This window comes from Gymnoscopelus microlampas, assembly GCF_963454915.1.
Source record: "Gymnoscopelus microlampas genome assembly, chromosome: 20".
Lineage (NCBI taxonomy): Eukaryota > Metazoa > Chordata > Actinopteri > Myctophiformes > Myctophidae > Gymnoscopelus > Gymnoscopelus microlampas.
In genome coordinates this window covers 34106246-34178334 of record NC_139957.1, presented here as the reverse complement: position 1 = coordinate 34178334, position 72089 = coordinate 34106246, and the positions used below count along the sequence as shown (strand labels likewise).

The window sequence follows — 72089 nt, the reverse complement described above, 5'->3', positions numbered from 1 at the left end:
AGGAAGAGACACTGTTGTCTACATATTGACTAGAAAGAGACACTGGTGTCTACATATTAACAAGAAAGAGACAGAGGAGAAAATGGTAGTCAGCGGGGGCATTAAGGCCACTGTGGCCTCAGGGCAGGGCAAACTGAGGGGCAACGACAGGCATGGTTGTCATAGATATAGAAACCTAGATACCTCATTGGCTTCTGCAGTTCGTTGGTCTGTTTGGTATGGTGGCCGCCATATTTCCGGGGGGAACGGGCACTGGCCAATCACAGCGTGTTGACTACTGGCCAACCACAGCGCGTCTTTTCCAGGACTTGTCAGAATCTAGTTGTCCCGCCCCCACCTGCCTCTGATTGGCCTACTGAACGCCCCCTTCTGTGACGCATGCGGAAATTTCCAGCTGCCCCCCCAGAAGCGGAAGCGCGTCCGCCATAGAGACGCTTCAGAGCCAGAGGAGGCGTCTACCTTTATATGTCTATGATGGTTGTGGCCTCCCTGAAATTCCTTCCCCGCTTGCGACCCATTGAAAAACGAGTCCGCGACCCACAAAATGGGTCCCGACCCATTGTTTGGGAACCGCTGTTGAACAGCGTAAGGCTCTGGGTCTGCATAGGTGCAGTTAAAACCCTCCACACAGCAGGCTGCTCTGAGCCGAGGTCATTAAGTCTTATTACAAGGTCAACGCAGTAAGGCATCCGCGCAGTCTCTTGTAAAAACGTTTAGTTATCGGCCCTCAGGGACTCCCGCCCACAAGGGGGAACGTGGTATTGTTACAAGACTCTGTGCTAATTTGGAACTAATGGTTGACTCACTGTTTCCATGTGACGAATATATTTACCTCTTGTACATCATTTTCCTCTAGTAAATGTATGACATTTTAATCATGTCAAAAAATTTGAACTCGGCAGTAAAATTTGCAGACCCTATTAACGATACATGCAGGTACATTTTGTACAATGAGACTAACATGGATATCTAGACAGAATCTTTCATTTCAAGCAAGATGTTTATAATATAATATATTTATTATCATTTTAAACTTTAAACACTTTGAACCTGGCATGTCTACTTTGGACATGTCATTATAGGCAAGATGTGCAGATGTTTTGGGTCTGGTTTTCACTGAGTCAGCTCAGGGTCTTATCTCCTGTGGTGGAAAAGTAACTGAGTAAATTTATTCAAGTACTGTACTTGAGCACAATTTTGAGGTACTTTTACTTTACTTGAGTATGTCCGTTTATCAATACTTTATACTCGTACTCCACTACATGTCAGAGGCAAATATCGTAATTTTTAATCCACTACAATCAGTTGAAAACTTAGTTAGTTACTATAGTTACTTTGTAGATTTAGATTATCATTACAAAACATACATTAACCAATGTAGCCTTATTCAATACTCAGTCTATTCCGTTCTATTTTTGTACTTTTACTATGGTACATTAAGTACATTTTTCTGCCTATACTTTTGTACTTTAACTCAAGTACAATTCTGAATGCAGACCTTTTACTTGTAACGTTACTTGTATAATGTGACATTGCTACTTTTACTTAAAGGAATACTTGGAAAACATTACTTATTTTCTATCAATTACTCAGCTCATGAAGCCTTGAGTACGTGGAGATTTCTTTAGTTTTTGTCACATTCCTAATTTAAGTTAATAAGAGACCAACCTTAACAAGAGCAATACTACATTTACAAACATTCTCTTTGAACCTGGATCATCAGTAGCCTATTAGGCCTCTCAGTGATTATACTGTGAGAGTTGTTTTGGCGTTTATATTATACTTTTATATAGTTTTGTAATTGGTCTGCTACCACAGCAGAGTGAGCCTATTTTGGATTATTGGCTCAGGAAAGCTACAAAAATAAAAAGAGAATGAGGTGAGTAATTGATAGAAAAAGTACTTGTTCCACCGCTGCCTAGACGTGAGTCAGGCTCTTATCTCACCACATCTCAACAGGCAGCGTTGCTAGGTTCTGCCAGAGAAATGTGAAAACAAGCCCAAAAGAAGCGACTATGATAGGGCCACAGAGCACTGTGAGAAGGGGGGGGTATGTAAATTAATTTCATATTCATTTGGGGGGTCCTTGACATGAGAATGTTGGAGAACCACTGGTTTAAACAACATTTAGGAAACAAGGCCAAATAAGCAACTAGGCTACACTTAAAAAACGCAACCTGCAACTGCCAATATTTACAAGCGACTTTATAGAACAAGCACAAAGTTGCCTATAATAAGCAGACATGGCAACACTGCTGTGAGGCCATTTGGACAATAGTTCTGACATTTCTGTTAAAAAATAAGGCTGTACTACACATCGGAGGACGATAGATAGTAATAATTAAAGCTAGGAGAACAGCTCAAAATGGGTTAAAGGTAGGTTAAGTGATTTTCTTTGGTTAAAGTAAGTGTTAAATAGCTTCATTTTATGATATAACTCATTGTTCAGTAACAGGAGTCTCCATGTCTCTCCAGCTCTTTATTAAACAGAAAATGCATTTTCAGGCTAGGACTCCAATTGTATCCAATCAGGATAGAGAATTTAGTCAGGACACAGATTAAACGAGTGAAATTGGAAGTGATGACACAAAGAAATCAGCAGACAAAATTGGAACTGGAACACTAAAAATGAAGCCGATGAATGCATGGTACTCTCTCCTGATTGGCTGAAATCTTGTCACCTACCTGTAAATACATGTTCTGTTTATTAAACAGGAGGAGAGACAAGGAGACTCCTGTTACTGACCAAACGCTCTATAGTAATGATTACTAATAGAATATAGTGCCTTAACCTTTAAAAAAAAGTGTTTTGTTTTAACCAAAACATATCACTTGCCCTATACCTTTAATATAATTGGTCCTCCCAAAAACTCATTATCAGATGGCATCATTTCTTTGTACTCACTCTGTGTCTCAGAGGAGGGCTGATGTGGACAAGTTCAGAGCAGTCCAGGGTAGCCCAGGGCAGTAGAAGTTTTAAAGTTAACGAGACAATTTCATCAATGGAATAGTCTCACGTAGTTAGACAGTCGGAGAACTCCGATACATGGGGTGACATGGTGACATCTTAATTCATATTTGGGGTAAAACTTGGTAGAAAAACTAGTCTTTAGGGTGGTCTTTCATATTGGGACAGTTATATGGTTATGGTTTCCAAAGCAGAATGCATACGTTTGTTAGGGTCCGTTTTCACCAGTGTTTTAGCCCCTACGTTGAATTCAGATGTCACCAGACTTAATTGTCCTTGATCAAGATTCCTAACACCCAAATTATATTGTTTAAGTGCTCACTCACTGTACCGGCCAGCTCCCAGATGGGCCTCCATAGGGGTTTTAAAAAATGGCAATTTCTTTCTCACCCTGCCTTAATACTGTGTTTAAGTGTGGTGGCCTACATTAGAGATAGACTACACTACACTCTTAATAAATCACTTTCACAACCAGACGTCTATTCTGCCTCAGTGGCGGTAAATCCAAGGGTGGTCGTAAAAGTAAATATGCTTTTGTTTTGCGGTTGCCTTTCTTCTCAGCGGTAGCTTATCCACCAGTCAGGGATTCCTAATTGAAACCTTTTGGTTTAGCACGTGAGGGAACCTGCTTTGTGCGACTGTCCATACTCTGAGGCAGTGGAAAGTGTCAACGTACGTAAAACATAACGCAAAGCTTACGTCTGCGTCTCAGGCAGCAGCAACACTCCTGAGAACTGAACCCTGTTCTGAACCTTAATCCACGTGCAGCCAAGACTTTCCAGGACACTGTTGCAACCATCTCTCAATTCAGATCGATAGCCCCTTACTGTCTTACGTGGGCTCCGGGGACCCTCAGAGGTCCTTGAAGGGGTTCCAGGGGGTCCCCAGCCAAATGATTGATAGTTAGGAACCAAATGGACCCGTGTGTGTCTGTAACGCTGAGAGTGTCGGCAACCACACCAGGCATGTCTTGTCTGTTTGGAGGGCTAGGGTTTTTAACATGGCCAACTCCTACATGAAACATCATTGTGAAGAAAAGGAAAACATGTAACCACTTTCAACCTGTCATCCATATTTTGGGTAAAACAAATATAACTAAATTAGCTGATCTACAAGCTCACAACGTGTCACGATGTGAGTTTCAGATTCCTCAAATTATTTTGAGGATTTCATTTATTTTTTTGTATGAAACGTTTCAAGGGATATTTACTGGCGACCCATAAGAATGGGTCTGCAACCCACAAATGGGTCCCGACCCTGTGTTTGGGAACCATTTCTTTAGTTTAGAGATTGGCTTCATCCATTCCTAAGAAGCCATGATTGATGTTTTTCGAGCTGAAATAAGGAGTGCCCATTTCCCCTGTGTGTTGGGCTCAGCAGGAGGCTCTGTGACTGGGACTGGGCTTTGAGAAAAGCGAGGGTGGCCCTGCATGGCCTGAAATTGAATACTGGCACGGAGGAAACCCCCAATCACAACTTAAGTACAGGGATGGTGACGTGTGGACATATGCCAGCTCCAGAAAAAGCACAGGCATGTCCCTTTAATTTGGAGACATTAACACATACTGTATGTACAGTAAGACTTAATGTATGCAGAGGTTACTGTAGGCTGGGTAAGAGGATCAAGACTATGACTTAAATATCGTTGCAGTCGGGCAGTTTTGAGCTTGTCGTTCTGCAATTTCTTTTAACTTGTTAACGCTAGCTCTTGGGGCATTTGTGTGGCGCAGTTGAATCCACCATGGTGCATCTGGCTGGAAGCCGGCGGGAAGGGCAATGTTTGTTGCTACCCTAGAGACTCCTACAGGACGGAGGGGCTATGTCCTCCCGGTTGGGGCTAAGCACTGTCAGCTGAGCCAGTATGGTACAACAGCAGTGGCAACACAGAAATGTGTGATGAGTATTAATTGGCATAATGAGCAAACTGGGAGAAAATAATGGGCTACTCAAAAATGTAGGGAAAATTTAAAAAAATTAAGTCTTGGTTGCGGATAAAACCATTAGGCCAGGGGCGGTCTTGTGTGCATCCTGCCTTAACATCAGATACAATGCGTAGCGTGGCATCAAAACATACCAAGCCCCCCGGTACGAGCTATTTCACTTTGAAGTTCTCTGTAATGCAAACCAGCGCCAGGTGAACATTGTACTGATTAAAAGGAAGATGCATGGATTCTCGAAAAATGCCAGTCGTTAAATGGGTCATAAACCTCAACAAGATCAGTATCTGTGGCTCATGAGAATAACAGCTCAAACGGCCGCTTCACAGCGAGCCAGGTCTAGCATGGAGCCTACGTGAGAAGGGGCCTCGGATATTTTCTTTTTTAGATCAAATGTTCTGATCTTTGTCATTTTATCCCAATGTACTCATTATGCCATGCGTACAGTATAGTCCCTGTCACTGCCAACCCCTACTTGTTGGTCTTGGGGAGTGTGTAGAGTAACCACACGTAGACAACCACACCAGACCAATCTGCCAGAGATAAATACATGAGAAGTCGCCAGCCGCTTTTCACCTGACAGTGTTTGACCAGGAGGATGTAATGCATGCAGAGGAACATGATATCCCTCCCAGCTCCGCTCCTTGCTGTAGTAGTCGATATCCACCACAAGCCAGCATGGTGATGACCCCATGTGGCCACCTCATCTGTTCCCAAGAGTTGTTAGTTGTCAGAGGGACACCGTCTCACTATAAACTATACAATGAATCACTTAAGCCCTATTTTGAAAAAAATGCTAAAATAGCCAGATTTTGTTTTTCCCAGCGATAATGATATGCCCAAAATAGGGACGTCTGGGTGAAAGTGGTCAAGCTTTTACTCACACAGTGAAACAGCTGCCTCAACAGGGTGGCCTGGAAAAGCCAGGGCCGTCATTACAGAAAGAATATGGGGTGGCAAAAGTAAGCTACTGTACCACTTAAAGGTAGGGTAAGTGATTTACTTTGGTTAAAATAAGTGTTAAATAGCTCTATATTCTGATAGTACTCATTGCTATAGAGTGTTTGTTCAGTAAAAGGAGTCTCCCATGTCTCTCCAGCTCTTTATTAAACAGAAAATGCATTTTCAGTGCTCTCTCCTGATTGGCTTATATTTTTGTCACCTACCTGAAAATTTACTATATTATGTTTACTAAAGCGCTGGAGAGACCCCTGTGACCAAACAAACACATTTTGTTTGGTCATACCTTTATTTTCACAAAAAAAAATGTGAAAATAGTGCGACACGTTGCGACCTTGGTTGTAGTTATTTTCACGTTTTTTTGGGGGGGATCAAATTTGAACATGCCTATGTTTTGGTGAAGGAGTTCGGTGTAGAGGGAAAAAAGAGCAGACCAAGTACAGAGTGAAAGCTCAAGTATACTAAGTAGTAAGTACTGAGGGTTTAAATGCACATTAACATGAATCTAACATTCACACAAAAACGTTAATTTACACAACACTGATGTCTATGAACAAGTCTATGACGCTATCATGGAATCTATGAACAAGTTTAATCTGAACTATTTTGGAATTTGTAGTGGGGGGGGGTCCCTGCTTCATCTCTCTCAGCTAAGGGGTCCTTAATTGGCCTGAAAAAACGTTGAAGACCCCTGGATTAATCAGTTCAAACTAAGTTAGGGATAATATTCATAGAAGAACTGAATTTTGGTTAAATGTGAACACTAGGGGGTGGCAATTGCCATCCCCTGAGACCCAAACTGAAGCCCCTGACTGGAAACAAAATGCAACGTTCTTCCCTGACCTATAACAGTTTTTCTTGGACCCTGACAGCGCAGCGCTTGTGACGACATTTTGGTCTTTTGTTTTCTGGAGCTTTTGCACTTTCTCAGGGCTCAAGCAGCTCCAGTAGCTCATTCTTTTCATTGAAAACATGTGTTTGCGGTTGGCACTTAGCGTTAATGTACAACACACACACACACACACACACACACACACACACACACACACACACACACACACACACACACACACACACACACACACACACACACACACACACACACACACACACAGAGAGTGTGGTAATGGTAATGCCTGCACCACCCATGTGTTCAAACCTCTGGGGGGGATTCTGTCATAAACACGCGCATTGGCTGGTGGGTGTAGTGTTTGTACTGTATAGTATACTGTACTGGTTCTCAAAGTGGGGGGAAGAGGTTCCAGGGGGTCCCCAGCCAAATGAGTTAATATGGCCACAAAATCAGTGTAATCACTTTAACCCTATATACGTGGGCTATTTGAAAATAGCCGATTTGCATTTTGCAAAGAAAAATCCGGAAATACATGTATAATTAGAAACCGTTTATTTATAAACAGGTCTCCGGATGCCACATTGAGAACGACTGGTTTAAACCTTGATGTTTGCTTAGTAACGACACTGTGTGTGTGTGTGTGTGTGTACATTTTTTTTATGTGAGGCAGTGAGGTCATTATGTGGGTATATATGTAGCAGAGAGTCCTGTAATCAAAATGTTACTTGAGTAAAAGTACAAAAGTGTTGGCATAAAACATTTACCTTAAAGTACCAGACGGAAAAGTACTCATTATGCAGAATGTTTGGTTTCAAAAGTTGCTTCAAAAGTTGACAAAATGTGTCTCTTCTTTCAAAAGATAGCAGATCTATCAAGCTCACAACTCGTCACAATGCGACACATTGTGAGCTTGTGGATTATTATTATTTTCGAATAGATGATGTTCAAAATAGGGCTTGATTGGTTAATGTATGTTGTGTATTAGTAATCTAAATCTACAAAGTACGTTTTTACGGGATAGTTCACCCAAAAAAATACTTATTTTCTATCAATTACACACCCCATGAGGCCTTGAATTCATGGAGATTCTTTTGTTTTTGTCGCATTCCTAAGCCAATAGATTGATAACCTGCGGACTCTCCGGTAGGAGACTCAATGGAGACTCTTTGAGTCTCCTTCCGGAGAGTTTGTCGGTCATCAAATAAACTAAAGTTTTCAAATAAATAAATGTACTATATAAATGCACCATTTAACCCCTATATGGTTGACCGGGGTCCCTCAGGGCTCTATACTAGTGTATTTTTGGTTTTCTGTCATTGTGGGGGAAGCTTTCGCTGAAAATAGCCGATCAACACGCTCACAACGCTTTATTGTGAGCTTGTCGATCGGCTATTTTCATAAGGATGCTGGGGTTTAAGTGGTTAAGTACAGTAGGCTACTTGAGTAAAAGTACTTCCCACCACTGATGGTTGCACTGTAGTGAACGGTGAGTCAGACACCAGAGGGAGGGAGCCAGAACACGCCCTGTGGAACACCACACTGTGGCCGGCATGCAAAGCTTATGCCTTGTGTTTGTTGAAAATCTGCTTCTCTCAGTCTTTCACATGAATCCGCAGTGCTGCGGACTGTGACCGTGCCCAAAAGCTATGTGCAAGTGGCTTTTTTTTGGTCATTACGGTTCTTCTTCATTCGTCTAGCATCATCCTCAAAATGTCCAACTCTGTGTCGTGCAGACAAGCACTTCACGTCTCTGGTCCCCTTCTCCCCACTTGGATGAGGCCGGCCTCCGAAGGTGGTCTGTACAGGAGACAGGTGGGGATCATGTGTTTGGAAGTCTGCTCAGTCTGTGGGCACTCGCATGCTTGCGCTGTCTGCCAAGCCCCACTTATCTTCATACAGTAGGTGATTTGACGCGGCCGATCCAAATGACGATCTGGTATTGTCCTCAGCAGCATCAATATTGTCCTCAGCAGCATCGAGATGGAGTCGGCGGTGCCAGACTGTGTCACGTGCGGCTGTCAGGTTCCGTAGTACTACCCCGGCTTTCTCTCTAGCTGCCATGAAAGCAACGTTTTCGATGTCTTGTGTGAGTGATGTTACCCAGTCTGTGTACAACCTGCCCCGCCGGAATCTGGCCTGCATGTGCCCTCTGAAGTTGTGGCTCATTGCGGCTGTGGATCATCCTCTCTACAGAGCAGCGAGATGGTTCTATAGGCCTCAGGGTCTTCCGCAGGTTTGTTTGGCCTCAGCAGAGCTATGACAGCAGCATGGCGCCAGGTCTTGTGGAGCTTAGACCACCAGAAGCAGGATGAGAAGAACGCGCCGAGCCAAGCAGATGTTGTTGCGCTCTGGATCACTCATTCTGGGTGGATTTTATCGTGGCCTGGTGACTTGCCTTGCTTCAGTTTGCTGATGGCCGCACTGAGTTAATCTGTTGTGAAGTCTCCTACAGTGCAGTGTTAATTTTGACAGCAAATTTTGATACAGTTTTACTCAGTCTTTTGAATAAAATTCCATTTAGTTTTATATCTTCTGTCATCTGAAATGTCTTACTGTTAGTCTAGTTTTAGTTGACTAATTATCATAAGATTATAGTCGACTAAATCTACAGTTGATTTAGTCGACTAAAATGTATTTTGGCGGTGCCTTGATGACATCTTAATGGCTGATTTTACACTTGGTTGCATGCTGAAAATAGCCGATCTACAAGCTCACAGCTTGTGAGCTTGTAGACCTGATCAGAGTGCAACACCCGAGCGCAACCAAACAGAAAATGAATTGTCTTTTAGTTCTACTGGATCTCTTCTCCACCAGTCCCTCACTAACATTTTAGTCTAGTTTTTATTTGTTGACGAAATTGTCAATATGTTTAGTATTAGTTTTAGTCATCATAGCTGAGTTTTTATTTCGTTTTTAATTAGTTTTCGTCAATGAAAAAAGGTAGTCGACAAACATTTTTTGTCATAGTTTTAGTCGACGAAATCAACACTGCTTCAGTGTGGCTCTGTAAGAGATAGTTTTGCCTGCAACAGTAATTCTCAACCTTTTGAACTTTGAACACCTCCAAGTTTGACGGACCCACATACATTTGATACCATTTTTATTTACGGGACTCCAGTCTACATTGTAAAATGGAACGAAATGAACCCTTACCCATTCTCCGTCACAGACACATATAAGGGTCCATTTGATCACCTTGGTGGTCCCTGGGACCCGATGTTGATAACCATGCAGTGGCCTGCAACACAACACTTTAAGAGTTAAATTTATGTGCGTTCACACTCTTAAAAGTTCACACTCTAAAAACAGGCCGGGGTTATGCCAGCCGATCTCAACAAGGATAAGAGTAGTTATCAGGGTTCATGTACTGTAGGCTACAGTGTCACAGATGGTACAGATAGCGCCTTCACTTTAAAGTTTTACTTTGACTAATGATCTTTTCCTCAGAAGTAGTGTGTCTTGGCCCCAGAATGGCTAAAACTGGAACCAAAAAATTAAAAGAGCCTAGTGTAATTTTCAGCAGAACAATATGTTCTTGCTTTATTGCCAAGGCAACGTGAACGATAAGCGAAAATAAGCATTTTATTCTCAGTGTTAAGTGTTCATTTTAAAGTCATATTTTACGTTACAATATTACTGTTGGTGAAGATTTTACGTATTACTTTTTTAACTATATTCAAGATTGTTACTTGGCTAATGTCATATATCGTTGATATATCGGGCAGAAACCTCCTATCTATATATTAACGCCCCCCTCTACAGCGTCGCACAAAAGCATCAAAAGTAGCAGATCTGCAAGCTTGTTCTGAGCTTGCAGATCTGCTACTTTTTGCTATTTTTGAATTTGAATCCTGAAAAGTAACAGTTTTGGACATACTGTATGAGGTTTCCACCCGACAGAGACCATAATATATTGACCACCGAACGAGGCCTGTGGGTATACTGTAGTGTAGTTCTGCAGAGACACAGCGCTGCTCGACTGCTGAGGATTGAAATATCATGTTGTCATCATGTGGCTTGGTTTTTAGGTTTTTTTTCCCCCTCCAGGGTAACTTAGTTATTAAAATGGACAAACTCCACGCCCTCCTTAACCGCACGTTCCCACGAGACCCAGTTCATTGTCTCCTTATGAAAATGTTTTCCCATCGGTGGTGTTGTCCACAGGATAACATGAGAGAGGCCATTTTCCCCGTCATGGTTGAAATCTAACCTCCTTTGGATAACGGCACGCTCTCTACACTGTATTGTTGAGTCAACAAGTAATTTGCAGACAAATTACTCCATGCCAACAAACGAACGAATGTCAGATAATCCCGCAGTGAGCCTTTAGCTTACCAATTGGAGTTTCTGGCTTACTCCCACCGTGACCCAGTTTGTAATGATATCGTTCCCATAGCCCCGTGATTTTCAAACATTTTCATGTCAAGGACCCCGAAATTGATGTGTATTTGATTTATTTTTGAATAGCCTAAGTATAAAATAGGTGGTTTAACTTAGGTTTTGATGTTATATGAGCTAATTTGGTTGGGGACCCCCTGGAACCCCCTCAAGGACTAGAAACAGTTGCAGATCTGTCACATCAGGACAGGAAAACGATGTCCTCCCCTCCATAGTGTCTTCATCGCTCTGAATGCGTAGCGTGGCGTGCTGTACTGTACGTGAGTATTGTTTCCGTAGGAGACGAGACGCGGCTTGTGATTGGACCGTGCGCGAGGCGGCGTAGACATGTCGGATCGATGATGACGTCATAGTTAAGCAGGTTTCTGAGCTGTCCATAGCCCACCAATGAGACACAGAGTGAGTAGACAGAAATGGGGACATATCTTATAATGAGCTAATATTAGTGAGGACTTTGGTTGAGTATCCTAGCCTGGCATGGCCAGACTGATATCACTGCGTAGATATTAGTCTGGAACCTGCATTTCCGAGGGGCAAATTCAAAAAATTACACTGCTGATATAAACCCGCCCCATATTTGCATACTGGGCTCTGATTGGTCCCTCACAACTTCGGAGGGAGAGAAATAAAATCTCTATTGAGAGGGGCCTGACCTAATCTGCCATTTTTTTTTTTGCAATGGCAGATTCGTCTGGAACCAGGCTATGAGTATATCCTACTTTGTCCACCACTGTGTATTCTACTAGTCAGACATGTAGGTTTTTATTTTTAGGAGTAGCAGTTAGTGAGCAGTGACATATTACTACTGGCTGTTTTCAGTGCTTGCACTTTGGCATACACACAGACTCATTAATTTAATTGGCTGCAGCTGTCTTTGCGCTGCTTCGACATGTCAAGTCCGTCAGGAGCTGTTTTCCACTAGAACAGGGGTAACCGTGGACCATTTTGCTCAGGGATTCTCAACCGTTTTAATTCTCAAGGACCCCTGTTGACATGCATTACAGGGCCACGCCACGGAACCCTGTAGTGTGTTGTACGTCTCAATGGAAACGAGCTGCAGCTTTTGTTTGTGCGTCTAATCCTCACTGGCACTTTTGAATGGTGACACTGCTTCTTTTTTTAAATAATTGCTTGCCAATAAAGCGTTCTATCTATCCATCTACTTTCTCACAGGGCAATAAATGAACATACAGTATGAACGTCTCTGTCGGGTGGAAACCTCATATGTCCTCATATGTTTCTTTTCTGGATTAAAATTCAAAAATGGCAAAGGTAGCAGATCTACAAGCTCAAAACGCGCCGCTTCGTGCCGCGTTTCGAGCTTGCAGATCTGCTACTTTTGTGTGACGCTGTAGTGTGATCAAGTGGAGCGTTGATTTATGAAAATGTTTTTAAAAAGTTAGCATATGGAGATAAGAGGTTTTTCTGCCCGACAGCAGTGGTGGAAGAAGTACTCAAATGTTTTACTTAAGTAAAAGTTTCAAAACTGCAATGTAGAAATACTCTGCTACAAAAGTATTGGTATCAAAATGTAGTTAAAGTACAAAAAGTAGAAAGTACTCATTATGCAGAATGTCCCATATTTCACAAGTTCTCAAATGTATAAAATGTATACAAATCTTTTGAAAGGAGTAGATCTACAAGCTCACAATGCGACGCATTGTGAGCTTGTAGATCGGCTATTTTCAAATGGCCGCGATATATAGAGGGCTGAAGTGGCTAATGTAGGTTAGTAATAAAATTCTAAATGTACAAATTAACTAGTAACTAAAATTGTCAATCAAAGTTGTAATCTATTATAAATAATGGATAGAAGTTGCAGCCCTAGATGGGATGGGAGAAAGGGCTGTGTTGGCTTCTGAAACTCCAGAGTGCGCTCTCTCTCTCTCTTTCTCTCTCTGTCTCTCTGTCTGTCTCTCTCTCTCTCTCTCTCTCTCTCTCTCTCTCTCTCTCTCTCTCTCTCTCTCTCTCAGGCAGTGCTCATGTCGAGGCATGTGGATGGGCCTTGGCATCTCGCCTGGCTCCACGTGGCACAGCCAGAGCCCTTACTACTACGACTCCTTCACATTTGGAGCGAGCAGTGTATAATACTCAAGTATGTTGTGCGTGTACTCAAAGGATACACTCGCAGTATTTAAAAGCACATTTTCTTTTTTTAATATCAATGCATTGCTGTATCGACACCCCACCCCCAAACACACACAAAGAAACTAAACAGAAATGTAAAACAAATTGTGAAACTAGCAGATCTACAAGTTCATGGTGTCTTGGGCTATTTCATCATATTTGAAATAGGGCATTTCAAATATGGTGTGTATATATATATATATATTAGTTACTAGTTATATTTGTTTTTTTTTGTATGTTTGGGTCCCAAAAGTCCCTTCCTAGAAATGTAGTAAAGATACAAGTACAACATTACTATTTAAAATGTTGCGGAGTGGAAGTCATCAGCTTGCAAAAAACATGAACCAAAAATATACTTAAGGACAGTACTTAGAGGAGAGAGAGAGCAGAGAGAGAGGAGAGACAGACAGAGAGACAGACAGACAGACAGGGAGAGAGAGACAGACAGACAGACAGGGAGAGAGAGAGAGACAGACAGACAGACAGACAGAGGAGCATGCTGTTCCCAAAAACACCAGCAGTGACTCAGCGTTGGCTAGCTTCTCCTTCTCAGTGAACTCAGAGCCAGGCTCCACAGGCCACTGTGTACACACCCGCGCTTCAAACTACTTTTTCATGTCAAGGACCCCCAAATTCATTTGTATGTGGCCATGGACCCCCCCCATCTGAAAGTATTTTGTGGCAGGGACCCCCAGAAGAGAAGATTTATGTTTAATAAAAAAATATATATTCTATATTTTATTTTTCAAACATTTTCAAAAAGATGTACAGTGCCGTGCTGTGAGCTTGTAGAGCTGCTATTTTAGCTGACGATTGTGATGCTATGTTAACCCAAACCCCCCCCCCCCCCATTGGTTCTCAAAGTGGGGTCCTTGAGGGGGTTCCAGGGGTCCCCAGCAAAATGTGTGAATATAGCATCACAATCATTTTAACCTTTTATACTTTGGCTATTCAAAAATAGCAGATCTGCAAGCTCATAGCGCGGCACCGAGTGCAGCGCTATGAGCTTGTAGCTCTGCTATTTTTGAAAAATTCTTCAATATTCGTGCAAATCTTTGAATACATTTCTTTTAAAGTGAACATTTTAACACAAATCTTTGCTTCTGGGAGTCCCTGGCACAGCATTATTTTCAGATGGGGGTCCGCGGCCAAATGTATATCAATTTGGGGGTCCCTGGCATGAAAAAGTTTGAGAAGCACTCGTGTAGAGTTTACAGACCCATCCAAGACGTGCCGTAGAGTCCACATACATGACTTTGGTAATTCTTTTGGAATGGCCACAGGGCTGTGAACTACAGTTATACGTTCCTGTCTAATGTCACCTTTTTTTCCCGCCAAGGGGCTGTTTGTCATGGTGCACGGTGAGGATTTGTCTCGGCAATCCCCAGCGACATACACATACCGCCTTGCTTTAATTCTTTATTTCCTGTTTCTGTGGTTCCCAATCCTTTTTCCTTGAATCCCCAGCTTCTTATCTCTGACCAATGTCATTTAATGTGTGTAGCAGGCTATTGATAATGTTTTACCAGTATGTTGTAGCTCAGCTCATTATGTTCTATGCAGTGGTATGCTGGGAGGTGGCATCAAGGCCTGGGAGCTGAACAAGCTCAATCAGTGGCGTGGACATTTTGAGGGGCAGGTGCTCAAGTAAATTATACTTTTTTTTGTTTACTTGGTCTGCTCTTTTTTCCCTCTACACCTACACCTCTTTGCCAAAAATAGCCGATCTACAAGCCCACAACGCCTCGCAGCGCGAGGCGTTGTGGGCTTGTCAAGAGGGCAAAGGGCAGGTGCACGTCTGTGCACGTCTGTGCACGTCCCTGGACTCTCTTTCATGCCAATTGCCATCAGACTGTATAATGCATAAGAACTCTCTCCCTCAATGCATAATGGTCCTATGTCGGCCCTGGTCTTGTTTGATTATGTCCATCTGTGTCTGATGTGTTTCTGTTTGTCTGGTAGATTATTTATTTTGTAACATTACGCTGCTGTAACGCCTCCATTTCCCTTCGGTGGATTAATAAAGTATATCTCATCTCATCTCATCTACATACTAATATCTCAGTATCTGTCAGCACCACTGGCCTAAACCTGTAGTGTTCGTGTTAGTACACAGAAGCACCCGGGAGGAAGTGGACTAAGAAAGGGGAGGAGCCTAACCGAGTTCCTGTCTGTTTACACAAAAAAGCAGGTGATGCCCCCAGAGTCAAAAACAAAGGGGAAAACAACTATTTGTATCCTTTATTTTTTTTACCAAATGGGTTCCCAGATTATGCTTTAGCAAAAAAATGTAGGTGCTTTTTTAAATTGCTTGCCAATAAACCTCATAAATGTAAACCTCTATCCAAAACTGTTACTTTTCAGTATTCAAATTCTAAAACAGCAAAATTAGCAGATCTACAAGCTCAAAATGCACGCTTCGTGCCGTGTTTCGAGCTTGTGGATCTGCTACTTTTGATGCTTTTGTGTGAAGCTGTAGTATGATCAAGTAGGGCGTTCATTTCCGAAAAAACACAAAAACGTTAAAATATGGAGTATGAAGTTTCTGCCCCGACAGTGAGAACATCTCAGTTCCACAGGGAACACCGTGAACAGACATCTCTTTGTGCCGTGCATCCAAGGATCCATATAGGAATTTACTGAAATTGAAGTGTTTGTCTTGAAAAACATGCTACTATTTCTCCTCTGTTGTTGTTGTTGCTCTGGGTATGACACTGATCAGCCACTGCAGCTGTTCCACACGCGGCAGCCATGAGTGACGGCATTGTGATGGAATGTAGCCTATTGATACTCACACACAGTGGTGTAAAGTAACTGTACAGTAAAGTACTGTACTTGAGTACAATTTTGAGGTATTTTTTACTTTAATACTTTAATTTAATTTAACTTTTACTTTAATCTCCAATTTTCAGTACTTTTACTTTTACTCCAATGCTTTTGTATTTTTACTCAAGTAGTACATATAGTACATGCAGTATTGATACTTTTACTTAAGTAAAACATTTGAGTACTTTTTCCACCACTGCTCACACACACACACACACACACACACGCACACACACACACACACACACACACACACACACACACACACACACACACACACACACACACACACACACACACACACACACACACACACACACACACACACACACACACACACACACACACACACACAGGGGTATACTATTGCATACAATTGTTCTGTATTGACGGTGCTCCTGATTGTTTTTCTTGCCTTTGTATTGCTGTAGGCCTATACGACAGTACTTTCCTTACTCACCTGTAACTCTGTACCTCTATAACTGCTTTGCTGCCTCTTGGCGACTGAAACTCCCCCGCGGGAACAGTAAAAGGTATCTATCGATCTATCTGTCTTCGACGCTTTTGACAGGACATTTCAAAGGTATTTTGTTTTGGAAGGATAGCGATAAAAATCTAGGTCATATGTTTTGGAGCCAGCTTTCCCAAACCATGCATATGGATATGCTTCCCCCGCGTTCATCCCAAGCTCACTCTGACTGCATCCAACTTTAGACGCATATTGTTGAAACCTCTTATCTCCAACTTTTTGTGTTGTGTCGTGTTCTGTCGTAAATGAACACCCTACAAGTAGCAGATCTACAAGCTCGAAACGCGTCGCTTCGCGCCGCGTTTCGAGCTTGTAGATCTGCTACTCTTGATCATTTTTGCCTCCGCCAGGCCGAAGGCATGGCGAGAGAGTATGTTTTACCCTCCGTCCGTCCGTCCGTCCGTCCGTGTGTGTGTGTGTCCGTCTGTGTTCGTCTGTGAACAGCTAATCTCCGACACCGTTGGCCCGCTTGCTCCGAAACTGCGCACACACACTCCCTGGATGCCAATTCAGAACCTCTGCCCCAAATTTTTCACATAGCCCTGTTATAACGCCACCAGGAGGCCGATTTGTGCAAAACCCATTTACTATTACTTTATTTTATCCAAACGTCATGCAAATCGGTACACATTATCTCTATAGTCATGTGATCAACACGGATCTGTGCGATTTTCCATATTCCATCCTCATTGGCTAAGGTTGGCTTCCAAAGTTTTCAGGATTTGTCCGTTTTGAACAAAATGCCTCAAACCATGAACGCAGCGTGCGATTTCCGTGAAATTTCACAAACACATTCCCACTAGGCCGAGGAAGAAATGCCACCCTTTTTCACATTGGCCTGTTATAGCGCCACCAGCAGGTCTAATCTTAGCAAGACACATTCTTGGAACAAAAGCCTCAAATCATGAATGCAGTGTCTGATTGCCGTGAAAAGCCTAAGAAGAAATGACACCCCTTTCACATTGGCCTATTATAGCGCCACCAGGAGGCCACAATAACGTACCTGACCTGGCGGAGACCTGTGCTCCGAGGAGCACTTTTTCTAGTTTATTTTTGAATCCTGAAAAATAACTGTTTTTGGACATGTGAGGTTTCCACCCGACAGAAACTGTATGGAATTCAGTGCATTTTGACTTTTATTGCATGCAGTAAATCATTATTGCCATGCAGGCATAATGTCAACACCCCAACCAATGGTATTCTTCCAGTGAAACGTTGCGACAGCAACTTGATATTCCATCCAACCATAATCTTTGCTGTCGGGGCGGAATCCTCATATCTCCATATTTCAACTTTGTCGTACTATAGTGTCACACAAAAGAAGAGGAATAGCCGATCTACAAGCTCACAAGTGTTGTGAGCTTGCAGATCTGCTATTTTTGGGGGGAAACAATCAGTTAAAGTGAATGTGGTGAAGTCTTTCTGTGTAGTTTGTACATATTTAACCAATAAAAAGTAAGAGGAGCTTCGATCCATTGGAACACAGGTTCTGTTTTTCCCCCTTTTTTTCCTGAAAAGCAACAGTTTTGGACAGTGGTGGAAAGTAACTAAGTACATGTACTCAAGGACTGTACTTAAGTACAATTTTGAGGTATTTATACTTTACTTGAGTATGTCCAATTTCCTATTCTTTTACTTCTACTCCACTACATCTCAGAGGCAAATATTGTACTTTTACTCCACTACAATTATTTGAAATCTTTAGTTAGTTACTTTGCAGATTTTGATTATTATTACAAAACATACATTAACCACTTCAGCCCTATATACATTTTGGCCATTTGAAAATAGCATTGTGAGCTTGTAGATCGGCTATTTTCAAAAGATTTGTGTGAGATTTGAAAACTTGAAATGGGACATTCTGCAGTACTTTTGCTTTCGGTTCTTTAAGACCATTTTGATGCCAATGCTTTTATACTTTTACTCAGGTAGATTTTGAATTCTGGACTTGTACTTGTACCAGAGAATTTCTACATTGCTGTATTGATACTTTTACTGAAGTAAAACATTTGAGTACTTTTTCCGCCACCGGTTTTGGACATACAAGGTTTACGCCCGACAGCGAACGATACACATGCATGGGCTGTAAAGCTGTAATGGTGTTTGACATGTTTTTCATACCTAAAGCCAACAAAGAGCAGATGCTCCGTGGCCTCTTTAAGATCTGGTGACCTAGATAGGAGATGTGATCATTTTGGTAGATCTTCAGCAGCCTAGTCTTAGTGGCAGCTCAGTTAGAGAAGCCAATTATCAACTGATGTGGCAGATAACACAAGAGCCCATGTGGTGGAAAAAGTACTCAAATGTTTTTACTTCAGTAAAAGTATCAATAGTGCAATGTAGAAATACTCTGTTACCAGTGAAAGTCTGGAATTCAAAATTTACTTGAGTAAAAGTACAAAAGTATTGGTATCAAAATGTACTTAAAGTACCAAAAGTACTAAAATGTTTGAAAATGGCAGATCTACAAGCTCACAACGTGTCATGATGCGACGTGTTGTGAGCTTGTAGATCTGCTATTTTCAAATAGCCTAGGTATAAAATAGGGCTAAAGTGGTTAATGTATGTTTTATAATGTAATAATTTATATCTGCGAAGTAACTAGTACGTTTTCAAATAAGTGGAGTAAAATATTGGCCTCTGAGATGTAGTGGAGTAAAAGTACTGATAATTGGAAATACTCCAGTAAAGTAAAAGTACCTCAAAATTGTACTTAAGTACAGTACTTGAGTAAATGTACTTAGTTACTTTACCAATTACCAGAAGCCAATTATCAACGTTTAAACTGATGTAGCAGATAACACAAGAGCCCTATAATAGCTCCTCCCCAGTCACTCACTCACTCTGACCCTCAAGCAGACCTGCTTTTAGAAATACTCAAGTTTTCAAAATGTACAAATTACAAAGTACGTTTTCTTTTTTCCCCCCTATGCTGCATCCATCCATTGCACATCCCAAGAGAATTAAAGGTAGGGTAAGAGATTTTCTCTGGTTAAAATACGTGTTAAATAGCTTTATATTCTGATAGTAGGCCTACTCATTGCTATCGAGTTTGTTCAGTAACAGGAGTCTTCCTGTCTCTCCAGCTCTTTATCAAACAGAAAACGCATTTTCAGGGCGGGATACCAATTTTATCCAATCAGGACAGAGAACTCATACACGATACAGGATAAGCAAGTGAAATTGGAAGTGATGGCACAAAGAAATGAGCAGACAAAATGCGGTTCAGGAATGCGACAAACAAAAACATATCCGTGAATTCAAGTCTCCATGGGGTGACTAAGCGATAGAAATATTTTTTGGTGAACTATCCCTTTAACCACTTAAATCCCAGCGTCCTTATTACGAAAATAGCTGATTGACAAGCTCACAACGTGTCGCAGTCGATCTGCTGTTTTCATCGAAAGCTTTCCCCACAATAACAGAAAACAGAAAAGACACTGGTTTAGATCCCTGAGGGACTCCTCTCAACCATATGGGGTACCGCTGCCGGTCATCAAATTATTGGCTTAGGAATGCAACAAAAACCCAAAAAATATCCATGAATTCAAGTCCCCATGGGGTGACTAATCAATAGGAAAAAAAGTCATTTGGGGGGTGAACTATCCCTTTAAGGTCAAGGAACAAGGTTTCTACTGGCGCCAAGGACTGAATCACCACCATTGATTTGACTGGCAGGAGATGAGTCAAGTTGTGTTCAAACAATGCCAGTTCCTATGAGGAAATGGCTCATTTCACTGTCCTCCTTTCATATTTCTTTATCTAATGTATTGTAGACCCATTCACCTTTTGACCCACATCTCAAACCCAAGAAGTTATATCCTTGTTGTCGGGCAGAAACCTTGTATCTCTTTATTTCAACATTAATGAATTGTTTTGGGTTTTTCTTTTCGTAAATGAATGCCGTCTTTCATCATACAAGCCTGTTGCACAAAAGTAGTGAAAATAACCAAAATTCTCAACAGGCTAGTACTATTTTCAAAAGACTTTTATACTTAAAAAAGAAAAGAAAAACAAACATATATATAATATTCTGGATAATGAGAACTTTTTCTTTATAATTATTTTGATACCAATTCTTTGGCACTTTTACTCAAGTGAATCTTGAGTATTGGGCTTATAACAGAGTATTTCTACATTGAGGTATTGATACTTTTACTGAAGTAACAAATGCGAATACTTCCTCCATCACTGCACTCGTCATTGGGGTGAATATTAATGACATATTGATGGTTGTCCAGGTTCAACAGGTCCACAGCAGCGTCGAGCAGCGGTCCAAAACCAACAGTGAAACTGGGTCAGGAGGAAAGGGATGAGTCATGCCTGGAAGCCCATCCCATGGACTGTAAAATATATGGACGCAGGGAACGGCGACGTCACCCATTGGTTTCTACACACCCGTTTTGAAGCCACTTTTTTGGCGGATTTAAATCTGCCATCTTGGAACTTCCAAGAAAAGAAACCGGAAATGAATGCTATTGGCTGGAAGGGCAGCGAGGGCGGGTCTTCACTCGGTAGAACCAGTAGAAGCATACCCTATTTTATCATTCATTTTAAAATGAATGGGACCATAATGTATTAAACACATATCATGATAATTGAAAAAAGACGTCATTACAGCGATTGAAAACATAAAGTATTATGAAAATGTTTAATAAAACAAAGTGTAAAGTCCGGCCAAAACCTCATTCACTTGAATGGAGTGTTAATGCTTCTGCAGCCATCAGGAAGGGAAATAGTGACATCTGCTGGGCCATTAATGGGGAGCTGCACTCTTAATAGAATCACTTCCTGGGCTTCAAATGCAGCGGAGCTTCCTTGCCGCCTGGGTCCATCCATCCAGCCATCCACAGCTGATAGACCTCTGCAGCTTCTACAACTCTGAGCAGAGGATGGTCAGAGTTGTAGGCCGGCTGTTATCGCCACGACACAGATCGCGCAACGAAGCATGATTCAGGCTTTAGAGGAAGGGAATGGTCTGAGTAGACAACGTTGTTGAGTCACGATCCTTGAGGGGGGTTCCAGGGGGTTCCATGGGGTCCCCAGCATAATTAGTTAATATAGCATCACAATTATTTTAACTACTTTAAACGTATTTTATACTAGTATCCTTTTCTTTTCTTTATTACATAAATCTTCTCTTCTGGGGGTTCCTGGCACGAACCATTTTCAGATGGGGGGTCCGTGGCCAAATACATATCCATTTGGGGGTCCTTGACTTGTAACAGTTTGGAAACACTGATACAATTAAGATGACTGCAAATGTGGAGTCAGCAGGGCGTTAAAGTTAAAAACGAACAAAGTAACGAAAACTAGATTTGCGCAAACAATTTAGTTGAAGTATAAACACAAGGCTTTACAAAATAATGTGTGTTTACAAAACAAAATAAAACAAAATAATCATAGAGAAAATGTCCATCCTTTGAGTCTTCGTCCACCTGTCCAGAAATGGTCAAAAACCTTCATAAATAACAAAAATAGCCGAGCTACAGCACCTTATACCAAAGACAAAAAAATGGGACCCAATGCCTCCTTGCTTGGCATTCAGCATCAACGGTTGGCTGGGGTTAGCCAGGTAAAGCCCCTCAGGGAGGGGCTTTACCAGGCTAGGCTGGGGTTGTACTTGTACATCATATCCAGGGGTTGTACTTGTTCATCAGGCCGCCTCACGGTACAGAAACGGGAGATAGGCTCCTGCCCTATGGGCCACATGGCTCGGCAAGGCTTACATACTTACTAAACTAGACCTCGCTTTAAAAACAAATTAAAACTAAACTGGAAAGTAAAACTTGGAGTCAAAAACGAAATAAGAATAAAAACTATTAAAACTAAATGAAAAATCACACCCAGTGTGAAGAGAGTGGTGCCTTTGATGAGTGAATTAGTGTAACTGGTTGCATCCTTGTGTTGCAATCAGCTGCAGCTGTTGAGGCCGTGCTCAAACATACGGACACACACACACACACACACACACACACACACACACACACACAGTCAAATGTAGGAGTGGCACCACTCAAAAACTATAATAACCTTGCTTGCAAAGGCAATGGATGAGATAGGAGAGGTTAAGCACTTTCAACCTTGCGTCCTCATTTTGGGCATGTCATTAGCCAAAGATTTTACCCAATTTTGGGTACATTTCTTCTTTCAACAGAAGGGAAAATCGTCTATTTTCGCTCGACGAAGCATATGGCTTAAGTGGCTAGAGTTGAGCTGTAACATTACGTAATATGGACATCTACCTCATCCATCTGCATGTTACGATGAAAAGGGGGTGACGCAAAAGGACAAGTTCTGACCACTGACCAGTGAATGACCTGTGGTTAAGTCACATTGTGACCTGTAAAAAACACTGAGCAGCTCTATAAAACTGTAGCTAGGTCACAACAACACGGCTGGGACTGGGAGGATGCTGCCAACCGCAGGCTTGTTTTTGAGCGGCCATCCTGTGCCATGCGGTTGAAATCTCCATCTCTCTTGGTCGGCCTGCATGCCAGGCGGGCCTGCGTGCTGTGTGATCTAATAACGTTGTAATTGATGGATATTTCATGAAATGCAGACAAGTCAATAGAGACTTTCTTTGCTGGTAAATGGTGGGTTTATGTAGACGGTTGGATCCAGTGAAAATTATGAACTTAAACACCAAGTTACCAAATCCACTCTGACACATTTATGGCTGGGATGTAATCTTAGTTGAGCTTTGAGGCGGGAGGGGAGCTTGTTAAATTGGCCAGCATGGTCTATAAGATGGATATATTATCTCCCAGTCCCTTTGTCTTATTGTCTGTGTAACCATTACATAATAAATCATACTTTTTCAAAAGCCGACCTCCCGTTCCTATGGGATTTTTTTCCCTACTGCCTCCAAAGTGCGTGTGGCCTCACCTAGCAATGCCCCGGCTCTCTGGAAGGAAAAATAATGACAGCTTCTATCTGCAGCCTGTTTGAAGTGGTGGTTATTAGAGAGCCCCTTCTCCTCAGACACACGCATGCACCCAGACTACAAAAGCCTGGACCATTGTGGGATGAGACTGTACTGTGATGATCCAGGGTGAGAGACTGCAGCATACCAGGCAGGGAAAATAAAAATTAAAGTCTAGTTTTACCACCCTCCTCACACCACTAAATGCACGTTTCTAAAAAAGCCTGAATCTTTGGGAAAGACGGTTTATTTAATTTGGAAAAACATTGGTGACTTCTATAGCCGACTTTTCTTTTTTTTCTTTTTAGGAACTACAGATGGTAAACTGTACAAAATTCGAGAGCATGTTTTTCATGTATGCTGTTGACTTTAACCCATTCAGTCCGGGAACGTATCTGTGTCACTTTAGATTTCTTTGGCTATTCAAAGATAGCAGATATACAAGCTTGTAGATCTGCTATTTTTTTTTAAATAATCTTGAAAATGTGTGCAAATCTTTGAATATATATATTTTTAAAGCGAACATGTGTAACTCAAATCTTTGCTTCTGGAGGAAGACACACGCACACACACACGGACACACAAACGGGGACACACACACAATTTTCATTCATTCTCTGTTGTCAGGTTTCATTCCATAGGGGGAGCTGTGGGGGAAAGCAGTAGCCTGGTAAACCCCCCTCCCTCCGGAATTCTCATTTGCATTTGATTTCAGGAAGGAGTCTGGGATCGCACAGGGAGTAGAGCCCTATATTAACAATCTTTGGTAGAGCTCATAGACATATAAAGGTAGAGGTATTCCTTGTTCCGCAGGGCTAGCCTTCCACTTCCTTCCACTTCAGGGCAAGCTGGAAACTTCCGTGTGCGTCACAGAAGGGGGCGTTCGGTAGGCCAAATATGTATAATTTTGGGGGTCTTTGGCATTTGCCTAGATAGAGATGTAGTTGTTATATATTTTTAAACTTCTACTGTGTTTTGCTGACTTGATTTGAAGTTTATTCATTTCACTTGTTTAATTATTATTGTTGTAAGTCCCTCAGCCTATCCCAGTGTTGATTGTCTGTTGAGTTCACCTGTGTCTTATTATTTCCCTGTCTATTTAAGTCCTGTGTTTGCAACCTGTCCTTGCTTGTTCATTGCATTATGTTGCGTGCTGTTACATCCTGAGTTCAGTCCCTTGCCTGTATTATTACCTTTTGAGTTATTAAACCCGTTAAACCGACCAGTTCTGCCTCTGTCTCTCCTGCACTTGGGTCCTACAATCCTGCCCTGACTCAAACCGTGACAGGAGTAGATGATAAAATGACGAGTAGATGAAATGAAGTGAAATATCTCTTTAATGTCTTAACACAAAGGAAGTGATTGTTCTCAGGTGGACCTTGGAGTTGATCCCAATATTACTGTTACTGAGTGAAGCCCCCCCCCCCCCCCCCCACACACACCGGCTATTTAGATCAGCTATTTTCAAATAGACAAAATATAAAATAGGGCATCAATGGTTAATGCATGTTTTGTAGTTATAATCTAAATGTAACTAAAGCTGTTAAATAATTGTATTGGAGTAAAAAGTACAATATTTGCCTCTGAGAGTAGAATTATAAAGTAATGAAAAATGGAAATACTCAAGTAAAGTAAAAGTACCTCAGAATTGTACTTAAAGGACGGCTTTACCCATTTTCAACTTCATATATGTGGTCCTCACTAATGCTCATGATAAAACTTGGTCTGTGTCTCATATGGCTGAGGACAGAAAACCTTTTTTTTTTTTTAAACAACATTTCAAATGTTTTATTTATGGCTTCCATTATAGCATGATAGCTTTCCAGGAGTATAAAGCCTGCGGTTTCTATTAGCTTGGATTCTCCATCGATGATGTCACTGGTAGGCGGGTTTCTGAACTGTCCACAGCCCTCCTCTGAGACACAGAGTGAGTGGACAAAAATGCTGACATATTGTCATGAGCATTAGTGAGGACCAATTATATGAACATAGATGAAAATGGGTGAAGTCGTCTTTTAAGTATAGTACTTGAGTAAATGTACTTAGTTACTTTCTACCATTGCAGGAAAGAGGCCTCCAGCCCATCCAACAGCAGCCAACATCCAACAGCAGCTGGAGATGCTGGACACGCGTCAACACCTGATGGTGAGTTCAAAGCAGCAATGCGCACACACGCACACATTCAAACATTCACACATGCACGTGAATAAACGGACACTGACAGTAGTCAAGAATTTAGACATTCATAGGCACATGCATGAACGACCACACAGCACACGCACGCACGCACGTACACACACGAATGCACGCACGCACACACACACACACCCACACACACACACACACACACACACACACACACACACACACACACACACACACACACACACACACACACACACACACACACACACACACACATACACACACACACACACACACACACACACACAGTGTTGATTTTGACAGCAAATTTTGCTTCAGTTTTAGTCATAGTCTTTTGAATCAATTCCATTTAGTTTTAGTCATATCTTAGTCATCTGAAATGTTTTACTTAGTCTAGTTTTAGTGGACTAAATATCATAAGATTATAGTCGACTAAATCTACAGTTGATTTAGTCGACGTGACGGCGTCGTAATGGCTGATTTTACACTTGTTTGCATGCTGACAATAGCCTCAAGCTCAAGCTCACAACGCGTTGCAGCGCGATGCCTTGTGAGCTTGTAGATCTGCTGTTTTCAGAGAGCGCAACACCCAAGCGCAACCAAACATAAAATGACTTGTCTTTTAGTTCTACTAATCCCTCACTAACATTTTAGTCTAGTTTGTATTTGTTGACGAAATTGTCAATATATTTAGTCTTAGTTTCAGTCATAATAAATTCGTTTTTATTTATTTTTTTGTCAATGAAAACGGGTAGTCGACGAACATTTTTCGTCATAGTTTTAGTCGACGAAATCAACGCTGCCACACGCACGCACGCACGCACGCACGCACGCACGCACGCACGCACGCACGCACACACACACACACACACACACACACACACACACTCACTCACACACCCTAGTCCTAACTCATTCTCAGATATGGGTGATGAAAATCCTCTGGAACCCTCCCCCCCAAGGACCCTACTTTGAGAACCACTGATCGGCAGAACTTTTCTTGCCATGTATGTAACTGTAGTCTGTGTCTTAACTGCTGCGCTGCCTTTGGTGACTGAATTTCCCCTGTGGGATCAAGAGAGGTCTTACAGTATCTAGACCCACATTTGCCTCACTTATAATCCCTTTAAGACCTGGAACGCATCTGTGTCACTTGGCTTTTGTCTTTGGCTATTCAAAAATAGCAGACATACAAGCTCATAGCGTGGCACCGAGTGCCGCGCTATGAGCTTGTAGATCTGCTATTTTTTTTAAATCTTGAAACATTTTTTAACTAACCCTAACCCACATTTGCCTCACTTACATATATATTAGGCTACTCACTCGTTCCCTCATGCTCCCTCAACTCGGTTTACTAAAATAACGGTAAGTGAAGCTAATCAGATTATATTAGCCCATTCAATACGGGAATGCATCTGTGTCACTTTAGATTTCTTTGGCTATTCAAAAATATCAGATCTACAAGCTCATAGCGTGGCACAGAGTGCCGCTATGAGCTTGTAGATCTGCTATTTCTGAAGAAAATGAATCGTGCAAATCTTTGAATATATACTATATACATTTTTAACTCAAATCTTTGCTTCTGGGGGTCCCTGGAACAAAATATTTTGAGATGGGGGGGTCCACGGACAAAGACATATAATTTTGGCGGTCCTTGACATGAAAACAGTTTGAGAACCACTGATATTATAGCAACATAAGTTTTTTTTTCACGATTTTTCAACAAAAAATAAATAGTGCCACGCTATATATGCTATTTTTGAATAGTATAAAATAAAAATAAAATAAAAATCTAAAATGACACAGTATGCGTTCCCGGATTGCATGGATTAGATCAGTGGTTCTATCTGCAATTTTTGGTTGAATCCCCCCCCCCCAGAATAGGGATGCTGGGGGGCTCGAGTGGTTAATGATTAGTTGTGATCAGTATAAGCCACTGTGTCAGTCGGTCAGTGTGTCTTTCTGTTTGTCGCCCCCAAAAGATTCAAGCGTAATTCAGCTCATCACGAATTACGCGCTTGTGTATTTATGAGCTCAACTCCCCCACCCCCCCCCGCCCCCCCCCGCACAGTGTTCTCAATGATGAACGAGAGGTGTTGAACGCACCGTACGGACTTTACGTGGACACTCATTACTTTTCAGGATTCAAATAAAAAAATCGACAAGTGTGATCAAGTATGGCGTTAATTTCAGAAAAAAAACAAAAAAATGCTAAATATAGAGATTAGAGGTTTCTGCCTGACAGTGACAATATACTGGACAATATACTGCTCCTTTTTTTTCTCCCCTCATAACTTAAAAAAACAGCCAATCTACAAGCTCACATGATTTCGTTGATGAAGCTCACAACAAGAGCTTGTTGATTGGCTATTTTCGCCGAATGTTTGCCCCAGAATAGGCCCACTAGGGTTCAAGTGGTTTTACTGTATCGATGGCCTTTCCTCCGTAAGACTTTAATGTCCTCCTTCCATTCTTGTCTTGGATTGAACCTCCCAACAATATCTCCCTGGAGACTTTTAAGCCTAGCCTTGGTAGGGATTCCTTCTTTCCCCCCCGCCTCAGGATTACAGCCAACAAAACTGCCACTCTTTTCCCCCAAAAGCCCAGGCAGTAGCTAAGGGCACAACGCAAGAATGTCTCCAGAACAAAGGCTTGCAGTCATGATTTCTCACTTCTCTTTGACATTTTGTGACTTTAAGTTTTCCGCGCGGCAGAGGAGAACTTAAGAGGTGGATTGGGGTGTGTTCAGCCGTGTCATTGTTCACGGGGGCAGCCTGTCTTGACCTCGCACACCAGGGTGCCTGTTTCATCTGGATCTTGTGTGGTTGCCAGGTCACAGTAGTCCTTGTGGTTAACCACATGAACCCTAGCCGTTGCTATTCTGGGCTGAACATTCGGTGAAAATAGCAGATCGGCTATTTTCGGTAGAGAGATTTGGTGTAGACGACTGTTTCCGGACCCATGTTAGAGTCGCGGACCAATTTTTATGGGTCACGAGTAAATATCCTCTTTTTTTTGTTTCCTACATTATTTTTTTTTACATTTTCAAAAGATAAAAAAAAAACGATTCCTTCATTTTTCAAAAGTATTTCATAAATAAAATAACATCTAATAAATTGCATGAATAAAAAAAAAAAAAACGTTTAAGAAGTATGGAAAATAGCAGATCCACAAGCTCGCAATGCTGTGAAGCGACGTGTGGTTGTGAGCTTGTAGATTTGCTATTTTCACCAGTTTGGGTCCTGGGCAAACGTCTAATTTCTTTAGACGGTCTTGGGTCTTGAGCTACAAAGTCTGGGAACCACTGGTGTAGACTGTAGAGGGAAAAAAGCCAAGTAGGGTTTATAGACCCGGCCCTAATTTACATTCTTACTACAGTTAATTCAACAATCAGGCTAAATAGACTATAAAATAAATAAATAATCGATAATTTAATAAAATAATTGATTACAAATCTATCGCTATTTTGGGCATGAAAATATTACATATAAACATATCAATATTATTGACACTATTATATGACGCTGTTGTCAAAATAACGTTCATGTGGTTAATAGATTGGTTGAAAAATATATTTTATTAATATATTATAAAAAATACGCTTCTTGATTATTCCATTAATAGATAAAAGTATTCCTTCACCGCTTCACCAGCACAGCTCTCCATGTCGAAATGCGGCATATTGCACAGTATGCATGTCTAAATTAAACATGAAAAAAAGATGCCCTTCATATGTTTTGTTTCTTATACACCACATGTCAGTGAGGTGATAAAAAAGTTAGTGACAGCCACTCCCTTTACTTCAAAGCAGGCCCTATATGCCATGCAATCGGGAACTATATTCTCGGCCTACTTACGAAAGAGAATGGAATTTCTTTACTAATTGAGGAAAACCGTTTTATCATTACGAAACGCGGAACTTCAAAAGCACCCGGGCCTCTTTAAAAGGCTGGTGTTGCTTGACATGTTGCTAGACATTTATAACACTAGACTATGTGTCGCAGCGTTTTATTATGTCAGTCCCGACTCGACACTGACTGCAATGTAAATGTCACACGCGTTCTGTATTATCATTCTTAGTGCTTCAATGCTTATTTTTTTTTGTGGGGAGAAGAAATCTGGCAGTATGGAATTTGTCTGCAAGCAACATCTTTAACTTTTTCCAACACTCATAACAGAGTTTAAGTTCCATTCCTCTGTAGAGAGCAAATGGGTACAGTAGAACTTAAAAAGAGTCCAAGGCACACTGTTCAGTTGAGAACATTAAAAAGCCTTCATTACAGTGTGACGGTGTTCATTTTGAGAGCACATTTTCATTTATTTATTTTTGTCCTCGGAAAGGTTTTAGTCTAGTTTTAGTTGACTAAATATCATAAGATTTTAGTCGACTAAATCTACAGTTGAGTTTGTCGACCAAAATGTGTTTTGGCAGGCCTTGATGGCGTCGTAATGCCAGATTTTATACTTCGCTGCGTACTGAAAATAGCAATCTACAAGCTCTGCTATTTTCAGAGTGCAACCAAACCAAAAATGACTACTGGATCTCTTCTCCATTAGTCCCTACCTAACATCTAGTTTTTATTTGTTGACAAAATTGTCAATAGGCCTATATTTAGTCTTAGTTTTAGTCATCGTAGCTTATTTTTATTTAGTTTTCGTCAGTGAAAAAAGATAGTCGACGAACATTTTTCGTCATAATTTTAGTCGACGGAATTAACACTGCAGTATGGCGAGGCAAAGACTAAAAATAGCTACAGCTGCCAACGCGTTTTGGCTCACAGAGCCGTCATCAGGGCCCATAATATAGTTGACTTGTAGCAGTATAAACAATATTGCATGGCTTTATACAAAAAACCTAAAACTAAAATGAACCGTGCAATACTGAACAGATTATGTCCAAATGAACTGAAGCTTGACATCAATTCAGAAAACGTGTGCGCATGCATAACCTCAGCTCACAAAGACTCATATTGTTTGTAAGAGATGATATCACTCAGTTATTCAGTAATTAGTATGCCTCATCCAAAAAAAGACATTCTTCTATCGCATATACAAACGTCGATGATGTCACCTGGAGTACATAAGTTTTCACCTGTTCAAGAAGTCATGTTTACTGTTTACGCTTATCAGTAACAGCTAAATGCCTGAGAACGATTTGTGGGTTCGCTCCGGAGTCAGGCGATGATGTCAGAGGTGTTTGTGTTCGCAAATTGAATCGAGGCACGCTGTGTTACAAAGTGAAAATGTATTTGGCAAAGAAAAGGAAAAATAAATATGGTTATTAACTACCTGGAGTGCATGGTTCTGGTGTCTTGGTGTGGTATGGTGTTTAGTCTGGCTTGCTGGAGGGCAGCACTCTATTGGTAAAAGGTGGAAAATACTGAAAAGGTCAGTCTCTCCAAATTGTTTGACGCAAAGGCAGGGTTGGATGAGCAGAGATCCTTCCCCATGCTTGATTGATTCCATTGCAGCGTTCAGCCAAATGTATGGCCAAATCCACGCCAGAAAGTGAGCTTGTTGGTCGGCTATTTTTAACGCGCGACACCGTCCTGCGACGCAGTGTAAATGGGGCTTTAAGGTCACACATCAGGAGTCAGGTATTGGTGGAGAGATATCTGCGTGATTTACTTCTTCGCAGAGATTTATGTATACAATAGACGCATTGGAAACAGATCTGAGACATTAATGTGCGTCATGATCGCTGCTTCTCCCTTTTCCAAGACCTGAAATGTCGACCCCCCCCTCCGCACGCACACACGCACGCAGGCACACACAATCCCAGCTACCAGGGAAATTCTTCTCCTTGCCAAGGAATCCCCTCTCTCTCACCTCTGATTTTCCAGCCGTTCACGGTTGCTAATATTTTCCTGTGTGGGAGCTGGGCCACGTGGACACAAACCAAGTTATTCCAAGCCCAGACACAACTATTTACAATGTACAATTTAGGTATTTAGAGCAGACGCTCTTATCCAGAGTGACTGGAGGTCAATAATCACATACATAGAATGCATTCAAAACTATAGGATACCAGGTAAACCAAGAACATAGCATCTCTTTAAATAACATACTATCTAAATTACATTTTTGGTCAAGAAAACAGGCCTAAGAAACAAAAACAAGAGTACGGGTGACATTCTCAGTAGTAGTTCTTAGTCATTTGCAAGCATCAATCAAGAGAAAGGGTGGCAGGAAGGGGTGTAGAGAGAGTTACAGTACTGTAAGTATTAGGGTGTGGTGGAGTCTGAAGAGGTCAGTTTTCAGATTACGGTAGAAAATGAGGAGTGAGTCTGCAGTACTGACTGCAATGGGGAGTTTGTTTTGATTTTGATTGAATTTTGAAATTTGAAATGAAGTACAGTTAAAAACACTTTGTCTAAAAGGTCCGTCCAAAAAAGTCCTTGAGTTCCTCTGCAAAGTAACTAGTAACTAAAGCTGTCAAATTATTGTAGTGGAGTAAAAGTACAACATTTGCCTCTGAGATGTAGGCTAGTGGAGTAGAAGTAAAAGTACAGAAAATTGGAAATACTCCAGTAAAGTAAAAAGTATACTTAAGTACAGTACTTGAGTAAATGTACTTAGTTACTTTACACCACTGATGGTAGTCAATAGAATTCCCCTCTCTTTATCAGCGCAGCACCACTGGCCCTCAGGTCTCTGCTGTGGCCGAGAGAGGCTGAGGTATGTGACTGAAGTGGATGACCCTGTAACATGAGCGGCCCACGCTTCTTGTTGTAAACTGGCCCTGAACCCGGTGTGTACAGCAGCCCAGCGGCGAGCTCTGCAGAGTCCATATAGGGTCCATAGCGGGGACACATACTGTATATCCACTGGTTGTACTGAAGCCCAGTATACTTCAAGTCCAAGTATTATAGATCACAAACATTTTAACCGTTATTTTATACTTTGGCTCAAAAATAGCAGATATACAAGCTCATAGTGCGTCACTTTGTGCCGCGCTATGAGCTTGTAGATCTGCTGAAAAATCGTGAATCTTTGAATATATATATATATATATATATATATATATATATATATATATATATATATATATATAAAAATACAATTATGCAAACATTTTTTGCTCAAATCTTTGCTACTGGGGGTCCCTGGCACTAAATATATTTGATATCGGGGTCCTGAGCCAAATATATATATACTTTTGGGGGTCCTTGACATGAAAAGGTTTGAGAAACGGTGCTTTTTATAAAACATTAAGCACAGGAAACACATTATATAGTAACAGGACAGATACCCCCAAAAAAGAGACTAAAGTACAATATTATAAGTAAATGTACTTTGTTACTAGTGTCCACCACTGTTGAGAATAACTGCAGAAGTCTTGTCAGGATTCTGGTATTCAGTACCTCGTTGCCTCTCCCAACTTCAGACAGTGATCCATATCTCGCTAAAACAACCCATTTCCAAAACGATCAGAAACAATTTCCCATAAACGTCCTGAATTGTGCCGTTACAGATCATTCCGTCCTTGAGTAGATTCCAGTCATGTCCTCAACATCCCCCCCCCCCACCCCCCCACACTTGGAAAGCAGTGTTTCCACTGTAATTTTAATACAGCTGTGGTGCTTCGGGCAATAATTCCAGCTTTGTCTCATAGCTGGTCAGTGGGGAGCGTAACTGGGAGGAATAGTGTGTCTAAGGGTTTTCGGCTATTTTCAGGCAAAGGACTCCTTAGCTGAGAGAATGAAGAAGCAGGGACCCCCAGTACATGTTGGATCAAATTGTGTTGCAGATTAAACTTTTTCATAGATTTCATGGAGAGCTTCATAGACTTGTTTGACAGCACTATCATCAGTGTGTGTTGGATTCATGTTAATGTGTATTTTCAGACATTTAACCACCGACAATACTTCATAAACTTGACCTTTGGCTCTGTACTTGGTCGGCTCTTTGTTCACTCTACGCTAAACCTCTTTGCCAAAAGCTCACAACGCCTCGCAAACGCAAGGTGTTGTGAGCTTGTAGATCTGATATCTTTGGCTAAAGTTCTCCTCAGAATAGGGATGTTAGGGTTCAAGTGGTTCATGTGAAAAATATACATCCTGTCACGCAAAGATTTGGCAGCCCCCCACTGTAGTAACTCTGAGACTAGGGGTCCCGGACTCCCTGTTGAAGACCCCTGGTCATCAACAAGGGTAAGGGTAAAGTTGATGTTTTAATGTTAAAAAAATGTTTTAATTGTTATATAAGCATTACTTATGACAGGGGTTCCTTTCTATTCACCTGCAGACCCAAAAGATGATTGCGTTGTAACCCCATGCACGACCCAAACTCTTTTGACTAATGCTTTATTTAGTACATTTCTTTATAAGTAGTAGTAAGTAAGTCGGTCGGAGAGACTTATTGTTGCTATCAGCCAAAGCCTAACCCCATTTCCCAGTGCGCTAGACCCCTGGGAGATGGATTGCTGAGGTGGAGTGCAACACTTACCATCAGCTCCCAGTACTTACCGCACGACTTGTCGCACCGTGCTACTCGTTGGCGGAGTTGGCGGTGCACACGAGCGAAGCCATGACCTTGTGGTCGGAGGGCGAGTGCTCTACCAACTGAGCTACCCAGACAATGGAAATGTAGAAACCGTAAACAATTTTGAAATTTACTCAGGTCACGACCCATAAAAACAGCCTGAAAAGTTTGAGAACCACGGGTGTAGCCTGCCATTGTTGAATGAATACAGAAGAATCACTGGGCATGCTCAGTGGTGATGAGTAGCTTGAAAAAAACGTTGTCAGGATTCATATTCCAAAAGTAGCAAAAATAGCAGATTTACAAGCCAAAAAAATGCAGCTACTGTATGAGACACATTTTGAGCTTGTAGATCTGCTATTTTTTGCAACTTTTGTGTGACACTGTAGTATGACCAAGTGGGATATTAATATGAGAAAAAACATAAAAAGTAAAAAAATATATGGAGATACAAGGTTTCTGCCAGTAACAATATTCGCCATCTCTGTGGCTAGCCAGTTATTATGGACATAAACAATAAGGGTAACTTTAGGTCTGATAATTTTGTTTACGTCATGTATACTTCAGACCATTTTCCAAACTATTTATTGTTTTACAATTTGGAAACAAATTGTCAATTTAAAATTGAAATGTCCACAAGATTGTAGGTGCCTGTATCCCTTCCATCCAGACACGGGGCGATAGCCATACGAGAGGAGAGGGCGAAATGTCAAGAATCACCTCCATGAAACAAGCCACTTCTTGTTTCCTTTGGACGGCTATTCTGTCAACACAGCACTTGTCTCTGCTGTTTGCTGGAATGAATGTGGCATCTGGTTGTGCTGGATCCCGGCCCAGAGGACTGTCTGCTGCAGTCCTGGACCCAAGCGGAGCTAAAGCACAATACATTCTGCTTCCCAAGTTTCAATACATTCTCCTTCCCAAGTTTCAATACATGCTCCTTCCCAAGTTTCCGGAGAGGGAGTTGATATCCTATATTAAAATTGGCTTAAGGGACGACCGGCCGGTCAGTGGGCAGACCACGTCGCCACGCTGCATGTCACAATGACTCAGCCATAACCATATAAGGAGTTCCCAATGCAGCTACTGTATACAGTACGCCCAAATATGGAGTGTGTTGTTGTCTAACTTCAATGTGTCGTCATGACATCAGGCGCAAACAAATCGGTCAGCTCCATATATGGGCACAAAAGGGGGTATGCCCATATATGGGCATATACTGATGACATCAGGGATCTCCATATATGGGCATTTAAGGTACAAGGACCCTCCATACATGGGCATATCGGTCGGATTTGGCAGTGACTCTAGATGTGAACCTCTAGTAACTACAACCTCTAGTAACTACAACATTGACATCATTCAGAACCTCTGATGGGCGGTCTCAGAATTTTCTCAGAACGCCTTCACCCCCACATGTCCTGACTGTCCCAACTAGTTTGGAAAGCCCGTCCGAACCGGAAGGCTTTCCTGCATAATGCATACTTTTGCTTTTACTACTGTAAAGTATATTTTGATTCCAATAGTTTTGTACTTTCACTCACGTGAAATTTTGAATGCAGGCCTTTTTACATGTAGGCCTACTTTTTACAAATTGAGTTCTTTGCCAACACTGAAAGAAAGGCATGTAGTGAGGAGGGGGCGAAGGGGGAGGGCACATCACTCAGCCAGTAGCACCCCCTGTCTGCACAGCAGAGGGTCTCCTGAGGTCATCCTCCTTTAAAGAGCTGTAGCGCTTTAGCATTGCTGTAAAATAACTGTTCTGTCTTTCAGTACCCCTCCTCTCTTCTGTCTCTGTGCCTCAGTACCCCTCCTCTCTTCTGTCTCTGTGCCTCAGTACCCCTCCTCTCTTCTGTCTCTGCGCCTCAGTACCCCTCCTCTCTTCTGTCTCTGTGCCTCGCGTCTTCTCCTTCCCTTGTCCAATTCAAGTCAATTCAAAGGGGCTTTTGTTTTGGCATGAGAAAACACACGTTTACATTGCCAGAGTGAAAGTGGAACAAAACAGTCTAAACAAAATAATGCATGACAATTAACATGCAGTGAATAAAGACATGTGGTAAACAGAGCTGTGTGTTACATTGCAACTTACTGTAGGAAAACAAGCTTACAAAACCATACGAATTGTGCTTTGGCCGTCATAAATAGTTCAAATATTTCAATGTTTTGCATTCACTTGGTATAAAACCTGTGGGACAATTGGCACATGTTTCAAATGTGTTTACAATTGTGCACAAGTAGCAGTAGGTTTTCGTCTGTCTGTCTCTCTATAGAGGAGAGCAGTGGTGTAAAGTAACTAAGTACATTTACTCAAGTACTACTTGAGCACAATTTTTAGGTACTTTTACTTTTGGAGTATTTCCAATTGTCTAATACTTTTACTTTTACTCCACTACAATTATTTGAAAACGGACAGATATAAATTATTACATTATAAAACATATTTAACCACTTCAGCCCTATTTTATAGGCTATTTTCAAACATTTTAGTACTTTTACTTTTGGCACTTACTTACTACTTTTACTTAAGTAAAACATTTGAGTACTTTTTCCACCAACTGGAGGAGAGGCTGTGGTTTTTGTGTTCAACATGCCTGGCATTGGTTAGGATGCGTTCCCATTAGAAAGCCAGACCTGTGGGGTACTACTTCTGTTTTATTGCCCCCAGTGCATTCAAGAACGCTGCAGACATGTGTCACGTGGTGTCTTAACTGAACAGTGGATTTTAAATGGCACATTCCTCACGCTGCAGCAGAGGCTCATTTATGTTTGTGCACATGTACTGTACTGTACTGTACTGTATTTGTAATAAACGTGTCATAACCATGTCATAAACATGCGTGCTACACTCCACACGCTCTCCTCACGACAGCTTGGTACGTTAAGCCATTGGCTCTCAAAGTGGGGTCCCAGGGGTCCTTGAGGGGGGGGGGGGGGGTACCAGAGAGCATATTTTATACTTTGGCTATTCAAAAGTAGCAGATGTACAATCTAGTACAATCTTGCTTCTGGGGGCCCCTAGCGAGCGTGTACATCTGCTATGTTTGAGCCTTTTTGAAAAATCTTGAAAGTGTTTGAAAAACTTAAACCGTCAATACTTGATAAAATTGACGTCTATCTCTGTACTTGGTCTGCTCTTTTTTCCCTCTTCACCAAACCTCTGCCAAAATAGCCAATCTACAAACTCTTGTAGATCGGCTCTTTTTGGCTAAAGTTCTCCTCAGAAAACAGATGCTAGGATTCAAGCGGTTAATGTAAAAAAAAGAAAAAAAGGTTCCTATCACACAATATTTGGCGGCCCCCCTGTAGTAACTCTGAGGACCCCCTAGAGGTCACAGACCCCCTGTTGAAGACCCCTGGTGTAGAGCGAAAACAGTAGGGAGACCTTGAATAATATTGTTGCTGTCGGGCAGAAATCTCTTATCTCCATATTCTAAGTTTTTGTGTTTTTTATCGTAAATGAACGCCGTACTTGATCATACAGCGTCACTCAAAAGTAGCAGATCTAACAAGCTCAAAAACGCATCATGGTTTCGAGCTCGTTAGATCTGCTACTTTTGATGCATTTGAATTTGAATAATGAAAAGTAACAGTTTTGGAGATATGAGGTTTCCACCCGACAGAGACGATACGGGGTTTAGTAAGATCACACACATACTGTGTGTGCACACGTGCACACACAGTATGTGTTGGCTAGGGAGATGTGAGGGTCAAGTCTGCACGTGCGCGCCTGTGTGAGTGAGTGCTGGGGGGGGGGGGTTCATGGAGAGGTCCATCCGTAGGTTCATAGGTTATGTATTTTGAATGCCCCTCCCCCCATCCAGCTATTACACTGGCCCTGGGCACAGCCCGAGGAAAGGGAGCGTTCAAAAAGAGTCAATCTGTGTGAATCACGAGCACAATTATACAACTCGCATAAAACAACAATAGTAACAACAATCCTCAGTAAATAGACGGGTCTTTAGCATGCTTTTAAAATTCCCTAAAAGATGGAAGCAGATCCATGGTGACCATTCTGGTCTCTGCTCAGATAGGTGATGGCAGGCGTGTCATAAGTAACTGCCTTACTGGTAGGTCTTCAACCTTTTTTCTGCCCAAGGACCCCTTAGCCGAGAGAGACGTGAAGAAGGGACCCCCACTTTTTTCTCTTATCTTATCGAGTTCCATGCAACTTCGCACGAGACACAGGAATGTGAATTTGTCTGGAGTAGCTCGACGGGATCCCACGATGGAATGAAGGCATCTGTATGGACATCATCTTCTGTCTGGTCTCGGGACGGAGGGCCTGAGATGGCTATCACTGGAGACACCAGCAGAAAGGTCACTAAAGGGCACACACACTCTGTTCAGGGTCAGAAGGAGAGGGAGAAGGATGGCTGTGCATGCTGGGCTGAAACCATGACATAACCACTTAAAGACGTAGTGAAATGACATTTTCTGTCATTTTATTTATGAAGTTTCAGTCTGAAACGGCCTCGCAAACCAATCAGAAGGTTCCATCCCTTCGGGCTATGGCACGGTGGAATCTCACTCACTGCACCCGCGTGGGGCAGAGTGCGTGTTTGTAGGCTGCAGGCGCACGAAAATAGCCACAACGAAAGAAACGACTATCTACAGTACATGCACACAACCCATTGCATCAAGACTTGTTGCGAGCTTCTATATCGGCTATTTTTGAAAACTGTTTTTGATATTATGCAAGGCAATGAATTGCTATTATTGGAACAAATTGGTTCTTTAGTTACAGCTGCCAAAACAAAGTACCGTCTCCCTGCACTGTGAAATTGCAACCATCTTTTAAACCTCACGCGATCCCCCATCTTATCAGTAAGATAGAGAAAAAAAAGATCTCCCTATTCAAGTAAATGTGAGCATTGAAATTGGTGCTATGGCCATTGCCAAATAGCTCCGTCTCGGATATCACTCTAAGTAAATATTGACACCAGAAGTTGTTTTCAAGCCTTTCCTCTTCTGTGACATAGTTTACAAAACAGCATAATGTAGTTTCAGAAGGCTGGCTTTCTTCCCTTGAATTTGCGTGCAGTCCTAATCGGCTGCCTGTCAGGAGTCTGAACTTATCAGTAGAAAAACATCCATCCTCTCCAACTGGAAGTGTTTTAGGGAGCTCTAGGGCCTTGGTTCTCAAAGTGGGGTTCAATAATAGCAGATATACAAGCTCATAGCGTGGCACCGAGTGCTATGTTATGACACTACTATGAGCTTGTAGAACTGCTATTTTTTTTAAATCGTGAAAAATTGTTCAAAACTTTGATTATATATATATTTAAAGCGAACATTTGTAACTCAAATCTATGCTTCTGGGGGGTCCTTGGAACAAAATATTTTGAGATGGGGGTCCGCGGCCAAATATAATTTTGGGGCTTCTTGACACAGTATAGAGCCACTGCTCTATACTGTAGGGTGCTTTTGACCAGGCACGTGCACTCATGGGGGCTTGAGCCCGTGCCGTTTTACACGTCTGTAAAAAGTGCCCTGGCTCTCCAGACCATGAATTCAGCATGCTATGGTGAAAGAAAGGCAAATGCCATGCCGTACAGAGAAATATGCCTTTTCGTAACTCTCCTGAACTTGAATGCAGCATTTTATGTTGAAATAATTGCCCTCTGTGTACTAATCCCTGCCATACGCCGCATCTCCAGTAAACACTTGATTTTGCCAAAAGTGCCCTTTTAGACATTTCTGCCCCTCTAAGAGTGTGTGTGTGTGTGTGTGTGTGTGTGTGTGTGTGTGTGTGTGTGTGTGTGTGTGTGTGTGTGTGTGTGTGTGTTCTGGAGGAAATATATTTGTATCTTGGAACAACAACGACTCTAAGAGCAGGTCCTCATGCTGTCTCCTCGCAGTCTATGTCACCACCAACACTCTCAGAGGACCAGTTACACACCCTGCTAGATGAGTGCATGTTGACACACGCTGAGGAGACGTGGGACATGACGCCAAGGGGTCCTGAGTCTGACAGAGACACAGAGGGTCATCAGAGCCTCACCTCTCTCTCTGAGGCTCTGCTGTCAGAGCTGCTCACAGATGAATACACCACCAGCTTCAGTAGGCTGGACAGTAATGTGGAGCTGTGTAGTATACTGTAGGGTAAATAACGTGGAGGCGCTGTGTGAGAGGAGCATCACTGCCGCCACACAACCGCTGCACTCTGCAGCAATTAAAGGGATAGTTCACCCAAAAGTTTTTTTTTTCTGTAGATTGCTCACCCCATGGAGACTTGAATTCATGGATATTTGTTTGTTTTTGTCACATGCCTATAGCCAATAATTTGATGACGAGCAGTGGGATCCGGTAGGAGACACAAAGGAGACTCTTTGTGACTTGAACCTATAGCGTCCGTATTCTGGGGTGGACATTGGTTGAAAATAGCAGACCTATACAAGCTTGTATTTTGATATGGAATGTTTTTTTTTAGATTCAGCTTGGAATAGAGGTTTGAAATGTTTGATTCTGTCCGTATCATTACTTTCTCCTCTAGTTAGATTTGTGTGCATGGCTCCACGTGAGGAAATAAAACTAAGCATTAAAGTCATAACCTTTTCAATTAAAAGTTAGTTTTGATAATCTTTCACTGGCATATTCTTTTTAATGTTTTTGACAACTTCTCTGAACACTATTAACTTAGATTGCGCAACTTTCACTTCAGTTGAGTAATATTTGACCAGGAGTATCCATACTTTGACTCAAGCTCAGAGGTCGAGTACTTCGTCCACCACTGGCGATAGCCAAGCCCAGTTCAACTCTTATACGTCCACCCCGATATATATGCTGCATTCCATTCATTCCAGCCTCTCCATAGGTGCTCTCCCTCAAAGAATAGCATCAGATTAGTGTAGGTTTCTGAAACTAGACCCTGTGGGACCCCCCCCCACCTCCAGCCCCCACCCACCCCAGTTTCATTGTCCGGATGGAAACCTCATATCTTCAAAACTGTTACTTTTCAGGATTCAAATCCAAACATTTTATACTTTGGCTATTCAAAAATAGCAGATATACAAGCTCGTAGCGTGACACAGAGTGCCGCGCTACAAGCCTGTAGATCTGCTATTTCTGAAAAATCTTGAACATTTGTGCAAATCTTTGAATACATATATTTTTTGGAAACAACATTTGCAACTCAAATCTTTGCTTCTGGAGGTCAATGGAACAAGATATTTTACAAATGTTTGCTTTAAAAAATATATATCCAAAGATTTGCACACATTTTCACGATTTCAAAACAATAGCAGATCTACAAGCTCTCGGCGCCACGCTATGAGCTTGTAGATCTGCTATTTTTGAATAGCCAAAGACATCTACAATGACACGGATGCATTATTTAGAGCGCCAGGATTTGCAACACAACAAAAGGGTCTTGGGTTGGTTTTGGGAGCTGTGTTGACACGGTCCCATGGCTTGCAGATCTACAAGCAGACTGTCTGCACCTGGATGACCTTTTGGCCCAGAGGTCACTGCCTGCTCTCCGCTCGGCTAACACTGGACACCTACGGGCCTGTTACGCTCTCTCTCTCTCTCTCTCTTCACCCCAGCGTTCTGCATTCTGACCCCCGTGTTCTTAACTCCAAAGCTACAGGAATTATCTCACATTCCACTGGCACCCAAAACACACACACACACACACACACACACGCACACGCACACGCACACGCACACGCACACACGCACACGCACACACACACTCGTCAGGTGAACCTTCAAGGTCAGATCTCAGCCCGGTTATCCTGTTATCAGCAGTGGTGGAAAAAGTACTCAAATTATTTACTCAAGTAAAAGTACCAATACTGCAATATACGTAGAAACACTCTGTTACAAGTAAAAGTCCAGAATTAAAAAATTACTTGAGTAAATGTACAAAAGTATTGGCATCAAAATGTACTTAAAGTACCAAACGTAAAAGTACAAAAATGTATGAAAATAGCCTATGTATAAAATAGGGCTAAAGTCGTTAATGTATGTTTAATAATATCATAATTTATATCTGAAAAGTAACTAGTAACTAAAGTTACGATCAGTGCCAAAGTAAAAGTACAAACATTTTGCAAACTTTCTCAAAAATAGCTGATCTGCAAGCTCACAATGCGTTGTGATGCGACGTCTTGTTTTTGAATATCTGCATGTATAAAATTGGGCTTAAGTGGTTAATGCATGTTTTGTATTAATAATCTAAATCTGTAAAATTACTTGTAACTAAAGCTGTTGGATAATTGTAGTGGAGTTTGAAAGTACAATATTTGCCTCTGAGATACGTGGAATTAGAAGTTTAAAGTAGGCCATCCAAAAAATTGGAAAACCCAAGCAAAGTACCTCAAAATGTTACTTAAATACAGTTCTTGAGTAAATGTTTGTTTTCTTTCCACCACTGACTGTGAGCATGGCCTGACACCGCACTGCTCCTTTGGCTCCGTTCAGAACATAATGTAATTGTGTTGTGCAGATGAGATGGTAAAACCAGTGCAACTTCTTTGTTTAGCGCAGTGGTTCTCAGACTTTTTCATGTCAAGGACCCCCAATATGATTTGTATTTGGCTGCGGACCCCCATCTCAAAAAATATTTTGTGCCAGGGATTTGGACATGCGGTATGAGGTCATGCATTGTCATGCACGACAATGGTTTTGTGCTGCGCGTGTTGTCTACAGCTCTGCTCAGCCTAGATGAGGTGGTGCAGACATTGAGAGAAATTGATACAGTGAAGCGTTTTCTATAGACTCCAGAAAACGCTTCACTGTATCAATTTATCTCTCTCTAGAATCTAGAGATAGACAGACAGATAGAACAGAACTGGGTTACAAATGGTGACCAAAAAAAAGTACAAAAGTATTGGCATCAAAATGTACTTAAAGTACCAAAAGTAAAAGTACAAAAATGTATGAAAATAGCCGATCTACAAACACACAACACGTCGCATCGCGACGCGTTGTGAGCTTGTAGATCTGCTATTTTCAAATATCAGAATATAGTACTTTAACCTTTTTAACAATGAAAATACCAAAAAATATCACTTACCCTACCTTTAATGCATGTTTTGTATTAATAATCTAAATCTGTAAAATTACTCATTCTGACCCCCGTGCTCTTAACTCCAAAGCTACAGGAATTATCTCACATTCCACTGGCACCCAAAACACGCACACACACACACACACACACACACACACACACACACACACACACACACACACACACACACACACACACACACACACACACACACACACACACACACACACACACACACACACACACACACACACACACACACACGTCAGGTTAATGCAAAAGGTTATCGATGGAATATTTGATAGTCGCCACACTACTTCAGGTCTGCTTCACATTTGAGTTTTCCTGCTGTTGGTTTCCTTTAAGGGATCCTCCCTTTGTCCGAGGCTTCACTAGACTCAACTAAACTGCTCCTCCTGCTTTTCTAGGGAGTAGGTTTCAGTCAAAGCACAACATCGTGGCCAAGAATCACTGAACGATAAGCTAAGGCCCAAAACTATTTGTGCAGCCGCTTAACCCGTTAAGACCTGAGGCCGATTCTACACATGTCTTCTAAATAAAGAAAGAGTTTTCTGAAAAACCTCTCTTGCTATATCAGTGGTGCTCAAACTTTTTTATGTCAAGGACCCCCAAAATTACATGCATTTGGCCGCGGACCCCCATCTCAAAATATTCTGTTCCAGGGACCCCCCAGAAGCAAAGACCTGAGTTAAAAATGTTTGCTTTAAATGTATATAATATTGAAGGATTTGCACACATTTTCAAGAAAAAAAAAGATCTACAAGCTCATAGCGTGGCACGAAGTGACGCGCTATAAGCTTGTTTATCTGCTAATTCTGAATAGCCAACCAATGTGCTATATATATATATATATTATAACAAAATCTAAAATGACAGAGATGCTCCGGGAAAGATGCTTTCCCGGTTGCAATTGGTTAAATTAGCATCCATTTGGCTCAAAGGAAAAAGACAGATATTTCAAGACATTGATTTATTTCCTGAAGTGTTTATTGTTCAGTTGGCATTACAAAATAACTGGTTTGAGTATAAACATCACTTTGTGGGTAAAAACTATGGTACAAATGTTTATAGAAATGCTTCACTAATGATAAAAAAGACAGAAATACAAAAAAAACAAACAAACAAAGACATCCTCATGTCAGTGTGCAAACAAGTTTATACAGACAAAAACCTTTCCACATAAATTATTTAAATAGCATGTATCTACACAAAATGAAATAACCTCTTAACATAAGACAAACATAATAATTTATCAACAAAATGGACAGGACGTACAAATTGCACAACATAAAAACATTTCTCATCCATTACGCTCCTCTTGGGGACTTTTTTTACTTCTACAAAAATATCTTATATACAGTATATAATTGATTGTACTAAAGTTTTGCTCGAAAAGGATTTGCTTGGAAGCCAACCAAATGTATACTCTGCTGTTGAGAAAAGACATCCTTGTTTTGTTGGCCTCAATACAAATATGAATAATAGTCATGAGGTAATATTTGCACATCAAGGGTTTCCTTGGACCTTCCCTTGTCAAAAATGTACACACATGCCCAGCCAAACAATCATGCATACTGTGCAGAAGAAGATTAATTTGTTCTTTTCTGAGAGATTTTGGGTCAGATACGATACGACACCTTGCCATGAAAGGTTTTACGGTATTCAAGATTCCAGTTATTTGGAACCTGTTACTACAGGTTTTTTTTTCTTTTGGCAGAAAAGAGAACTAAAGATGTTGTTTCACTGTCAATAACCTCTGGTGACTAAATAAATAAGAACGTATGTACTTCCCTAATACCAATTGGCCCCTCATGGCAGGATATAGACTGGCCCTTTCTGTTTATGTCCCTCAATGCTTTCAGTAAAGATCATATATATATATAACATATTGGATCGTAATAACTCCTCCAAACGGCTTGTGCTGGAGTCCTGTGCTGTCCTGGATTGTGTGCTCTTTGCACAAATGAGTCATTAGTGAGAAATCTTCTCATGTTCTTCCCTATTCGCGGAACTGCCCTGTGGCTTGGCTGATCTGAAGACCTTGTAGGTCTGTAGGGATCGGTCGGGAGACTCGGGGGGGAGTGGGGTGGTCAAAAGAAATACAAAAAAAAAAGTCTGTACAATGCTCTTCACGGGAAAACACACTCACACAGGCAACATTCACTCTCTTTGATTGTAACAGTCAGTCCATACTGTCCATGGTCCCTCAACAGTTCCTTCAAGGGCCAAATGATCGGCCCGGTCCTAAGCAACGCCGCCCTACTACTTTCTTCATATTGAAATAAGTCTTCTCGAGTCCACAGCAGATCTGAATTAATGCTAGAAAATGAGTCCCAAAAAAAAAAAAAAAAAAAAACAATGCTCTTCCATTTGGACCCCCATCTGGAGAGGAATACCACCGACCAGCTGTAGTCGAGGGGTGCATAGCGACATGTGTGGCCCTCCTTCCCACGCCGGGCGGCGCAGGAGAGTGACGGGGGGGGGGGGGACAGGGGACGGGGGGGCACGGGGACAGGGGGGGATGTCGCTATGCTCAATCTGTGTGTGGTGCAGTGGTGTAGAGTCGTCATAGAACAGTCTTTTAAAGTCCTGAGGTCCCTTCACCTCACATCAGCTCACTCGCTCTCCATTTCCACCAATGTGCACGTCTCAAAGGGAAGAGCTAACATAGATCATTGTCCCAGGTCTTAACTTAAAGCATGGTCGTGTTGACGCGGATAGATTACATTCTTCATTCATGGCAGGACATCTGCAGTCCGTTTATGCATCTGAAACGGATACAGAAAAAAAAGAAGGAAGATGTTAACAATCAAAGTGCAAGACCTGATGATAGGACTGTCACCATTACACATTTAAGTTGACGAGCAATTGTCACTCAAATAATTGCGATTAACGATTTAATTGTGTGTTTGGCATTGAACATGAATACAAAATATTTTTGTTTGCCTTTTATGCTTCGTAAAAAAAAATATGACAAATCAGATCACTTAAATATATAAAAAACAATTATTTCCATTTAATAATTTGTAAAAATAGCAGAAATAGCTGATCTACAAGCTTACAACGCGTCACAAAGTGACGCGTTGTAATGTAATGTAGATCTGCTATTTTTGCTTTTTTTTATATTTGAAAATGTGTGAACATTTTTCAACATGGAAACGATTATGACGACTATGCAAAAATAATTGCGATTATCTCAAATAATTGCGATTAGACGATTATGTAATAATTGTGACAGGCCGACCCTGATGAATATTATTGGCGCTTTAAAAAGGTTCTGTAGGCTATAGGGTGCTGAGTGAGGGTGCAGGACTTACCTCTGCATTCGTATTTGAGGTCCGAGAAGTAAACCATCTCCTGAGAGAACACGTAGAGACCTAGCCTTCCACCCGCATACGTCTTGTCGTAGATGTTTCCAGAATCCGCCATGATTCTCTTGCCTTCATACATCACCACTCTGAATAAGAACGAGCAAACCACGTTCATTCATCAGCACATCAAATAGTAGAGAAAAAACACACAACAAACTAGTGTGATTTTTGGGGTCAGACCTAAAACCAGTGGTGGAAAGTAACTTTACTCCACTACAAGTATTTGAAAATTTGAGTTACTAGTTACTTTTTATATTCTTACTACAAAACATACATTAACCACTTAAGCCCTATTTTATATTTCGTCTATTTGAAAATAGCAGATCTACAAGCTCACAGCGCGTCAAGATGCCACCCGCTGTGAGCTTGTAAATCTGCTATTATCAAAAGATTTTGAGTGCTTTTACTGTTGGTACTTAAAGTATACTTTGACGCCAATACTTTGTACTTTTACTCGAGCAACATTTTGAATACAGGACTTTTTGACTTGTACTTCTACATTGTGGTATTGCTACTTAAAGAAAAAGAACGTGGTAGTACCTGATGAGTCCGGTCTTAGGTCTGTGGATCAGGTTCCATCTGTAAGCGGTGTAGTCCTTCCAGCCGATGTTCTTGGGGTCGTGCCACAGGGTGCGGACCTGGAGAAGAGGAACCGCAAACGGTTGAAACGTGAGAAAAAACCCAGATCCAACCAACCAACTTCCACCAAAATAAATCGGTCGAGCCATTTTGCTCCGTATATATATATCATTGGTTCTCAAAGTGGGGACCCCTGGGGGTCCCCAGGGGACCAGCAAAATGTGTTAATATAGCATCATAATAATTTTAACCTTTTATACTTTGGCTATTCAAAAATAGCAGATATACAAGCTCATAGCACGGCACCGAGTGCTGCGCTATGAGCTTGTAGATCTGCTATTTTAGAAAAATCGTGACAATTTGTGCAAACCTTTGAATATACAGTATATATATATATATATATATGTTTTCAAGCGAACATTTTTAACTCAAATCTTTGATTCTGGGGGTCCCTGGAACAAAACATTTAAGATGGGGGTCCGCGGCCAAATACATAAACTTTTTTCATGTCAAGGACCACCCAAAATGATGAGATAACCACTGGTATATAATACATCAGTCAACAAACATCATCACCCACCTGTCCCGGGGTGTCTCCCGTGTGCCAGAGGGCGTTCCTCAGGTGCTCGCCGGGCCCCGTGGTGGAGTTGACCACCTTGATGGACAGGCCGGCGTAGCCCTGGGCCCGGGTGGGCGTGTGGGACCAGTAGGTCTGCGTGATCTGCTTCCACATCACCGTGTAGAAGCGGGCGCTGGACTGGTAGCCGAACACGAAGCCGGCGTAGTCGTCGTCTCGGTCCGTGTTGATGAAGAACGTTCCGCTGAAGTCCACCGAGTTGAACTCGTCGTAGCCTGGTCGGAAGCATAGGAGGAGGAGACGGTTTAGAGTTACTTACTGCTACTGTGCTGTACACAGTGGTGTAAAGCAACTAAGTACATTTACTCAAGTACTGTACTTGGGTAAAATTTTGAGGTATTTTTTACTTTTCTGGAGTATTTCCAATGTTCAGTACTACTCCACTACATCTCAGAGGCAAATATTGTACTTTTACCCCACTGCAATTATTTGAAAACCTTAGTTACTAGTTACTTTGATGCGACGCATTGTGAGCTTGTAGATCGGCTATTTTCAAACGATTTTTCAAAACATTTTGAGCTTCTGAAATGGGACATGCTGCACAATGAGTAGTTTTACTTTTGGTACTTTAATTACATTTTGATACCGATACCTTTGTACTTTTAACTCAAGTCAAACTTTGAACACAGGCCTTTTACTAGTATTTCCACATTGCGGTATTGACACTTTTACTCAAGTAAAACAATGTGAGACAACTGCTGTGCTATTCCCATCTTTAGTACAAGATCACGTGTTTTAATACGTACCAACAGCGATGCCGGGGTCACAGTTGACAGTCTGCACCAGCTCCTTGCCCTGGTGACGGACCACCCAGTTGGGGTCGATCTGGGAGGTGCCCTTGGGGTCCAGGGGAACCATCTGGAACCTGCGGAAGTCCGTCTCGCTGATCTCAAAGTTCTCCGGACACACGTCGTCGATGTCGAGCACTTTGTCTCCGTCAAAGTCGTCTTTGCACACGTCACCACGACCGTCACCTGAGGAGGAAAAGATCAATGGGGATTTAATACAATACAGTGATGTAAACGATCACTTTAAAGGGATAGTTCACCCAAAAGATTACTTTTCACCCCATGGAGACTTGAATTCATGGATTCTTTTTGTTCTTGTCACATTCCTAAGCCAATCATTTTATGACCAGCGATCCGGTAGGCGAGCGGTTCCAGTAGGATACACAAAGGAGACTCTTTGTGTCTCGGAAAGGAACCCGAATCCAACATTGAATCGGTTTCCATCACATTTGGAACCGTTTCCAGAACCAGGTTTGATCACACGGTCAGAGCTGGTATGTGGACTTAACATCTGCTATACAATTACAATTCCGGTGGTTCTCAAACTTTCTAATTTCAAGGACCACCTTAACTCTGAGAGGGTAAATATGGAACCAAATGCATCCGTGAGGGTGCATTTGGTTCCATTTGTACCCTCTCAGAGTTACAGACTTCTAAGGGTCCGTAAGGGTACAAATGGATCCAAATGGACTCGTAAGGGTCCATTTGGTTCCATTTGTACCCTCTCAGAGTTACAGATTTCTAAGTGTCCATTTGGAATCTTTAAAGTGAACCGTTAAGGAACCAGAATCGTTAAAATTCTGAAGGATCCCAAACCCTAGTTGAGGCGGGGGTCCGATGTTAGGGGAACGGTCGGTGGGTGAAAGCGACTCACCATCAGAGTCCACCTGGTCCGGGTTGTAGGACAGGCGACAGTTGTCCTTGTCGTCGGGGATGCCGTCGTTGTCGTCGTCGTGGTCGCACGCGTCGCCCTTGCCGTCTTTGTCGTGGTCCGCCTGGTTGGCGTTGGCGATGTAAGGACAGTTGTCCAAGTTGTTCTGGTGACCGTCTTCGTCAATGTCCTGGTTGCTGTCGCACTTGTCGCCCACACGGTCTGAGTCGGAGTCGATCTGTGGGAGAAGAACGTTTTCGTTTTATTGTGAAAGAGTTCTGAGAGACTCTCACAACTATAGCATTGCTTGTCCTCCTCTACTTCAATACGCCGTAGTGGTATTTCACCCAGCCTTTCGACATGAGCTTCTATTCTCAGCATGTTTAAATGTACTCCCTTGTCTTCAGGCATGCTAGTAATGTCCTGCCCCCGCAAAGAATCCAGTGTCCTTGTGGCTTTGGCAAACGCTATACACATGCATTCATATCTGTTCAAATAGGTGGGTTAATTGACAAGTAGAGGGAGGGGGGGGGGAAGGGGGCACTGCACAGAGTCTTCCTGAAAGCTCTCACATTCTTTCCTTTCATTAAAGTCAGAACACAGGTGCAAAGCATCGCCTTGATCCTTGAGAATTCATGTATGCATAGTTACATGAAGGCTCTCGCTATCTCCCCCCCCACGCCACCCCCCCCCACAGGGAGGGGCTTTACTTGTATTAAGAAAGGTTCAGATCTTTAAAGGTGAGATGAGACGTTTACCTGGTCAGGGTTGTGCTCCAGAGGGCAGTTGTCACAGTGGTCTCCAACGCCGTCCCCGTCCGAATCTCTTTGGTCCACGTTGTAAACGTACGGACAGTTGTCGCTCTCGTTCAGAATGCCTGTCGAGGGGGGGGAAACGTATAATTGCCTTATTAGCCCTGGTATGGAGGCGTTCCGTCATGCTGAAAGCACGGTGTCATTTACATTGGCTGCGGTGTACTTTCGAAGAGACGACTTACCATCACCGTCGATGTCGATGGCACAAGCGTCGCCCTCGCCGTTGTTGTCTGTGTCTGCTTGATCGGTGTTGGCCTCGAACACGCAGTTATCGCAGCGGTCGCCGATGTCGTCCCTGTCTGCGTCATACTGGGCAGGGTTGTACACCTTTGGGCAGTTGTCCTGAATGTTCAAAGAAACAGCGTTCAGTTACTAAACGGTTACTGTACAATGAGAAATGTTCCTTCAGAAATGATGTTCATGGCACTGCGGTTGCTAACCCAATTCAGACGGGTGGGCTGTGTGCATTTTCACAGCATGTTTATTTTAATGATAAATCAATCAATGAATGTGCTCCTATTTATCCATATATATTTTTTTGTACATATTTTTTTTTCATTAAAAGTTATATTTTTTTCATTAAAATCTTTGCGTTTTGCCAATTATGTGGGGGCCCCACTTGCAATATTCTCACGGCCCAACAGTGGGCCCCGACAAGTTGGGAATCTCTGTCATAGGGAAAATAATTCATGCCGGGATTTGGATATGGTCTCTGTCGGGTGGAAACCTCACACGTCCAAAACTGTTACTTTTCAGGATTCAAATTCAAAAGTATCAAAAGTAGCAGATCTACAAACTCGAAACGCATCGCGATCTGCTACTTTTGATGCTTTCGTGTGACGCTGTAGTATGATCAAGTAGGGGGTTCATTTACGAAAATACACAAAAAGTTAAAATAATGGAGATAAGAGGTTTCTGCCCGACAACAGCAACATTATGGCCTTTGCGCTGAAACGTGATCTTCCACAGTGAGAACCTAACATTTCCTCACCACAGCGGTTTTCTTCCCTGACTCTCTCCATCCACACTATGAATTACGGGCAACGAGCCACGTTGTCCTGAGCGCCTGGCTCCACGCCACGCCCCCAAAATGATATTATACTATTTATACGCTATACTGGCTTTCCAGTGGGTGTCTCTGGTGGAAAACAGCAGTGGTGGGAAAAAGTACTCAAATGTTTTACTTAAGTAAAAGTATCAATACTGCAATGTAGAAGTGCTCTGGTACAAGTAAAAGTCCGCAATTCAAAATTTACTTGAGTGAAAGTACAAAAGTAGTGGTATCCAAAAGTACCAAAAGTAAAAGTACTAAAATGTTTGAAAATAGCAGATCTACAAGCTCACATTGTAGATCGGCTATTTTCAAATAGCCTAGGTATATAACAGGGCTAAAGTGGTTAATGTATGTTTTATGATGTATTAATCTATACCTGAAAAGTAACTAGTAACTAAAGTTTTCAAGTAATTGCAGTGGAGTAAAAAGTACAATATTTGCCTCCGCGATGTAGTGGAGTAGAAGTAAATTTTAAAGACAATCGGAAATACTCCAGTAAAGCAAAAGTACCTCAAAAGTGTACTTAAGTACTGTATACTTGAGTAAATGTACTTATTTACTTTACACCACTGGAAAACAGAGAGACAGAGGCAGACACTGGGGGATCGCTGTCGCTATACGGAGGGAAGAGGTTTTGACTCCTGATTGCTATGTCTGGCCGCTAAAGGAAACCAAGATCTGGGGAAGTAAAAAAATGCCTTTGTGATGACTCACCCTGTCATCAGGGATCCCATCGTTGTCATCATCCTGGTCACATTCGTCACCAAAGCCATCTTTGTCGTGGTCTTCCTGGCCGGAGTTGGGCAGTGAAGGACAGTTATCCTATAAAGAAACCAAACGTTTGGTTAGCCCAGGGGGGCAATTAACAACAACAATGCACAGAGAGAGAGGAGATGAGTGATAATGGCCTTCTAGAAGAACATCTGGTCATGTGGGGTCTGGCCCAGGGGTGGAAGAAGTACTCACATGTGTTACTTAAGTAAAAGTAGCAATACTGAAATGTAGAAATGCTCTGTTGCAAGTAAAAGTCTGGTAATCTAAATTTGCTTGAGTAAAAGTATATAAGTTAAGTATTGGCATCAGAATATACTAAAAATACCAAAAGTAAAAGTACTCATTATGCAGAATGCCCAATTTCACAAGTTTTAAAATGTATGATTTTTTTTTAAATAGCAGATCTACAAGCTTGTAGATTGGCTATTTTTAAATAGCCAAAGCATACAACATAGGGCTGAAGTGGTTAATGCATGTTTTTGTAATAATAATATAAATACAGTATACAGTCATATAAGTAACTAGTCTGGCTAACCTTCTTGCAGTGGTAGGTGGCGTTCTCCACACAGAGCAGGTCCTTGTTGGGCCACCCGTCCAGGTCCGAGTCCTCCCCGCAGATGTAGCCGTTCCCGGCGTAGCCCGGCTTGCACTCGCAGCGGAACACCGCGTCGGAGAAGATGCCCAGGTAGATGCAGTTGGCGTTCTTGTTGCAGTCGTGGCTGCCGTCCAAACACGGGTTACGAGGCGTGCAGACCTATAGAACGACAACACAGTACACGCGATTTAGGAAACGCGAGTGCCTAGCACATTAGCATCAACTGCATGCATGTAGACTTGCACTTAACAATAACAACGAGACAGTTAAAATTCCCCTAACCTGTTTCTTGGCGGTGGCCTGTTCCACTCCTCTCCCGAAGGGCTGGGGGCCGGAGTAGCGGGCGGGGCAGGGCAGGCAGTTGTAGCCGGGCTCCGTGTTCTCGCAGCGGTGGACGCCGTTGACCGTGAAGCAGGCGTCGGGCACCTCTTTGCACTCGTCGATGTCCCTGCAGGCCACGCCGTTCCCGCTGTAGCCGACGGGGCACCGGCCGCACTTGAAGGTGCCGTCCTGGAAGCTGGTGCACCTGGCTCCGGGGAAGCAGGGGCTGGAGAGACAGCCGTCTGTAGAGAGCGAGGGAAACAGGGATTGTGTTTAAAACGGCTGAACAGTTATGGAGTCGGAGTAGCTTGCTTTTTACCAGGTTGCTTGCAGCCTGGTCTAGGAAGAGACTGATCAACGACTCGACACTTTCTCGACACTTTCTAAACACTTTCTAGCGCCATTTTCATCATTGGCTGTCCTTCAATCCTTTAGGCCAATGGGGAGACTTCCCCCGAGACTTCCCCATACTCTGAACGACGGGCGTCCTCCCATGCTATGGGATCATAGCCCAGAACAAAAACAAAAGTGTGGTCGTCGCCACCAAACAAACTATGAAAAAAAAAACGGTGTGGTCGTCGTCGCCACCAAACAAACAATTGACTTGACTCCTCATACACACACACACACACACACACACAGCACCGCCTCCAACAGCGATTTGTCACTCCGCGAGTGAAAGGGTACAGGACCACGGGTCCATTTGGTTCCGTGCGGGGACGCTGGAGAGAGCAACCTGGTATCAATATGACTGCGTCGTCATTTCTCGTTTTAACAACATGTTGAATGTGCCTGTGCTTACCGACGGGGCAGTCCTGCTTGTTGCACACTTGAGACATGGCGCCACCACCGACGCACTCCTTCCCTCCGTATCTGGGGGCGGGGTCGGTGCAGAGACGCTTGCGGGTCTGGATTCCTCCGCCGCAGGTGACCGTGCAGGTGTCCCAGAGGGACCAGGGTCCCCAGCCGCCGTTGACTTTTAAAAAGAAGGACGCAATGCCATTTTAGAATAAGCATTTTTTAAGACCAACGTATTTTTTTTTAATACTCTCATGTCAACACTATAGTTTGCAGCTCAAAACTCACTAGGACAAGGCGACTTCTGGCAGATCTCGGTTTGTCGTCCCTGTCCCTGGCAGTCCATGCCGCCCATCTGGGGCGTGGGGGAGTTACAGAGACGGATGCGGGTGATGACGCCCTCGCCGCACGTCACCGAGCACGAGGACCAGGGAGACCAGTGGCTCCAACCGCCGTCCTGCTTGACTGTAGAGAAGAAAAAAAAATAATGGACACATTCAGTCCCCGATTATTTCAGCGATTTTTATGATTCATCCATGATTTATGACGTGGTCACACTGAGAACTTATTATTATTATTACAATGGGACTTGTTGAAAGAATGTGAAAAGTATGACTTACAGCGTTTGTCACATTCTTTGGGGTAGCAGTCACGCGTCTGCACAGAGGTGCCCTCACAGTTGCTGTTGATGCGGTCGCAGGACCGTCCACGCTGCTGGATGCCCCGCCCACAGGTCACCGAACAAGGCGTCCATTCAGACCAGGGGGACCATCCGTCTTCTGCGTAGTCACTCGCTGCACGCGGAGAGACGAGACATACGTTATGAGTGGGGGGCTATACTACCTAGGGCTATCAGCAATTATTCCGTAGATTACACGTTCAATTAATCAAATAATCAAGACGCGTGTGTGTGTGTATCTATGTCAACAAATCAATTAACCACTTAAGCATTATTTTATTGCTTTGTTTATACTTTATTTTATATGGTGTCATGCACATTATTTTTTTTAAATAGCAGATCTACAAGCTCACATCGTGTCGTGGCCATGCGACTTAATTTAAATGAGTTAAATTGAGGCATATATTACACACAGCAAACCATCAATCAAATAATAACGAATATGCTTGGCAAAGAAAGTTTGCCAAAACGACGCAACAACTTACGGGTTCCACAGCGCGGGCAGCACTCGCCGTCGGGCACCGTGGCGTTGGCACAGGGGATCAGAGGGCAGGAGATCTTGCGACAAATAGTAGCAGAGTTCTGTGTGCAGAGAGGAAAACGGTTGAATTAGTACGACAAGCAGTGGTGGAAAGTAACTAAGTATATTTACTCAAGTAACCCTAACCGTACTTAAGTACCATTTCTTTTCTTTACTGGAGTATTTCCAGTTTTCTTGTAACAGAGCACTTCTACATTGCAGTATTGATACTTTTACTTAAGTAAAACATTGGAGTACTTTTTCCGCCACTGACAACGAGGCCCAATGAATCGGACCCGAAACCGACCGACCGCCTGATTACACAACTGGAAAAAATGCACTGCAGTGAAGTGTTGCTGAGGACCGTGCCAAGCCTAATTGCTATGTTTCCTAACAATGAGGCGATCTGTATCAGTCGTACGAGGGGGGGGAGGTCCTGCTGTGTGTGCTGATGGAAAATAAAAAAAATCTCCTTTCAAAACATGAACACCCTTAGTAGGTGTTTTTGACGGTCAAATGGAAAGAAAAAGAGAAGCCTCCATCCCATGCTGCTTTCGCTGATAGACTGGAAGGTCACTCGCCGGCCCCGCCAGACAGATGTTATGCGAGGGTAAACGTAAATACCAGAGCCTATTATCACCTCATTAGGAAATGGAAACAGACAATCTGAGCGTAATACTTAACTTTACGCGTTATACTCTGTCATGCGACAGTGACACATGGGTGGAAAACAGACAAATCCACGAGCTCTGTGACGTCGTAGATCGGGGGGGGGGGGGGGGGGGGGGGGTATTTTGAGCGTGCGCAACGCCGTTGCACGGCGAAGTACAAATCGAGGCTGAACGGTACGCGACAAAAATCCAGATTTCCGTGGATATTTTCAGCGAACACTTTCCCCGCAATAACACAACACTGAAATTACAGAAAAGTATAGAGCCCTGAGGGGGTCCATCTGGGGGGTTTGAGTGGTTAATTCCCATCACTGTTTCTCAACGTTGGGGGTCCGGGGACCACCGGGGGGTCCAGGTGGACCCTCAATCGGCTCTGTAACTCTTGGCAGGGTTCGAATGTAACCGAATGGACCCGTATGGTACACTCTCAAAGTTAAATTAACACTGGGGATTTTGCGGTGTAAGATTGGGGTTCCCGGGGATACAAATGGTATCGAAAGGGGGTTCCGTGGTCTAATACATATCGTCTCTGTCGGGTGGAAACTTCAGGTTCAAATTAAAAAAGCATCAAAAGTAGCAGATCTACAAGCTCGAAACGCGGCGCGAAGCAACGCGTTTCGGGCTTGCCGATCTGATGCTTTTTGCGCGACGCCGTGGTGTGATCAAGCAGGGTCGTTCGTTTACGCTAAAAAACGCAAACAGTTAGAATATGGAGATTAGAGGTTTTCTGCCCTGATAGATAGGGGGGATTGTCCTTGAGAATGGGCTGAATTACCTGACAGGTACACTCGGTGCATCCGTCCACGGTCCACTCGTCCTTGTCGTTGTGCACCATGCCGTTGTGGATGCACACCCCGGCGTGGATCTTCATCTGGTTCTTGATGAGCTCGCTGTCCTCAGACTATAGGAGAGAGACAAAGAAGAGAGAGAGAGAGAGGTTCAGTGTCATTTTATGTGAGTCTTTCATGAGTGCATTTATGTGAATTTTTATATGTAAGTCTGGGAGCTCCGGCATAACTAAAAGACAAGTTTCTACCGCTATGTGACGACGCACAATAAAAGTTTTTTAAGATTGAAATGTGGAATCTGGAGAGAGAGACAGACAGAGAGAGCGAGAGAGAGAGGGGGGGTGGTGGGGACGGGGGAGCGGGGGGCGTTCAGACACGAGGATGGAAAACATTCTGGTTGCCAAGGTTCCAATACATATGAATCACAGGCTGACACCGTGATTAAGACATTGACTCTGACTCTACCGAAGCAGTTACAGAGAAGCACGGCGACAGCCAAACATATTTTGTGTATTCACATGGGTCTCATTAAGGAGGACTTGGCCATTTGACTGTCATTACAGCAGCAAGTGGCTGGGTGTTGCAGCAGCACAGGGAGGGGAGAGAGAGACGTGAAACTGGAGGCATGGGGGGAAAAGAAAGATGGAAGAGTAGAGAGAGAGAGAGTGAAAAGATGACAGAGTGCAGACCCCAGATGCCCCCCCCCCCTTCCCTTCCTTACCACTTTACGCAGCTCGCCGGACAGCTGCTTGACGACCACGCCGAGTCCTTTGAGCTCTTTGAACATGCCAGCGATGTCCTCACAGGAGAAGCCACAGACTGTCTGCAGATCTGAGAGAGAGAGAGATGGAGAGAAAAGGCCCCGAAAGGTCAATTACCTCACCGCCTACCAGTGGTGGAAGAAGTACTCAGATTTTTTTTTTTTTAAGTAAAAGTAGAAATATCACCATGTAGAAACACTCTGATACTAAGTAAAAGGTGTGTATTCAATATTTGTCTTGGGTACAAAATATACAGTAGGCTACTTACAGTTCCGAATTGAAAGTACTTAGATGTAAGAAAAGAAAATTGCCAATCTACAAGCTCACAACGCATCGCGTCACGACGTGTTGTGAGCTTGTAGATCATCACTATTTTCGTACAGCGGCAGTGTAAAATAGGGCTTAAGTGGCTAATGTATGTTTTGTAAAATAAAAATCTAAATCTACGAAGTAAAAAGCAACTAAACCTTTCAATGAACTGTAGAGGAGTAAAAAAAAAAGGTACAATATCTGCCTCATGAGATAGTAATGGAGTAGAAGAGTAAAGTGGCAAACAAATAGAAATACTCAAATTGTACTTAAAAAAAAGTAAGCTCCTTGGTTATACTTTTTTCCGCCACTGCAAATGGACAGGCCTAACAGAAGAGGGTCAGTGAACCCTGTGACCCCTGAGGTGAGGTGAGGAGAGGAGTGGAGGGGAGGCTCACCTTTGGCTTTGTGGCCGGTGTAAGTAGTCCTAATTGCGGAGTCCTGTCTGGAGCCGTTGACAGGGTTGTCCAGGGTCATCACGTCGGTCAGTGTGGCTGCAGGGCAGAAGAGACACACACACTAATTCATTAACGTCACTGTCAATCCGTTGTCACAATTATGTTGTGGTTTATGTCAGTGGTTATCACAAAAAAAAGATAATTTCAAGGACCCCCCATAACTCTCAGAGTTACAGACCTGTAAGGGTCCATTTGGAACCCTTGTGGGTCCCAGGACCCCACTTTGAGAACCACTGGCTTTATACCATATACCTCACAGAAATGTGAACTTTAACTCTATTAATAAACATTTTAGTGGGTGTTTTAATCTGATCTAAATCAACCTTTCATAACAAAGACTCACCTCCACTCTGACAGCCCTTATTTCTCAGAATGGCGTCCAGAGTCGTCCCAAAGACAAAGCGAACGTTCTGAAGCACTCCCTAAACGGAACAACATAGGCTAGTTTAATTCAAACCATTCAACTTTGATCAAGCGCTCAAATCACAGCAAGATTTAAGTTAACATACAAAATAACAATGATAATAGCCTCATCCTCATAAAATAATAATTAATTAAAGCAACTAAATGAAGCATAGCGTTAGTTCATGCAGGACACACAAGCTGATGTGAACATCAGCTTTCTATTCCCCATTCACAGCGCTGCCGGTCACACATTCATACTCCAATGTATTGCTTATTGTTTGCTATTGTATCCCTATGGGGGTTTTGCTTAGCATTCCCTGATTTTGCTTAGCATGCTGCTTCGACAAAATTCTGGGAATATCTCCAAGAGTGGAGCCTTTTTCGCCAAACTTAACTGTATTCCATTTGTTGCAATAAATGGTTAAATCTACTTTGACGTGAGTGTAATAAGCCTGATCATAGGTTATAGCTGTTTTCAATTAAAAGCTCCATCATGATCAATTAAAAAACTCACCATGAACCTGTCCTTCAGAGCGCCCTTGCCGATCCTCAGCCGGCTGCTGTCGGTGATCTCCTGGGACAGCACCTTGTAGATGGGCAGGTCCAGCTCGGCCACGTTCACCTCCTCGCAGCCCACGAACAGCTGCGCGCGGTCGTCCTGCACGAACAGCGTGATGTTCTTCCAGTGGCCCGTGGCCAGGTCGGCGTCCTCGATGGAGACCACCTGCTGGCGCCGGTGGTCCGGGCCGCTGCCGGTGGAGTAGACCAGGTCCAGCGTGTTGGCCTTGCCGTTGGACACCACCTCGAACACGGGCCCCGAGCCGTCGGTCCGCTCCACGGTCAGCAGGCTGCCGCGGGTCCTGATTGATTGATTGATTTGATTGATTGATTGAATACTTTATTAACAGTTTGCCCCCCAAAAAAAAACACAGAAAGGACAGTTCTATACAAAAGGATGCTAATAACGATTAAAACCCAAGAAAGCACTGTGGCCGGTTTCCGTTGGGGTCCATGTGTATTCAACAGTGTTGGAAAAAGTACTCGCGTGGAGCTTCAGTCTGAAATTGGCTCCAGTGTCGGGGATTACAAGGGGGAGGGGGTTAGAAATTCCCTAAACCAATCCTAAGGGATCCCCACGCCCACCTCCGCCTCTCATTGGACAACGCATTTTGTACCGGAGAAGTCTTAGGTTCACATTTACAACTCCAGACCAAGAGGCAGTCCACTCAGAGAGTGGGCGGGGTCTATGGTATGGAACCAGGCTAGTATAGAACTGAATCTCTAACCTCTTGAACTGCTTGAAGTTGACGAGGAGCAGGAATCCCCGCTCGGCCTGGATGGAGTCCACCAGGTCCCTGAAAGAGGCGTCGGGCACGGGCGGGATCAGGTCGGCGTTCAGGATCTTGTAGGCGGGGCTGTAGGGGTCGGCGCCCTTCACGAGGGTCACGCCGTGGTCGCGCTTCTTGACCCGTGCGTGCTCGAAGAGGTCGTACACATCGTTGTCAATGTCGGCGCTCTCTGTATAATGACGTGATCATAAACAAGACAGACAGACAAACGGTTGTTAAAAAGGGGCTCACCGCTCACACGCCTATGGGCCAGTGGTGTAAAGTAACTAAGTACATGTACTCAAGTACTGTACTTAAGTACAATTTTGAGGTATTTGTACTTATGCTTGAGCATTTCCAATTCCCAATACTTGTACTTCTACTGCACTACATCTCAGAGGCAAATATTGTACTTTTTACTCCACTACAATTATGAACACTTTAGTTACTAGTTACTTTTTTCAGATATAAATTATTACATTATGAAACATACATTAACCACTTCAGCCCTATTTTATACCTGGGCTATTTGAAAATAGCCAATCTACAAGCTCACAACGTGTTTGTACTTTTTGTATTTTAGTATACTTTGATGCCAATACTTTTGTACTTTTACTCAAGTACATTTTGAATTATGGACTTTTACTTGTAACAGAGGCAGTGTATTGGTATCAAAATGTACTTAAAGTACCAAAAGAAGAAAGTACTCCTGGTGCAGAATGTCCCATTTCACAAGTTTTCAAATGTATGAAATGTCAAAAGAATCTTTTGAAAATAGCAGATGCGATGCATTGTGAGCTTGTACATCTGCTATTTGCAAATGCCCGAAATGTATAGGGCTGAAGTGGTTAATGTATGTATTTTTTAAAACAATAATCAAAATCCACAAAGTTACTATAGTAACTAAAGTTCTCAAATAATTGTAGTGGAGTAAAAGTACAATATTTGACTCTGAGATGGAGTGGAGTAGAAGTAAAAGTACAGAGAATTGGAAATACTCCAGTAAAGTACCTCAAACTTGTAAATGTACTTATAGTTACTTCACACCACTGCATGTAAAATAGGCTAATCTGTTCATTTAACTCCATTTGGTTATTTGTATTTAACTATCTGAGTTAGGATGTTACACTAGCCTAAATATGACATAGAAACAGTGGAAAAACTCAACCAAGACAGTTTAAACCAGTTGTTCTCAAACGTTTTCATGCAAGGACCCCCAAAATGATATGTATTTTGTCGCGGACCCCCATCTCAAATATGTTGTTCCAGGGAAAAAATACATATTCAAATATTTGCACAAAATGTTCACGATTCTTCAAAAACAGCAGATCTACAAGCTCATAGCTATGAGCTTGTATATGATATATCTGCTATTTTTGAATAGCCAAAGTATAAAAGGTTAAAATGATTGCGAAGCTATATTAACACATTTTGCTGGGGACCCCCTGGAACCCCCTCAGGGACCCCTGGGGGTCCCCGGACCCCACTTTGAGAACCAAGACAGTTTAAACATGTAATTATGGCTCTTTGAAAGCATTTTTTCCATATGATTGTCTTGCTCACCTGCCAGTCTTGGTCTTGCTCCTTCACAACTCGTCCAAAGCATCAGCTGCACCAGAAAGATGCCGCACAGCATCATCATCTTCAAAGCCCGAATATATCTGCTTTATTTCAAAGCAAAAAGGAATGAGACATTTAAAAAAAAATAATAATAATAATAATAATAGGGCTACAGACATCATCATCAACAGTAGCCTTGGATCAAGACTATCATAGATGTATTTTATCTAGTCTGACTTTTACTTGTTATACAAATGTCAAAATCGATTAAATAGATTACATATCTATGATAGTCTTGATCCAAAGGCTATCAAGCAGCATCTAAAACGGTTAAAATGTCCGTCAAAAAAAAAGTGCCTAATAAAGTTAAGCTACAAACCTTATGAATAATAAACACCTCTTGGCGAAACAAACAAAAAAAAAGATTTAAAAGTATTTCGTCTTGAAGAAAGTCCTCGCTTTATCCTTGATATTTTTGTCCAATTGTCTTCTTTCCCATTCAGAAATCCCTTTGCGGTTGAACAAGTTATCACTAACACGTTTCTATTCTTTTCTTTTCCGCGGAGAAACCCTTTAGTTGCTCTGTATCTCTTTATTCCTCTGCTGGGATTGTTCTACTGAACCTCCAGACATAGCGGCTGTTTAAATACTTTTTCATTGCATTCCTGAGAGCGACGGCTCAGCCAATCAGCTGCCTGGAGGAGAGAAGGGACGCACTTATCCTCTGACCTCACAGACAGTCACCGGGGTTGCCAGGTCCACTTATTATAAGCGACTTTGGGCTTGTTTTTCCTGTAAAGTTGTTTGTAAAAAAAGATTGATAGTTGCAGGTTGCGTTTTTTTGGGGCTTGTTTCTAAAGTGTGGTCGCTTATTTGGGCTTGTTTCTAAAGTCTGGTCGCTTATTTGGGCTTGTTTCTAAAGTCTGGTCGCTTATTTGGGCTTGTTTCTAAAGTGTGGTTGCTTATTTGGACATGCTTCACAATTTCTTAATTATTTAAAACCAGTGGGGGTTCTCAAATATTTTCTTTCATGTCATGGACGCCCACATTAATATGTATTTGTCCATATCCCCCCATCTGAAAATGTTTCAAATATCTTCCAAATATTCCACATTTAATTTCAAGATGTTTTTAAAAATAGCAGATCTACAAGCTCACAACGTGACCCGTTGTGAGCTTGTGAGCTTGCTATTTTCAAATAGCCGAAGTATAAAGGTTTAAAGTGCTCATGTGGCCTAGTTGCTTATTTGTGGGCTTATTTTCATAGACCTGCATGGTTGCTTGTTTCTCTCACACGATTTGGCAACACATCTAGTCTCAGTAATATCACACAGAGGAAAAAATGCATTCCAGAGCTGGGTTTCCATCACCGGAGAAATATGTCATAGACGCACCGGAGCCAAAGGGTCGTTTCCTGTAAACTTTGGTTATTAGTTGAATATTCTCCATTCTGGAAGAATGTTGCTTTCTATATAAATAGTTTTATGTTTTATTGTGGGCAAAAATAGGCTATATTAGTGAGTCACTAGGTCCAGAATATAAACACACACACAAAATAGCCTATATTAGTGAGTCACTAGGTCCAGAATACACACACACACACACACACACACACACACACACACACACACACACACACACACACACACACACACACACACACACACACACACACACACACACACACACACACACACACACACACACATCTATTTTCTTAGACTCATTAAAATGCAACTATATTATGTAACCAACACAAAATGTTTGTATGTGATGTATGTATTGTTTCTATAGCATTGTGAGGCCACTTCTATTATGGAGACAGAGCTTCTCATCTTGCAATTCTGAATGTAACCACCAGGGGCGTCATTGAGCTTTGGCTCAAACCTGATCTACCAGTATGTTCAGAATGAATGAGTTGGAGTGATCCATTCCAATCCATTAGAATCTACTGTCAGTTAATATGGCAACATATCTCTCTCTCTCACACACACACACACACACACACACACACACACACACACACACACACACACACACACACACACACACACACACACACACACACACACACACACACACACACACACACACACACACACACACACTGACATAGAGACAGAGAGATAGATAGATAGATAGATAGATAGATTGATAGATAGATAGATGTACTGTAAGTAACTAATTATAGAACATTTATGAACATCTAGATTTTGTATAGGCACATAGAAGTGATGCATTTTCCACAATGTCCAATGTAAATATTTGATCAACAACTAATAACTTGCTCAGATTCTTTCCTTGTAACTTTGTAATGACTCCACCAAGCTAGTGAAAGTGGATGGACTGTCATTTAAGGTTTAAGCTATGAGTCACCCCCCATCTCTCTCTCTCTCTCTCTCTCTCTCTCTCTCTCTCACACTCACAAATCCTTTCTCTCTCTCTCTCTCTCTCTCTCTCTCTCTCTCTCTCTCTCTCTCTCTCTCTCTCTCTCTCTCTCTCTCTCTCTCCCCCTCATATATTCACTGCATCTCCTATGTCTCTCAGCCATTCCATCTGGTGTTCCTCTTAACAGTGCTAACAATTAAAGCGAGCAGCCCTCCAGAAGAGCAGGGCCGTGTCATGACGACATATACTCTCACATCATCTCTTAACAAAGACTTTGCTCTGCGTTTCACCTCCTGGCCGGAGGTACAACCACTTGCCTCCTTTGTCATCCAACATCACTGTTAGCTAATGCTTGGAATACAACCAGCAACCAGATGTGTGGATGTGGAGCAACTCTCTGGGAAAGGGGAGCAAACTGTTTTTGTGACAAAAAATTCTGGGGGCGAGAGAAACACAAGAGCACATCACCGCCTACACACTGTGATGACTTACACCCTAAAATAATGATGGCGTCTAAAAATAGGTTATAGATGTGTGGACCCGTGGTGATAAGACACAACATCTGGACAGCTGTTCTTCACGAACAGTGTACAGACCGTTGGAATGTGCGTATACGTCACAGTCTATAGGATTTACTGCGTGTAGTTGGCCCACTCACCTTGAGTTACTGGAAGTTATAAAGTCTGGATCGGTGCTTCTCAAACGGCGGTCGAGGGACCCTCAGGGTTCCTTGGGGTGGAGGGGTTCCAAATGGACCCTCACACACAGGTCCGCACCTCTTGAGAGTGTACAAATGGAACCAAATTGACCCGTCCATTTGTACACTCTCAGAGTTCTAACAATTAAAATAACCGCTGGTCGTTTAGATCACATCCCAGGTCATATCTGTCACGGCCTGCTCCTCAGCTTTTGGACTTTGACTGTATTCTGTCACATTTATTTCTCATGTGTTTTGGTGTTATAAGTTATGGTTTCCTGAGTGTTTATTTCTGTAGCTCTCTGTTTGGTTCATTCATTATTTAGTGTTACTAGGTGTTATATTTCTGTTCGTTCTGTTCTTCCCCAGTTGTTGTTGTGTATCTTATTTTGTAGTGATGTTCTTGTGCTTTCCTGTCTGCCCATGTAGCTGTTTACCTGTCTTGTCTAACCACCCTGATTGTTGTTGACTCTGGTCACCTGTGCCCTGTTCACCCCAGCCAATCCTTGTGTTGATTGTACTTTTGAGTGCACCTGTGGCCGGTTAGGTCCCTGTCTATATGTACCCCTCTGTTTCCATGTGTTCTGGTTGGTCCATAAACTCTGTTAATTGTGAGTACCTGTGTGTTCTAAGCTGTCTGTTTTCTGTATTGATGCTTATTCTGGCTTATTTAGGGACAACTTGTGTTTAGTTTTTATCAAAAGACTTGAACTGTTCTGCCTCAGTCTTCTGCATTAACTACTCAACACTCACCCTGGCAATATGCTAACCGAAGGTCAACAATACATGCCAAAAATACAAAATAAAATGCAGTTCTTTGTATCCTTACATCAAAATACAATCATGTTTTCTTCCTGTAAAACAAAATATGACATGTGCTCACACAGGCTTGCTTGAACCAAGCAACGTACTGTAAGACAATAATTATCATGATGACATCCACCCCTCAATCAGTTTTAAACTTTTAATCGTAATTCTCTGTTGGTTATGGCATGGCCACTTTTCAACGCTCAAATGAAATTCCTCCCAACGTTATGTCCCACCTGCCGATCCTGTTGCACTCTGAAATATGTGGACATTTTCAAGATGCCATTTCATTGGAAACTTATTGATCATTTAATTTCAACAGAAAATATGGTTGCAATGCAACGCTTTGTGAGCTCTTTGATCCAATATTGTCTATTTTTGAAAATTGTTAAATTTGTTTAAAAAAGATCACAAATATATATATATATATATATATATATATATATATATATATATATATATATATATATATATATATATATAGGGTATATATTTTCTTACTAAATTTAATGTAAAAAAAAAAGGCAAAATGGGGCTGCCAGGTTGAAAGTAAGGTCGTGATTGATGATGGGCTTGCTATACGTTGTAGGAAACTTGGCTAAGATATAGGAAGATGTGACCAGGCATGTCTCTATGTACGTTTGCCTGTGACCTCACAGCGTAGGTGTGTGTGTGTGTGTGTGTGTGTGTGTGTGTGTGTGTGTGTGTCTGTCGGTTGACAGGTACATGAGGGAGTGGAGTGCACAGAAGTGCGAGTGGGTTGGGCCGAGAAACTCTGACGAATGCCCCCAAACGGAGCCAGGAACTCCAGCGGAAACAGCCCATAGATAGTAAGTACACTGTGATGTGATGTGGGTGGGCTGGCAGCAGGCAGACAGGAGGGTTTCTGTGGTCAGTCTCCCCTCGGGAATTCCTTTGCTGCACTTCTGCACTTGCTGTGCATACAGTAGACCTACAGAAAAACCTGGAGTGTTAACTCACTGTTTCTCAACGTCCCCACCCAGGCGTCCAAATGGACACAAATGTAACCATTTTTTAATCTTTTGGACACCGATCTACACTGATTGCAGTAATTATCAATCTTTTTTTGTTTCAAGCTCCCCCAGTTAGATGCTGTCGGGCAGGAAACCTTAACCTTCCATATTAAACTCATGTAAGCAGACACATGTTTATGATCAACAATTGATTGATTGATTATGGGCACATTTCCTAGCTCCCATTTCTGTGGAAGTTCTTGACATCCGACTTCCAAGTAACTGACAACATTTACGCGTCATCACACATCACCAGGTAATTTACTGCACTGTTTCTCAACTAGTGTTTGATAACATTAAATAAAATACAAATCTTCACTTTCCTACGTTAAATGCATGGTCAGGGACCACATGCAATACCTTCACGGACTACCAGTGGTCCACGGACCACCAGTTGAAAACCCATGCCCTACTTAATCACACTACAGCGTCACACAAAAGCATCGAAAGTAGCAGATCCACATGAGCTCGAAACCTGTAGATCTGCTACTTTTACTATTTTAGAATTTGAATCCTGAAAAGTAACAGTTTTGGACATAATGGGTTTCCACCCGACAGAGGTGCATTGCATTAAGCCACTATGAATTTAAATTTGTATTTTGTTTTTATCTCTAGGACCCCAATCTACACTGTAAAAATTCTAAGTGTTAATTTAACTCAGAGAGTGTGCAAATGGAACCAAGAGTCAAATGAACACTCCAGATTTTGCAGTCCGTCTCGGGCCTGAGTTCCAAAACAGAAATCCCCTTCCCACTGACACCATCATTTATCTCAGGAGTAGAGCGTACATCTCAGCCATTCCTAAACATCAAGCAGTCCATGAATCAAATACTGCCAAGAGGGCGATATATCAAGATACCTTAAATAAACATTCCATAAGGTACCATTTATATGCAAACGTTTATGCTTTATGCAGGTGGAGGCTATAATCAGCAGTTTAGCAGATTAATTATTAGCCTATATACCTTGACACAAGTGGGTCAAAACGGTCTCTCCACGATGAAGTAATATGCTGAGGGGAATAATAGCAGATGCAAAAAGTCATCCATCCACCGTTTGTTTGCAGGGAGGATTATAGTTCAATAGGAGCGAATGGCTGCGTGCTGTATGGCTGCTATGCGGGCGTGTGTGCACATCTGTTGCTAATATAAACATACAGTATACCTAATGTATACAGCCAACAACTATAACATGGATTATGCGCCATCATTTGTAGTTAGAATCAGTGTTGGTTTTGACTGCAAACTTTGATTTAGTTTTAGTCATATTTTTGGCATATGAAATGTTTTAGTTTTTGTCTAGTTTTAGTCGACTAAATATAAGATTTTAGTCGACTAAATCTACAGTTGATTTAGTCGACTAAAATGTATTTCGGCAGGCCTTGATGGCATCATAATGGCTGATTTTACACTTGGTTGCATGCTGAAAATAGCAGATCTACAAGCTCACAACGCCCACTCAACCCTCACTAACATTTAGTCTATTTTTTATTTGTTGACGAAACTGTCAATATATTCTTAGTCTTAGTTTTAGTAGTCGACGAACATTTTTCGTCATGGTTTTAGTCGACGAAATCAACACTGGTTAGAATCATAGTACTGTGCTGTATTACTGCTAATTGTATTAATGTTATTACATAGAAATAGTACAGTTCATAGATTTACTGTGCTGGCAAAAGTGAGACTGAATTAAACTTTTCTATTTATACTGCACGGGTCCAAAAAGTCTGGACACTTTTTGTGTCACCCCTTGATTTCAGCCCCCCCCACACCCCCACCACTTCTGGAGCCATATGACCCATTTCTAGACTTTTTACGGGGTTTTCTGCTAAGCTACGTCGCTCACATTATGACAGACCGGAGGCCGTAACCTGAACTGGAACTTGGATGTAGGTTATAATTTATTGGTCCGATTAGACAGCGCAGGTGAGCATTAACGCACCGGCAGCAGCTCAAACGGTCTCACCCTTCACCCTGGAGGCATGGGAGGCACTGTGAGTAAGAGAGGGAACATTTTCACTCCCTATACCAACACAAGCCATGGATGGAATTGATCCATGTCCCCCTACAGCTATAATAAACCATTTCTCACGAATAGAGCCACGCCTTGAAGGCCAGTGTACAGTCAGTGTTGCCAGAGTTTTGCGAGAGAAATGAGCAACCAGGTCTATGAAAACAAGCCCAAAAGAAGCGACTAACACGTGACCACTTCAAACCTATCTACCGACTTGATGAAGCATGGGCAAAACGTTGTTTGGTTAAAATATATATTTTTTAAAGACGGGAGAGCGGCCTATCATGTGCGAACATTCCCTTTTTCTTCACTTCAAACCTATACACATCGGTTATTTGAAAATAGCCGATCTACAAGCTCACAATGCTGTGAGCTTGTAGATCTGCTATTTTCCCCCAAAAAATGGGGGAAAAAGTGACACATTTGAAACATTTTAACAACACAAATCTGGTACGGGGGTCCCTGGCACAACATGTTTGAGAACCACTGGTTTGAACAACATTTAGAAAGCAAGCCCCAGTTAGCAACTACACTTTAGAAACCCACAAAAATAACGCAACTACCAATATTTACAAGCGACTATACAGAAACACAAGCCCAAAGTCTCTTATAATTAGCGAACATGGCAACGCTGCCAGTGTACGTATTATTCACGACTTTGTTTTGGCTCGGAGGCCGTCGTGTATCCTCCTCCTCCTCCATGTACACATTATAAATCACTTTCTCTGCCTCGAAACAGCCTGAGGGATTGATCTCCTGCTTGTCATCCCTTGGGAAAACATGACTGTGCTAATGAGTAAGAGGTCTTCATGTCTTCTAAGCTGAACACTGAGTCCTAAAGAACATGACCCGGTGACAAAGGAACAGGCCATTGTGAAACCATCAACACATCGAATGCAACATGTGTTAGTCGAACACTGTGTTCTGGATCAATGGTTCTCAAACTTGTTTTTAATTTTAAGGACCCCCAGTGTGGTTATGCATTACTGCACGGAAGTACCATAACTCTTGAGAGTGTACAAATGGAACCAAATGGACCCTTAAAGCTCCATTTGGTTCCATTTGTACACTTTCAGAGTTACTGTAAGGGTCCATCCAATCATTTTACTGGGGACCCCCTGGAGCCCCCTCAAGGACCCCTGGTGGTTCCCACAACAACCGTTCTAGATCAGGGTTTCCCAAAACGTTTCGGCTTAAGACCCAAAAGATGTAGATGTGCTATTTTTTTTTTTACAATTTCTTAAAACTTTTTTAAATTGATGGAACTTTTTCGATTTTTGTGATTTTGTGTGTGCGGGTGCGTGTGTGTGTGCGTGAGCGTGAGCGTGTGCGAAAAGATCTTTTGAAATAATACCTTTTAACAACTTTTAAAAAAGTGGATATTTACTCGTGACCCATTAAAAACGGTTGCATGACCCAAAAAGCGGGTCATGCAATCAACAACGGTAATGGCCAAAGTACTTGTCCTTTCCCATATCAAATCCTAGTTGGCCAGATAGATTTGGAGCACAGAGTCAAAGTATCAGTCACTCTCTTTCCTATCTGCCAGATTTGCTTGTACTGTATGACCTGCCATAGATGTTTGGGAATCGGCAGTCTTCATTTATGAGGGGAATTAAAGGCCGTTGTTTTGCCAGACTTGGCCTAACAGTTTTTTTTCTGTTCAGCTGTTTGTGTTTTATAACACGCCAGAACCCTGAAATGAATTTGAAGCACTGTGGCCATGGTAAATCATTGATGGTAATCCCTGCCTGGTCTCCAGAGGCTAAAGAGGGAAATATGGATGTTACCAGTGGCTTTAAGGCTGACATAGCTTGGTGGAAATTATGTACTATGAAATAGCATTATGAGAACCTGCAGTCCATGGTTAACATATGATTTCAAAAACACTTTTTGTTGTTTGTCCATCTGTATAATATCTACATGCAGGATCTTCTTGCACTTTTGCACATTGTTTCCAGCATGTTAAGTATTAAAATCTTGGTTCTCCAGTACATGTTCATGCATATGGGGAAACGTGTGCATGAACGTATTTCGAGGGAAACGCCGAAGCAATTGCACATGACCACACAAGCTCTATGTATAAATGGGGTGATATTTTGCAAAGAAATGTCCTCGGATGTACAATATGTGGGAAAGAAGATGATTAATACGTTTCAGTGACTCTGCTCTCATGTTCCGGCAAGTGATGTCACAGTCTGATTATGTTGGACGGACCTCGCTTCGCTCCGAAAGGCTTGCCTTCGCTCATAGTGTTTACGGACAGACACCGGCTCATCCGTGGTGCTCCTCCTTGCACGCCAACTACAGTATACTACATGCACGGAACCCTCACATTTGGTGAGTGACGAGGATAATGGATGAAGAGCTCGTGTGCCACTGACTGTGTGCAGTGACTGGTAGCGCTGCAGCTAAATGCACACCTTTGACTAATGACCTGACAAACCACATGTCACTCAACCCTCGGGGGGAAAACTGTAGCCAGGAATGTTAAAGGTCTTTTTGAAAGAGACACGCGAGAGACAGTGTGGTTTGTGAATGCTCTTCATGGAGCCATTACAAGATGTCAGCCAACAAGAGGTGTCATCGCATAGAAGCTTTGGAACGACCACACATGTGGATAATGACTTATGGATAGTGGACATTGTTTGAAAGGACCCGTACATGAACATGGTGCCACTGTTTAAAAGCATAATGATACCGCCAGTGGTGGGGAAAAGTACTCACATTTTGTGCTTAAGTAAAATTTGCCAATGCTGCCATGTAGAAACACTCTACAAGTACACGTCCGGAATACAAAATGTACTCGAGTAAAAGTACAAAAGTATTGGTATCAAAATGTACTTGAAGTACCAAAAGTGGAAAGTAGTCATTATGCAGAATGTCCCATTTCAAGTTTTCATATGTATAAAATGTATAAAGATCTTTTGAAAATAGCAGATCTACAAGCTCACAGTGCATCGCATCGCAATGCATTGTGAGCTTGCAGGTCGGCTATTTTCAAATGGCTGAAATGTACTGTATATAGGGGCCGAAGTGGTTAATGTGTTTTGTAACAATCGAAATCTACAAAGTAACTAGTAACTAAAGTTTTCAAAAAATTATAGTGGAGTAAAAGTATAATATTTGTCAAAGTACAGACACATGGAAATACTTCTGTAAAGTAAAAAAAATACCTCAAAATGTTACTTAAAGGTAGGGTAAGTGATTTTCTTTGGTTAAAATAAGTGTTAAATAGCTCTATATTCTGATAGTACTCATTGCTATAGAGTGTTTGTTCAGTAAAAGGAGTCTCCTTGTCTCTCCAGCTCTTTATAAAACAGAAAATGCATTTTCGTTTCAGTTTCAGTTTCATTTCCAATTTTATCCAATCAGGATAGAGAACTCAATCAGGATACAGATTGAACAAGTGAAATTGGAAGTGATTACACTAAGAAATGAGCAGACAAAATTGGAACTGGAACACTATAAAAATGAAGCTTAAAAATGGGTACTTTCTCCTGATTGGCCGAGAGTTTGCCACATACCGGAAAATGTATTTTCTGTTTATTAAAGAGCAATGATTACTATCAGAATATAGTGCTTTAACCTTTTAACAAAATACTTTTTGTTTTAACCCCAAAATATCACTTACTCTACCTTTAAGTACAGTACTTGAGTCAATGTACTTATAGTTACTTTACACCGCTGAATACCGCCATGCCGTCATCTGCACAGTGTTCCTTTAGAGCAGTGGTTCTTAAAGGTTTTACGCTCAATGACCCTCATAACTCTTTAGAATGTACAAATGGAACCACATTTTAACCCATTAAGACCTGAGGCCAATTCTACAAATGTGTTCTAAATCAGTGGTTCTCAAAC

At 42.2% G+C, this 72089-nt stretch overlaps 1 protein-coding gene across 2 annotated transcripts; it reads right to left on the bottom strand.

Annotated features, from left to right (window-relative positions):
• Positions 1–44182: 44182 nt before the first annotated feature.
• thbs1a (thrombospondin 1a) lies at positions 44183–61885 on the bottom strand. Of its 2 annotated transcripts, none has more exons than XM_084043892.1 (23): positions 61669–61885; positions 61293–61393; positions 59688–59919; positions 58916–59261; positions 58340–58418; positions 57937–58032; positions 57190–57299; positions 56456–56581; positions 54975–55071; positions 54431–54604; positions 54099–54275; positions 53815–53988; positions 52974–53254; positions 52632–52850; positions 52037–52144; positions 50451–50610; positions 50212–50330; positions 49457–49691; positions 48541–48768; positions 47738–48009; positions 47119–47216; positions 46525–46664; positions 44183–45975 (listed from the first exon to the last, which is right to left on the bottom strand). In XM_084043892.1, exons 2-23 carry the CDS (start codon positions 61369–61371, stop codon positions 45968–45970), a joined length of 3558 nt encoding a protein of 1185 aa, XP_083900018.1. In that variant the 5' UTR covers positions 61372–61393; positions 61669–61885; the 3' UTR covers positions 44183–45967. The 2 variants fall into 2 exon arrangements, with proteins under 2 accessions (XP_083900018.1, XP_083900017.1); XM_084043891.1 differs by having other exon boundaries at positions 61293–61390.
• Positions 61886–72089: the final 10204 nt, after the last annotated feature.

Coding starts and splice junctions, on each gene's coding strand:
- thbs1a (XM_084043892.1), bottom strand. CDS start 61,371: ATGATGATGCTGTGCGGCATCTTTCTGGTGCAGCTGATGCTTTGGACG. Junction 59,920..61,292: donor AGCAAGACCAAGACTGGCAG/GTGAGCAAGACA, acceptor GTCATTATACAG/AGAGCGCCGACATTGACAAC. Junction 57,300..57,936: donor CACCGGCCACAAAGCCAAAG/GTGAGCCTCCCC, acceptor TCTCTCTCTCAG/ATCTGCAGACAGTCTGTGGC.